General features: G+C 39.0%; 1 protein-coding gene across 3 annotated transcripts; it reads left to right on the top strand.

Annotated features, from left to right (window-relative positions):
* Nucleotides 1-21,807: 21,807 nt before the first annotated feature.
* Nucleotides 21,808-68,444, top strand: BMS1 (BMS1 ribosome biogenesis factor). 3 transcript variants are annotated; one of them, XM_043596939.1, is made up of 23 exons: nucleotides 21,808-21,934; nucleotides 23,469-23,678; nucleotides 24,652-24,842; nucleotides 26,486-26,565; nucleotides 30,050-30,238; nucleotides 30,876-31,018; nucleotides 31,761-31,882; nucleotides 32,204-32,397; nucleotides 33,945-34,084; nucleotides 35,623-36,389; nucleotides 36,813-36,914; nucleotides 37,620-37,777; nucleotides 43,253-43,334; nucleotides 57,727-57,797; nucleotides 58,956-59,129; nucleotides 61,670-61,858; nucleotides 61,953-62,133; nucleotides 62,334-62,392; nucleotides 63,145-63,267; nucleotides 64,205-64,352; nucleotides 64,695-64,870; nucleotides 66,925-67,086; nucleotides 67,607-68,444. In XM_043596939.1, exons 2-23 carry the CDS (start codon nucleotides 23,503-23,505, stop codon nucleotides 67,835-67,837), a joined length of 3,858 nt encoding a protein of 1,285 aa, XP_043452874.1. In that variant the 5' UTR covers nucleotides 21,808-21,934; nucleotides 23,469-23,502; the 3' UTR covers nucleotides 67,838-68,444. The 3 variants fall into 3 exon arrangements, with proteins under 3 accessions (XP_043452874.1, XP_043452872.1, XP_043452873.1); XM_043596937.1 differs by having other exon boundaries at nucleotides 57,724-57,797; XM_043596938.1 differs by having other exon boundaries at nucleotides 21,886-22,574; nucleotides 57,724-57,797.
* The last annotated feature ends 3,645 nt before the right edge of the window (nucleotides 68,445-72,089 follow it).

The raw sequence follows: 72,089 nt of genomic DNA, 5'->3' as shown, positions 1-72,089 counted from the left end.
CTAATAGCCAAATCTTGGTTTCCAAATACTCTTTTTTCCACTGAAAGAAATCTAACTCTGGAACATGTAAAGTATAAATTAATTCTGGAATATAATTTTATGCTAGAAACAAGATGTACTGAAAGGATTCATAAAAGGACACAGAACCCCATCATTGACCAAATTGGAGTAGCTTAGCACCAAAAAGAGTGACTGGTTATTATTACACAGTGACCAAAAAAATGTCCATGAGTTTCTAATGATACAGACGAGAGAAAAAGACATAAGAGGAAGGGGGAAGCTCTTCTTTACTTAAAAAAAAAAAAAAAAGCCAACTAACAAATATGGAAGAGAGAGAGTAAAAAAATCACCATTTTGTAAGCCTTAGGGCAATAATTAATTTGGCAGGAATCATCCATTGATACTAAAACCACTGATTGAAAGGTTGAAAGTGAACAGGATAATTATATGGCCTCAAAATATTGCTTTGCTGCCCATGGATTACTCACCAGTTACTGGGAAAATATGCCTTTACAAAGGAGAGAGCTGGTGACCACCACTTTAACCAAACGATCATACTAAATTTCACCAAGAGAAGGACAATGGGATGTTTAGTCCCCTATATGTTGCAGTAAGAGGCATGTGATATCATCTCTTGTTTTTTTGTCCAAAAGATAAGAAGTTGCTCTGCATTTGATCATAAACAATCAGACAAATCCAGAGAATGGGATATTCTATAAGGCAACTGGCCTGGATTATTTAAAAAAAATCAAAGTAAACAAAAATGGTAGAGAGGCTCATTCTAGGTTAGAGAACATGGAAGAATCATAGGAACCAAATGGGATGTGTGAGAATTGATTGAATTCTGGATTGAGGAACTATTTTGAAGCACTTGAGAAATTTAAATAAGGATTGTGTTTTAGACAATTCAATTAATTTTAGTTTCTTTAGGTGTGAATGTGGTGTATGAGAACATGGCCTTATTGTTAGGAAATATATGCTGAAATATGGAAGAGTGAACTGTCATGATAGCTGCAGGTTTCAAATAATACAGCAAAAGATACAATTATATATGGGAAGAGGTAAAGCAAATACTGCAAAAAAAGGATTTAGGTGATGATAATTCAAGTGTTCATTTTATGTGTTTTTCAACTTTTTTTTTCAGGTTTGAAAATCCGAATTAGAAAGTTAGAAATAAAAACCATATCATGGCATACGTGTATGGTCTAGAGCTTAGTGTCTAATACCATTCCCCACTAAAAGGAACCAGGGCTCGCTCTTTAGAGAAATGGCTGATTCCAGGGCTGGGCAGGGTATATATAAGATGAGTGTGGAACATCATTTTATGCCAGAAAGTAGAGAAGCACTTAAAGTAATCATGTTGGCATGTCAGCTTGAAGGGGCTTTTACTGGCCAAATCTGGGACAATGTGAAGACCAAAATAATTAAGTACAGTAATCAATTGTAAACCATTGGAAGAAAACAGAAATTCATGAGTCTATACTTAAATAAATGGCGCTGAAGAGAGGCTTCTTGCTTATGGTACAATGCTAAGAGCTAACTGGTAAATGTGGAGGAAACGTAGGAGTTAGAAAAGCAGCATTTTATATCTGTCACAGTAGAGATCGCATCAGGCGAGAATCCTCAACTGATGCTAAACGTAGGAGACAGTCTAATGAGGATTAAGGGATTTACACGGTCTTAAAATCTCCCTACAGACTGCTTATTTGTTCTCAGGGAGATAAAAAGGCAGTAATTACACAGTGGAGAGATCAAACAACTCATTGCCTGGATGATGAGAATTAGCATTTCCATTGAGGGACAGATGACAGCATATGCCACGGATGGGATACCTGTGAAGGAAACATGAAACATCACCTATGGACTTCCCAGTCTAGATCACATAATCTAAATCTAACCACGAGGAAATACCAGGCAAACCAAGAGTGAACGTGCTATTTTTTTCAAAAAAAAAAAAAAAGTGGAGAACCATATTTTTCAAAGATGCCTATGTCCAAAGATAGAAGATATGGAAATGTTCCAGATTAAAGGAAGCTAAAAAAGACATGACAACAAAATGCATGGACACTAGGCTAGATCTGTACTGGAAGGAGGAACATATGCTGTAAAAGAGGTTATTGGGTCACCTAGCCAAACTGGCATAAGAAAGGTTACTTAGATAAAAGTACCATGCTAATGTTAAATGTACTGAGTTTGATAATTGCGATGGTTATATATACACCCTGAATTATTTAGGAGTAAAAAGCCATGATGTGTATAATTTCACCTTCAAAATGGCACAGAAAAAAAAAATTGTGTGTGCGTATTTTCTTATTTTTGTGTTTGTATGTAGACAGGAAGAGAATACATGCAAATGATAAATGGAGTCACATGTTAACAATAAGTGAGTCTGGGCATATGGGTGTTCTCTGTGCATATTTTATTTGCATCTTTTCTGTAAGTTTGACATCTTCCCATTTTAAAAATAGCATTATTGAGCCTGGTTTATATATTTTCTAAGGTGATTCAAATGTGCTATCAGAGTCGAGAACCACCTTTTCTAGAATGTTAAATCTGAAATCCAGATTTATCTGGATCATCCAGGGCTTATTCACATCTCTTCACTGGTTTCATGTTTTCTGGAATGGGGGTCTCCAGAAAGGAAGGTAGACATCCCAGGAAGTGTGCAAAGCTATCCTATCAGGGTCTCTGAAAAATATGTTACAATTTGCATTTTATTTTTATCTAAAATTAAGAAAGTAATTAAGAAATAATGCTTGGATTGTCATTAGATGTACTTATATACATAAGTACAAATAGTATCACTTGAAATGATGGAGTGGTGATCAAAGGGTATTTGGAAACCATTGATATATAGGAACTTGTCCAAAATTATTCCATATCTGGCCCCTGAATACCTGTTGAGTATTTTTTTCTTACCATATCTGCTCATCCTGTTCATCTAACACTATGCTATTTGCTTTCCCCTATACTTAACTTTTAAAATACTTCGTGCATTTTACCATGTGGAGGCTAATGCATATTCTTGCAAAGATTTTCAGCCTCATAGCACCGACCTAGTAACATGAATGGAACTGACTTTTCCCTCTTTCTGTCTACGCTATGTACCTTGTGAACATTTCTAACCTAGCTCCTGTAGTACCTTATTGTAAAGGTGTTTGCATATCTACCAGAATGTTATTGAGAACAGGAACAAACACATCTTGATTTTTCACAGCAACAAGAGTGTTTCTATATACAGGTATAGAAAGCTCAATAGGCCTTCCCTGTCTCCTAGCAATTAGTATAGTGACAAGATATTTGTAATACAGTATTTATTTCTCCCCTAAAAATGAAAACAGGGTGCATTATATGCATCAAATAGATTTTTTTTATAAGCTCTATCAATGCATGAAGCAAACATTTTGCACATTCCTCGGTGGTTAATTCAGATTAAACAGAATGTACTGTTTTTACAGGGATTAGTATCATTCAAGGATGTGTCAGTCAGTTTCACCCAGGTGGAGTGGCAGTGGCTGGACTCAGGAAGATTCTGTACAGGGATGTGATGCTGGAGAACTATAGCAAACTGGTTTCAGTGGGTAAGTAGAGTTTCCCAAGTAACTTCCTAGAGCATGAATTTCCATTCTGAGTTGATGAAACATGTCATACCTCTAAAGACTTGAATTGTTTTTATTTTTATTTTTACTTTTTTTTGAGAGAGAGAAAGAGAGAGAGTGTGTGTGTGCACGAGGGAGGGGACAGAAGGAGAGAGACAGAGACAGAGAGAGAAGGAGAGAGAATCCTAAGCAGGCTCCATGCTTAGCAGGTAACCTGATGCAGAGCTCGATCCCACGACCCTGGGATCATGACCTGAGCCTAAGTCAAGAGTCAGATACTCAACCAACCGAGCCACCCAGGCAACCCCTTTAATTTTTATTGTTTTATTATATATATCTATATATATAATTTGAGTATAGTTGACATGAGTTGAATTGTTTTTATTGCTAAGGGTTTGGTTAAAAAAAATACTTAATTGCTTTAGGCCTTCAGGAAGGATGTCAGTGTTTTCACCTCTAGTGAGAGGTACTGCTCTGCTGGGGTTGAAATAAGCAATGTCATCATGCATGACAGTCCTTAGGCATCATGAAGCACAAGGTGTGTAGACGTGAGTCTTGTGTCATTTCTCATTGACAGGGTGTCTTACAATCAAACCAGATGTGATCTCCCAGTTGGAGCAAGGAGAAGAACCATGGATAATAGAGGTGATGTTCTCAAGCCAGAGTCTTCCAGGTGAGTTATTGTGTACCCAAGAGATGGAAGCTACTGGAAATCAGATCTTAAAGTGGACAGTTGGTTACTTGGCACCTGTAATATTTTCCCATGGCCGTTGTAATGGAATACCACAAACTGGGTTACTTAAAACAACAGAAATGTATTCTCTCACTTCTGGAGGCTAGAAGTACAAAATCAGGATGTCAGCAGGGCCATACTTTCTCCAAAGCCTCTAGGGGAAAATCCTTCCTACCTCTTCCTAACTTCTGGTGGTTGCTGGTAATCCTTGGCATTCCTTGACTTACAGCTGACTCTAATCCCTGTTTCTGTTATCATCTAGCCTTCCCTCTTTGTGTCCTCCCCTAATTAAGGGCCCACCCTAATCTAACATGACCTCATCCTAACTAATTATATCTACCAAGACCCTAGTTCCATATATCACATTCTGAGGTTCTGGGTGGATATGAACTTTAGGGACATTATTCAGACTACTGTGAGATCTCTGAAACATTTTTGGAAATCTCATTTTAGAGACTTCATACCTTCACAAATATTGAAGGATGTCTGACCACCATTTCCAAGATGTTTAAATTAACATTTTGTAATATCACCTTCCTCTTAGAATGTGCTCATTCTCTACTTGATATTTGTAGAGACACTTTGCACTCTGACATTACCCAAATCTAATTTCTAGTTACTGTATCTTCAATATTTATTTCTTCATTATTCTTCAGTTGCCCAGTTTCTTCCCATTTTTATATACTCCTTTTGATTTTCATCAATTTTGGATATAGTCTCTTTTTTTAAGTTTTTTTTTTAATTTTTTTTTCAACGTTTATTTATTTTTGCGACAGAGAGAGACAGAGCATGAAGGGGGGAGGGGCAGAGAGAGAGGGAGACACAGAATCGGAAACAGGCTCCAGGCTCCGAGCCGTCAGCCCAGAGCCTGACGCAGGGCTCGAACTCACCGACCGCGAGATCGTGAACTGGCTGAAGTCGGACGCTTAACCGACTGCGCCACCCAGGCGCCCCAAGCTTGTACTTTTTTAAAAAAAATAGTGTTTATTATTATTTTGTTTTGAGAGAGAGAGAGAGACAGATAGTGAGCAGGGGTAGAGCAGAGAGAGAAGGAGACAGGATCTGAAGCAGGCTCCAGGCTCTGAGCCATCAGCCCAGAGCCCGACGCGGGGCTCGAACTCCAGGACCGCGAGATCGTGACCTGGCTGAAGTCGGACGCTTAACCGACTGCGCCACCCAGGCGCCCCTTTTTAAGTTTTTTTAAGTTTTTCAGATCATGACCTGAGCTGAAGTTGGATGCTCAACTGACTGAGCCACCCAGGCGCCCCAAGTTTTTTTAAATGTTTATTTATTTTTGAGAGAGACAGACAGAGTATGAGCGGGGGAAGGGCAGAGAGAGAAGGAGACACAGAATCCAAAGCAGGCTTCAGGCTCTGAGCTGTCAGCACAGAACCTGGCGCGGGGCTCGAACCCACAAACTGTGAGATCACGACTTGAGCTGAAGTTGGACGCTTAACCAACCGAGCCACTCAGGCACCCCAGTTTCTTCAGGAATAGCTAAACGTTTAGTGATTTACAAACATCTGTGCTCCATCATGTAACTCTGCTCCTTCCTTCTATCCTTTCATGGTGAAGTGCCTCATGTTTTTCTGTGTTCTGACTCACTATCCATTTTCTCTTTTGTCCCTGCTGCTAAGATTTCATAGCCAATGGGTTTTTGGCCCAGAATGATAATTGCCTGTATACCTTTGTGCTTTATTTCGTAGTGCTCAATATTCTCTCGAGAATACACCTAAATTTGTTTTTGGTAAGTAGAACTAATTTGGTCACACCTACCTTCTTTAACTACTTATCCTTCTGAAGTTTGTCTAGTTTACCACCCAGCACCAGGGCTCATCACACTGCTGGCATACAGAAAATATTAATTAAATCAATAAATCTTGATTTATGCAACCATTCCACTCAATCTAGGATTTTTTATTTATTTATTTATTTATTTATTTATTTATTTATTTATTAAAAAAATTTTTTTTAATGTGTATTTATTTTTGAGACAGAGAGAAACAGAGCATGAGCAGGGAAGGGGCAGAGAGAGAGGGAGACACAGAATGTGAAGCAGGCTCCAGGCTCTGAGCTGTCAGCACAGAGCCCGATGCGGGGCTCGAATCCACGAACTGTGAGATCATGACCTGAGCCGAAGTCGGACGCTTAACCGACTGAGCCACCCAGGCACCCCAATCTAGGATTTTTTAAAAGGCTTTGTTTCATACCTCCTACTCTTCCTAGATGTTTCAAATCTATTAATCAATTTTTAAGGCGTCACCTGTCTTTATGTTCATGGCTCCAAAACTGGTGGCAAAATTACAATCATCGTAGTCAACAGCCTGTTGTGTTACAGCCTGTGATGCGCAAGGCACCGTTCTAAGCAGTTCACATGTATTAATTCATCTACTTCTCACAACCGTCCCCTGGGACATATACTATTATTATTTCTGTGGATAAACGAGCTGAAGTCCCAGGAGATTAAATTCCATGCCCAACGTCCTCCAGTAAATAAGTGGTGCTCCTTGATTTCATACCCAAGTTACCTAGTACTAGAGACCATGCTCGTTAAAACTGTTCTGTGCTGCCTGTCGTCTCTAGTATACTTTACTTCTGCCTCACAGAGCAGCATTTGGCCTGTTGGAAGGTCACTTCCAGCGAGAAGTCCTACTTGCTTCATCCTCAGAATGTCGGAAACTGAAGTCATTAACTTTCCATTTTACAATGTCTATTCACTTTCCAAATTCTCCTTTTAGTCCTGGGCTCTGTTGTTCTCCTGTTTGCATGGATTGAGTCATCCTGAAATTTTCAACTCTCCCATCCTCTCATACATTTTATCTTAGTATCTTGTTATTATTATGCTTTCAGTTCCCCCAGTGTGCTCAGTTATCATGAACTTCGACCAGAACCATATTGTCACACAGGTGAATTCTTATTTGTGTTTGTCAGATTTCATTACCAAAATTGTGACCTTTATCTTGATACTAACCTGAGAAGATAAATCTGGTACTTACTATATAGTTCTGAAATCTACAACTTTGTTTTACGTTTATTTATTTTTGAGAGAGGGAGACAGAGTGCAAGCAGGGGAGGAGTAGAGAGAGGGAGACACAGAATCTGAAACAGTTTCCAGGCTCTGAGCTGTCAGCACAGAGCCCAACGTGGGGCTTGAACTCGTGAACTGTGAGATCATGACCTCAGCTGAGGTCGAACGCTTAAATGACTGAGCCACCCAGGTGCCCCTACAACTTTTTTTTTTTTTTTTTAAATAAGGACTATCATGATAGCCTTATGTTGCCTGTCCAGATTTTATTTTTCTCTATTTTCCCAAAACTTATCCTAAATCCCATTTAATCTGTATTTTTAAATATCCTGAAACATACCTAGATCTTTTATTGAACTGCGTTTTGCCTCCCTAGAAACTTTAATTTTATTGCTCACATTTTATGCTCAAATCCTAACTGTTTTCAAGAAACTGTTCCTTACCACTCTAGATGTATGACTTTAGACAAGCTACTTAATCTTTATATGCCTTAGTTTCCTCATCTGTAAAATGGGGGCAGTAAGCGAACCTATCTGAAAGGGTTCTGAGGATTAAAGAAATTAAGTGTGAATTAGTATTAAATATGGTTATTGTTTATTAGCATCAGACGTTATTGTTTTCTCCCTCCTTGTTTTCCACTTGCACATAGGTGTTCTGCCAAGACTTATGTGTGTTGATTCATGAGTTTATTTCTCTCAACTTACTTATGATTTTGCTAGATAAGTGCCTTTTTCCCCCTCTTGCTCATGTTTATGTGTACCAGAACTATATATATTCAGTGATTACCTAATTAGTTGGTAGAGGAGCCAGTTGAGGAAAAAACCTTTTTTCTTCCCTCCTAGAATTAATAGAAATTACAGATGTGTGAACTAAGCTATTAGCTCGAGTTAAGAAGATTATGATAAAGCAAGACTTTGAAAAAACCCCAGTAAGTTAGAATGTTGTAAAGGGAAGAAATAGGAATTCATGATTAGCGTAGCTTCAGTATTAATCAGCACTGATGAACTAAAATAACTAAATCAGCATTCAAAATAAATCTATTAATTTGGCCTTGATGCAAGGATCACCACTTGGTCTACATATTTCTTACTCAATGTTAAAGGTCACATTTGGACAATACTGAAGGTACTTGTATTTTATTGTCTTCTCTCCTTTTTTGATGCTGCAAAAGGTTCTTTTCCATAGATTGATTGATCAATAGGTGGAACATCACCAGTTATGAGGAATTTGCCTTTTCTTCTTCTGGGAGACTGGTCTTGAAGCCAAAACTCAACCACATTTAAGTACAATTAGAGAGCCAAGTCATAACCAATATAATTCATCAGATGTGATTAATTTTCCTTTATTCCAGAAAAAGTCTGGAGAGGCCAGAACATCCAAGACCATCGATCCAGGCAACTTATATTAATCAAAACAAACAAACAAACAAACAAGCAAACACTGATTAATGACAAAAATACTTCATGTGGGAAAGCAGTTAACATGGGTATGAATCCTATAGGTTCAAGAACAGTTCACTATAAATGTGACTCACAGGAGAAAAGTTTGAAACATATTTCAGAGTTAATGATTGGTAATAGAAACTGGGTAAGAAAGGTGATTGATGGATGTGATGTATGTGGAAAGTCACTTTTCAATATTAAGCTTGAAGAAATGTCTACTGAAATTAATGAATATAATCAAAATGGGAAGGATATCTGTCTCACTTCCATTAGTATGGTGGCTGTTTCAAGTTCAACAGAAAAGACAGAGACTGATCTCCACCTCTTTAATTAGCATATGAGAAACAAAAATGCACCACGCAGAAAAGACAGGGATTGCATATCCCTGAAACTGTAATTGTGTTGAACCTCCTAGACATTTACTCAAAATCTTTTATCAGTGCATTCTCATTTCACAGAATAAATGACTACTGACATACTACAGAAAGAAACAACAAAATACAAGAGGAATACATAGCCCAGCTTTCAGGCCCAAGATGAGAATCTGAGTCTTTGTTAGAGTTACAATATATTTATACTGTACATTTTCAAGAGCTCTCTGAAGACAGAGCTCTCCCCCCACCCCCCTCCGCCCCCCAGAATTAAAACATCCCTTTTTTTTTTTGGTCATAAGAAGCTGTATGAACTAGTACCAGATAACAGTTAATAAAATGTAGAACTTAGGGGCACTGGGTGGCTCAGTCAGTTGAGTGACCAACTCATTCTTGACTTTGGTTCAGGTCATGATCTCACGGTTTGTTGGGCTCTGTACTGACAGTGTGGAACCGGCTTGGAATTCTCTCTCTCCCTCTCTCTCTGCCCCTTCTCTGCTTGCGCTGTCTCTCACTCTCAAAATAAATAAATAAACTTAAAAAAAAAAAAGGAAAAGTGGGACTTACAGTCCTGATGAGGAAGATTGTACAAGTGTGAATATTCCAGTTTTGGGTGGAAATGAGCAGGGTTTTATAGGATTGACAGGTGGGGAAGCCAGTGCTGTTGAATTAGCATTTAGTCCTTTAGAATGTGTGTCTTGACAAGGTAGAATACCTTGATCATTTTTACCATTTATCTTTTTGGTACAATGAAAAAAATATAGTATCAATTTCTCATGGTGGTTGTAGTTGTGAGATCATTACCACCAAAATGATAATGATCACTTAAAATATTTTAAAGTGAATCTTGCAAGGTTGCAGTGGCAACCTTTGCTTAGTTTGAGCATTTTCATTTTCTGTCATTTCTATTAACTAATTGGTATTTCTAACGGTTCCTATCTAGAATATTTATAGGTAATTTAGCACAGGAGCAAATTTGGAGCCAGCTTGAAAGAAAAAAGGAAGTTCACTGGCCAGAAAGCTATATATAAAACACAAAAACCCCATGATAAGTGATAAGCAGCATCCTGCTACAAATTTCCAACCCAGTAAATACTGGGGGTATTGGTCAAGCTAGCTTTAAGCACAATAGAAAGAAAAGATGAGGCTTCTAGTTTATTCATCTACTTCCTGCTTCCATAGTTTAAGTGCTGAGAGTATCCTATAATTTAAGGGATTCTTAGTAAATTAATCTGAGGAATTTCTTTTTGTTCTAGTCTAGAGCAAATATTTGTTCACTGGGAAATATATAACTTTTTTTACCATCTGCATAAAGTTTGTCAGCATCTACCTGTAAAGAGATGAATACAGGCTGATGATAGTCTGTTGCTATAGGCTCCTAACCCAATTCAGTGGGTGTTGTAGAGTCCTGGTTTGAGCTGTCCCATGCTGAGTGCCTAATAAGATTCCAAAAGGGATATGTAGATTTGCCATTACTCAAAAGATTATTTTCAGATTTTGTCGGAGGAGCCTTCCTACAGTAAAGAAACACAGAGGTGCTAATTGCCAGCAGCTTTGTATAGTTTTATGATTTTCCACTTTTGATGCCCTAGTGTAAGAAATGAATAACTTAATAAGTTGTCTGGTGTTCTGCAATTATATTTACATCTTACCTGAGAGAGAAAGAGATCTTTATTGTCCTCAGGTACTGAGAAGGTGATAGCCAAACACACTCTTCTTAAAGTGGCTTGTCTGTTTGGATTACCATAAAACACCATTTTAGCTGACACCAGTATTTGGTAGATACTTTACCTTTGAGTCCTCCCGGAAATGGTTGCTCTCTCCATCTAAAAGTAAGCTTACAGAATCTGAAAAATTAATCTGTAGAGAAGAATTTGTTCCTAGGAGGCATTTCCATTGGCTTTTAAAAAACAGCTTCATTGAGGTATAACTTACATACCATAACATTCACCTACCATATGTACAATTTCGTGGTTTTGGTATATTTTTAGAGTTGTGCATGTCTCATTACAGTCCAACCTTAGGACATTTTTATCACCCAGAAATATTCCGTTGAATCAGTACTCTGTCTGTCTTTACTCTGCCATCAGCCAACACTGATATGCTTTCTGTCTTTATACATAACTGTTTTCTGGAACAAGATGTTGCATATAAATGTGTGGTCCTTTAGGTCTAACTTCTTTTATTTAACTAACTTGGTTTTTGTAGGTTCATTCATGTGGTGTTCCAGTTTCTCTTGTCCTCACCATCATTTGGTATTATCACCTGTCTTTCTAATAATCATTCTAGGGGGCGCCTGGGTGGCTTGGTCAGGTTAAGCGTCCGACTTCGGCTCAGGTCATGATCTCACGGTCCGTGAGTTCGAGCCCCGCGTCAGGCTCTGTGCTGACAGCTCAGAGCCTGGAGCCTGCGTCAGATTCTGTGTCTCCCTCTCTCTCTGCCCCTCCCCTGCTCACTCTCTTTCTCTTTAAAAAAATAAATAAGCATTAAAAAATAAATGAAAAGATTTCCTGGTTTCGAGTTTTGTAAAGCTACATCAATCAAGACAGGGTGGTAGTGGCATAAATGTTGACAAATACATTACTTGGACAGAAAACAGAGTGCAGAAATAGACCAGAATATATATGGAGAACTGTATGAGCAAAATGCAAAGGCAATTCAATGGAGAAAGGGTAGTATTTTCCACAAATGGTGTTGGAACATTTAGATATTCTTAGGCAAAAAACCCTTAGATCTTTACCTTTTACAATATAAAAGTTAGATAAAAATGGATACAGACCTAAGTGTTAAACCTAAAAATATAAAACTTATAGAAGAAAACAAAGGAGGAAGTGTGTGTGATCTTGGGTTGCACAAAGCTATCAAAATAAATTTTGTGGTTGTTCCAAGTTTTGGGGTTGTTTGTTAAATGGCAATAGATAAGCAGAACAGTAAATTTAATAGTCTCAAGGCTGCTTCAGGAAAGACCAACACCAGTAGATTAGGCACCATTATTTAGACCCACATGACTACTGTGGGTCTGCAATATAATTGTCTCCATCAAGTGCAGATCTAAATATAATTTAGATCTCATCATTAAGGTATCCAAAAGGTCTCATCATTAAGGTATCCAAAAGATTCTGGATTACTTATAAAATATTAACAACTTATTGAATGAAAACAGATGTACTCATTGATAGAACAAATGCACGGACTTTTTTTTCATATTATATCTGAAGCCCCATTGATGCCCCCTAGACCAAGCCACGTGAGTATGGGGAGATAGCTATGTAGTGGAATTAAGGGAGGTAGGTATCTTCCAGAAGGGAGGCCTGACAGAAGCCCCAGGGTGATGGTACTTGTTTCCATGCCCTAGAGAAGCAGGTCCCTGTGATGATTAATTTTATGTGTCAATTTGGCTGGGCCACAGAATTGAGATATTTGGTCAAATATTATTGTGGACGTTTCTCTGAGAGTGTTCTGGGTGAGATTTGCATTTAAATTGGTGGAGATTGCTCTCCTGGTTGGGCCTCATCCAATCAATTGAAGGCCTGGGTTTAAAGGAATTCTTCAGAAGACTGCCTTCAGAGTTCATCTGCAATATTGGCCCCTCTTGGTTTTCAAGCAGATAGTCCTCAGACTCAAACTGCAACTCTTTCCTTAGTCTCTAGTCTGCCAGCCTCCTTCATCAGATTTTGGACTTGCCAAGCCTCCAAAATCACATGAGCAGATTCCTTAAAATAAATCCTATTACCTCTATCTCTGTATGTATGTACTCTTGGTTATGTTTCTCTGGAGAACCCTGACTAATACTGTCTCCTAGGATGGTCTTTCTTTGAGGGAGGCATGATCTTAGGATGGTGCAAAAGTTTCCAGCCTAGGGGTTAGGTATTAACACATCACCATCCTTTGACTCTCTCTCTCCTTGGATTTTTGAAAATCCTCTCATCATCTATTATATCCGCATATATTTCTCTCCAGCATATGCTCAGGCCTTATGAAACTCCCTTGACTAAACAGAGGAGCATTGAGGAGAAAAATCTAAATACTGGTGTCTGAAGCACCTGCGTGGTTCAGTCATTTAAGCTTCTGACTTCAGCTCAGGTCATGATTTCACAGCTTGTGAGTTCGAGCCCTGCACCAGGCTGTGTGCTGATGGCTCAGAGCCTGGAGCCTGCTTCAGATTCTGTGTGTGTGTCTCTCTCTGCCCCTCCCCTGCTCACGCTCGCTCTCTTAAGAATAAATAAACATTAAAAATTTTTTTAAAAAATAGTGGTGTCTGGTGAAGAAGAGAATGTGTATTGGGAAGCAAGTAACACAGGGTAGATGCAAGTTGGGGGCCTAACTTCCATTGCAGATGCCATGTAATTTCATGCCCATGGAAATCTCCTCTTTGATGTCTTTACTTAGATTCTATTTTCTAATTGGCAAGTATAAATTTTTTTAAGCACAATATTATGTGGTCATTTTAAGGGGGAAAATAAAGTTTTGTGCTGGGGTCCTTGGGTTCTAGCATTTCAGCTCTGGAGAGGATTGGCACTAGAAAGGTTATCACACCTTAGCTACATGAGCCTGTGATCAATAATTACGTGAAAAGATTTTTCTGGAGGTGGAGATTTTGTTCATAGATATTCATATATAATGAATGTTCTAAGAACAGTTAGGGATAGAGAGATGAAAATAACACTATCCCTGCCCACCTTACCTTATGTTTTAGCTTTTAAACCATAGCAGGAGAATGTAGTTATGAACTAAATGGATAAGAGAAAAAAATCACACTCAACTGAAGGAGCCAGACTGTCACTCCCGAGTCATTCAACACCTAACCCTAACTTCTCCCTTTAACACCCCAAGGTAAGAGAAGGGCAAGAGATGTTCTCCAAGTTTTCTAGGTGATTAGATTGTATTTGACTCATGTATTTAGGGCTAAGAAGAAGCTGGGTACCAGGTGTGCATTTATAATTCTATATGGTCTAAATAGGAATCTACTAAATTGGTTTTGTGCATTTTTTCTTAGCTACAGAGAAAAAGTCTTGTTTCCCGTATTTTACTAAGGTTGTCACTGTATCCATATTGATACAGTTTTTGAAATTAATTGTAAATATTTGTCATTAGGAGAGGTAGAGATTCAGGTCTGGCCAACATTTGTGTTGCCACGACGGCCAGAAGATTCTTTGCAGTCTGTGGCTCTCCCCCACCCCCACCATTAGTCTCAGGTGAGGACACCCCAGCATTAGGGCTGCAGCTTCAGCCCACAGTCTAGCCACACCAGCTGCAAGGACATCTGGGAATGCTGGCTCCGACTTCATCTCAGGAAAGCACAACATGTAGTGGGGGGAACTCCCAGACATGAAAAGTGGACAAAAGAAGTACACAGTCCCAAAGCTGGACAAATGTCCCTACATGAACTGCAGAGAATTTGGGAGCCAGTGTAACCATCTCATTAAGAACCTGGGGCGCCTGGGTGGCGCAGTCGGTTAAGCGTCCGACTTCAGCCAGGTCACGATCTCGCGGTCCGTGAGTTCGAGCCCCGCGTCAGGCTCTGGGCTAATGGCTCAGAGCCTGGAGGCTGTTTCCAATTCTGTGTCTCCCTCTCTCTCTGCCCCTCCCCCATTCATGCTCTGTCTCTCTCTGTCCCAAAAATAAATAAACGTTAAAAAAAAAAAATTTAAAAAAAAAAAAAAAAAAAGAACCATAAAAGTGTGAGGGGCACCTGGGTGGCTCAGTTGGTTAAGCATCTGACACTTGATTTCAGCTCAGGTCATCATCTCACGGTCCATGAGATCGAGCCCCACATTGGGTTCTGTGTGGACAGCGTGGGGTCTGCTTGAGATTCTCTTTCTCTCTCTCTCTCAAAATAAAATAAGCTTTAAGAAAAACAAGATAATAGTGGTGTGGGAAAATTTGACATAGAATTTCACACCTAAACAAATCATAGTTCCAGTTTTCCATTATTTTCACAATTTTTTCTTTAAATACATCACTTGTATTTGTTTGCAAAGCAAACATTTTAGTAGCAATACTTATGGTATAGCCCAAATGTTTTCCTGAAGAAGAACAAATAAACCAAACATCAATTTTTTTTTAATTCAACAGATTGTCCTTTGTAGGAGAAACCAAGATTTTCTCAGACATCCAATGACTCCAAAGAAATGACACATAAACAAACAGAATAATTGTTTAATGCGAAACATTATGTTTGAAAAGCCAAAGACATAAACATGGGATGGGGCTAGCATTATGTCAGCAAACCAATAAAACCATTAATGGGAGAAAGTGTGTGCTAATAAGTCTAAGTAAAGTGTGCTAGTTTGGAAGGCTTCACAATGCCAAACTACAAAAGAAATATTTTAAAGGAAACGATAGAAGAACTAAAATATGGAATGTAACAGCCCAATGTAAATTAAGAGAGAACAGGAAATTGAAGGATAGTACTGTAAAATACAAGAGAACAAAGAATTAGCTTTTCATAAAAATTTGTCAAAGGTTACTATTCTTATTGCGTGGGTGAGAGAAATTGATGATAAGGATGTTCAGGAAATATTTAAAGATGCTCTATTACAGAATGTGATTGTTTTTCTTCTAAATTAGATGTGCATATCTCAATGACCTGGGGGATATATAATTTAAATAACCAAGCCTGAGCTGTACCCTAGACTATTTTAATGAGAATTTCAGATAAAAGAGACAAAGAGACACATGGATTGTCAAAAGAAAAGAAAAAAAAAAAAGCTCCTCAGATGATTCTGATGACTACCCCCTTACGTACAATGAGTCTAAAAACAGTCACTGTAATTTACGAAATAAAATATCAAGAGTCAAGGTCAGTCAGGCAAAAGGAAAGCATAAAAAAGTAGAACATACAAAATTGGTCTGGTAATATGTGAAATGTAATAGGAAGTAATAATAGAACATATATATTAATAGATCATTGATTTTTTTATATATCAGTTATATATACATATATAAAATATATTTGGGAATCCAATCTTCTGAGCTCATGTCTCCAAGGACTATGTATGATGCCTGAGCTCTCCTCAGGTGGTGAAATTTAGTGTTGAAGAGCAAGCTGGCAGGCCTTCACCGCATAAAATGTGCTCTGCTTCAGACCTACATGCACCTGATCAGAGGCCGAGGGGCCCTAGGCTGCTTCTCGGAGGAATGAAGCAGCTGGAAGGGCACACCTGGATGTCCCTCCTGGGTGCTCCCCAAATAAGTGGTGGTTTTCTCTCTTGATTTATTTCTACTTCATTTTTGTAGGTATCCATAATGTGTCTGCTCTTTTCAACAAGGCTGTGGGGTCCCTAAAGGCAGGGCTATCCCTATGGCTTCTAGATCATCAGAGCCTGGTACCCAGTGGGCATTCATGGATATTATTAGGATGAAAAGGGGGAGCAGGGGCCTGGTGGGGCCATGGCCAAGATGCACAGCTCCACCTGACTGGTCATGGCCCACCTCTCTCTTTCCTTTAGATTCATCCAGGTTCCCAGAGGCAGCAGGCCTGATGCCACCTCGCACACACTGTGGCAGGTGACTTTGCCCTGAGTCCTCCCATCCTAGCACTTCTCATGGTGTGCCCTGGTGGGCAGCTCGCTGGAGAAAGCAAGGGCTCTGGGTTAAGCAAGAGAGCTCGGGGTTATAGTACTGAAGAACAAAGCGGTGTTCAGACTCTCTTAGTCTTGCTCTTCTCTCTACAAACTGGATATGCTGCTTAACTAAGGACCGCAGAGGAGAATTGGACCCCTAGAGCTGCTGGACCTGCCCCGTCATGGTGCGTGTCCAGGTGTCTGACCCTGACTGTGTATGAGTGTGCACAGCTCTTGTGAGCACCTGCCTGCCCTCACCTACCTGAGGACTTAGGACCTGAGGCCAGTGCAGCTGCGTGACCTGCCTCCCACAGTGAATGACAGGGCTTATTAGGGAGGCCAGATCCACACCTCATTCCCCAGCAGGTGCAACTGAGAGGAGAGAAGGCCAAGGCCACTGAAAGATGAATTGTGCAGCTAGGAGCATTTGGCTGGCTTCTGCTGCATCCAGGCAATGGTTCTTACTGGCTCCTGGTCATCCTTTGTGCCATAGAGAAGGATTTGGTAAGCCACAATTCTGGGCAGGACCCGAGTCTCCAAGATCAACAGCATAGGCAACACATCCATAAAGGCAGGGACTCCTGGAAACCCGAAATCCTGTAGACTGGTGGCTCTCAATGCTGGTCCCAGAACCAGCAGCATCAGCTTCACCTGGGAACTTCTTAAAATGCAAATCCTCAGGCCCTACCCAAGCACTTCTGAATCAGAACTCCAATGGGACTGTCAATCTATGTTTGTTTTTTTTATTTTTTTTAACGTTTATTTATTTTTGAGAGAGACAGAGACAGAATGCGAGTGGGTTAGGGTCAGAGAGAGAGGGAGACACAGAATCCGAAGCAGGCTCTAGGCTCTGAGCTGTCAGCACAGAGCCTGGTGTGGGGCTCGAACCCACAAACCTTGAGATCATGACCTGAGCTGAAGTCAGATGCTCAACCGACTGAGCCACCCAGGCACCCCTGTCAATCTAAGTTTTAACGAGCCCCACAGGAGATTCTGGTGTGTGCTAGATTTGAAGAACATGGCCCTAGAGCATCCTCTTACTGTGGCCATCAGCTCTTCCAATTCCATCCACCTCCCCAAGTCCTCCACCCTGTTTTTGAAATTGCTCTCATGAAGCTTGTCTTGAGTTTACAAGTAGGGAGCCCCAAGGAGTAGTGCTTGTCCTGTACTGACTTCTATCACCCTGAGCACTTCTCCTTACCAGGGATAGAAGTCCTTTTCTTGCAAATGGAAGACCCACAAAGTAGAGATGGTTTTGTCCTTCGTGCACAGCATCTTTATGCTGCCATAGAGACTGAGCTGGTGGCCACACAACCTGATGCACTTTGTCTGGGTGTCCCTGCCTGACCATAGCGTGTTCATAGTAAACTTTGAACACAGTCATCCCACTGACAAGAACTGGCCCAGAAATCATCCAGTGAAGCCATGCTCAACCTTAGCTGTTTCCGTGAAGTTGAACAGCCTGACCTCAATAAGCTGACATGAATAAGGACCTCACTTACTGTTGTCCATTCTCCCAGGGCTTCCCCTGTGAGCTAGGGATGCCCTGCCTCATGCCTGGCCCACTGCCCAGAAGGCCTGCCCAGGGATGGATACCTGCTCCTCTTCCTGTAGGAGAACTCCTGAGAATTTTAGAAGTAGACTTTAGGGGCACCTGGGTGGCGCAGTCGGTTGGGCGTCCGACTTCAGCCAGGTCATGATCCCGCGGTCCGTGAGTTCGAGCCCCGCGTCAGGCTCTGGGCTGATGGCTCGGAGCCTGGAGCCTGTTTCCGATTCTGTGTCTCCCTCTCTCTCTGCCCCTCCCCCGTTCATGCTCTGTCTCTCTCTGTCCCAAAAATAAATAAACGTTGAAAAAAAAAATTAAAAAAAAAATAAAAAATAAATGGTTTAAAAAAAAAAAAAGAAGTAGACTTTGGAAAACCTTAATCTGGGCTATGGTAGGCTTTCATGGGTCCAGAAATGTGTGAAATTTTAACAACTGTATATGAGGGTGAACAAGTGAATTTTTCTGGACATGCATAAAATTCTCCAAGGGATCTATTGCCCCCAGTAGGCTAAGAACCACTTTCTGTAAGAGCCCCTCAGCAATCTCTGGAAGGTTCCTAAATATAAATGGGGAATCTTAATCCATAATTAAGTATTAAAGGGAAAGAAAAATGGACAAAGAACCTAAAATGGCAATTTATTGACTAAAAAAATACATGACTTGTAAACATGAATAGAATATACATTCCAAAAGTACACAAAGCCCAAGTGTATGGCTCAATAATTACAAAGTCAACAACCCAGAAACTAGCACCAGATGAAGAAACAGAACACTACTAGGCACTCCAGAGCTGTCTGCAAGACCCCTCCCACTCATATATTCCCCTCCTCTACAAAAGGAACAATTATCCTGACTTCCATTGCCATATGTCAATTCTGCCTAGTTTCAGACTATATAAATAGGAACATATATGTTCTCCTTTGTGTCTGGCTTCTTTTGCTAAATATCATCTATATTGTTGCTCATGGTAGTTTATTTTCCTTGTTACATATTATTCCATTGTATCAATATACTATAATTTATTCATGCTTTTGCTGATGGACTTTTGGCTTTTTCCCAGTTTGGACAATGCTGTGAACACTCTTGTACATGTCTTTTTAAAAAAAAATTAAATTTATTTATTTATCTTAGAGAGACAGCAGAGAAGGGGCAGAGAGAGAGGGGGAGAGAGAACCCCAAGCAGGCTCCACACAGTCAGTGCAGAGCCCTACTTGGGGCTCAGTCTCATGAACCAAGAGATCCTGACCTGAGGCAAAATCAAAAGTCAGACGTTTAACAGACTGAGCCACTCAAGTGCCCTGCGGTTGCATTTTGAAGGTAGAGTTAATAGGAATTTCCTGATAGGTTGGATATGGAGGCTAGAAAAAGAGAGGAGACAAGGATGTGTCTGAAGTGTTGGGCCTAATCAACTTCATGGCTAGAACAGTCATCAACTGAGATAAAAAACTGGACGGCCAGTTTGAGAGAGATCATGGGTTTTCCTTGGGCATGTTACATTTGAAATGTCTATTATACATCCAAATAGATATGTGAGGGAGGCAGCTGGGGTTCAAGAAAGAGATCTGAGTCATTGATATAAATATGGGAGTTGTTGGCAAATGATGGTGTATTTTAAAGGTCTAATTAGGAAAGAGAAACTACACTGTAATTTGAACAGGGAAAGTTTACATTAAAACTTACTAGCTACAACAGGGGATTGGAGCAATGGGGTATGGGCTAGTAAGAAGAGAACTCTAAAGAATATTAAGAATAGCAGATTTGAGGAGTAGCTACTACCCTAGGACAGAGATAGAGGGCCCAGGAACAATCCCACTCCTCACCCCCAACCTCCATCTGTGGAGAGCTAGACCTCATTGAAGGGGTATGGCCATGGCCCACTGGTATCAGGGTGGTCCCTATGATGCTGCACCACTGGAACTTGGAAATCCCTCTCCGGGTGCTACGGAAAAGGTAAGTGTCTCAGGGGAGTCACTCCATGACAAAAATGCCAAGAGGTGGAGGAACGTGGAGAAAGAGTGGGGCACTGCTGGCCACCACATACTGGAGGAGCTGGCCCTGGAGAAATGACCCATCTACAGAATCCTGACCAAGGAGCAGAGCAGGACCGGAAAGCTTGCTCCTACAAGGTCTCTCCACTGCCCTCTACTGACAAAACTTAACATATATGCCAGCGTCAAAGGAAAAATGTTTGCGAAGTAGGCAATGAAGAATGAATTTGTAGCCGAGATACATGAACTGATACAGGTGACATATAAAATCACACCACAGAATGAGATCACCTAGGAAATAAGTATAGACGCAAAAGAAGACCAAAGGCTGAGCCCTGTGGGTTGTCTTTAACTTAAGCATGTCAGGTAGGAGTGGAAGAATCTTCAGCAAAGGCTACTGAGAAGGAGCAGCCAAGATTGTTGGTGGTGTGCTGGGCGCAGAGAATCTAATAGAGAATAGGAGAGAAACTGGAGAACATCTTGACAATTCTTTTGTGAAATTTTGCTACAAAGGGGCACGGAGAAAAGGTGTGGTGTCTGTTACAGAAAATGGAACCGAGAGGAGTTTGTTTTGGAAGAGGAGAGAAATAGCTGCATATTTTATAATGATGGGAATGGTCCAGTAAAAACTGATGATGTTTGTCACTTCCCTGAGTCTGTTGGTGCTGGCAAAACCCGGGAATCACAGCACTAAAGAAGTCCGAGAGGGGCTCCTGGGTGGCTCAATCGGTTGGGCGTGGACTTCGGCTCAGGTTGTGATCTCACGGCTTATGAGGTCTAGTCTAGCATCGGCTCTGTGCTGACAGCTCAGAGCCTGGAGCCTGCTAGGATTGGGTGTTCCTCTCTCGCTCTGCCCCTCCCCCGCTTGTACTCTGTCTCTCTCAAGAATAAATAAAACATTAAAAAAAAAAAAAGTCCGAGAAATGGTCAGCCCTTGTTATCTTAAAAAAATTTTTTTTTTAATGTTTTTATTTATTTTTGCGACACAGAGAGACAGAGCATGAGGAGGGGAGGGGCAGAGAGAGACGAGACACCAGAATCTGAAGCAGGATCCAGGATCTAAGCTGTCAGCACAGAGCCCAACGCAGGGCTTGAATTTACGGACTGTGAGATCATAACCTGAGCTGAAGTCGGACGCTTAACCGACTGAGCCACCCAGGCGCCTCCAGCTCTTGTCATCTTTAAGGAAGGGCAGGCAAATATGTCAGAGAGACTCCCAACCGTGGGATATTCCATCAGGCCACGGAGGGACGCGATGCCATTGGCATTTAGAGGGGACGGGTGCCGTGACTCCGGTTGACCAGGACTAAATATATTACTTCGTCTTTCATCCTGCACCAACTGTCAGCACAGCCTCCGGGGATCCCGGGCGAGCGGGATGCATGGGACTCTAAATCCCAGTATTTGCAGTGCGGCGGCTGTCCCCGCCAGACAGGAAGCGCGACGGCGCAGGCGTGGCTTCAGGTTGGATCGCAGCGCGCAGTCGTCTCCTGCCCTCCTCAGCCAATCAGGAGCCTTCCTTCAGGCTTTTCCCAGACTCGCCCTTGCGTCGGTCTCTTTCTTTTGCCTCTCTGTTTCCTGCCGGCGTGTTTAGTCCGCGCGTAGGGCGCATTTCCGTTTCCGGCGCTGTCCATGCGGACTTGAGAAGAAGCAGTTGTGAACCCGGTAACGGCCGCGGGTTAGGGGAAGCGGCGGTGGTGGGGTCCCGGGACCTGAGGTTCTAAGAGCTTTGCTAGTCGCACTTGGCGAGGTCCTTCAGGACAGTCTTTGCCCCCGAAGAGCGCCTCAGGCGCTCAGGTGGAGAGTCACACGTCGTACCTGCCGGAGACTTGCTGCGAGGTCGTTGGGAATGGCTGAATGAATTCGTGCGGAGAGTCGGCACAGGGTGGGGAGGTGACAGGGAGAAGTGAGAAGTTTTTCTTGGCGGGGTAATCCTATCAGGTGGCTCAGACCTGAGCTACATCTGTTGATTCCCAGTTGTGCTTTTCCCATCCTGCTCCGCCTCCCCCCACCACGTCCTGAAAGTGCGAAAAGTGTCAGTACAAGTTCGGGACCAAAACAAAGTAGAGAAGAAAAATAATGCCCCGAAATCACATAGCTGTTTAGTTTCAAAGCGTTCCCTGAACTTGGCTCCCCTCACTCCTGGGTAGTGTTTCTTGACGTTATGCTGGTATATACGTGGACTTTCTGTTTGCGCTGGTGCGTGCCTGTGGGGGAAATCTCTGATCGCCTAAGTGCAGCCTTCTGACTTCGCCCTTACTGCGTGGCATGGAAGATAGTGGTTTGGATTTCCTTTGCTAGTCAGGTAACAGCTGTAGTCCCCTCCTGGCAAAATGCCTCGTACATCATAGGCAGACACAAGTATTTATTGAGCTGAAATTAATTCAGTGCCCTAACTGAGTGAAGAGACTTCGTTTTGTTTTAATTAACCAAGCGCTCAGATTGTATACAGCCTGGTTTCCTTAAACTCACTAAATCTGGTGGTTCTCAATTAATGGGCTATGAATTCCCGGGATGCTCAGAAATCTTTGTAAGGGTTTCTGCAAATCCGTGTGGTCTCCAGGCATCCTCCACAACCAGCCATCACTTACACATGTAGATGTTACTGTTTTTGTTTAAATGTATATACGTGATTATTATAATTTAAAATTTTTACAGTATCAGCAGGTACTAGAAAGTAACACTGCTATCATGTTGGAGGTTCATTAAAATGCTTTAAGTTTTAAAAAGAAAATGTCTTCAAAATACTTTAAGTTTGGAAACCACTTCATTAGTCCAATTGATATTAGGTGCTGAGCTGTCCAGTATGGTAACTACTAGTCACATATGGCTATTTAAATTTAGAATGGAATTAACTAAAATTATATACAATTTCAATGTTTCAGTTTCACTGGATACATTTTAAATTCTCAAAGCCACATGTAGTTAGTGGCCACTGTGAAAGTATAGATATAATGGAGTATTTGCATCATTGAAGAAATGGGCAGTGCTGATATAGACACTTAAGATGAATAAAAAGTAATTTAAGCAGAAGTAACTAACAGATCTAATTCTAGCATAACAGAGAATTGAAATTAGGGATTTCTATCCTTGTGTGAACACATATTTCTTCCTAAAGAAATAAATGAAATTTACTCTTTTTCCTTGGGTGTTGTCTGGATTGTAAAATGCTTCCCCCATCCCTGCCTCATCAATGTAGGTTAGAGTTACTTGTGAATTGGTAAAAAGCCACTATGGAGACTAAGGACCAGAAGAAACACAGAAAGAAAAACAGTGGGCCCAAAGCTGAGAAGAAGAAGAAACGGCATCTGCAGGATCTCCAAATTGGAGATGAGGAAGATGCCCGGAAGAGAAACCCCAAAGCCTTTGCAGTACAGTCTGCTGTGCGGATGGCTCGATCCTTTCACAGGTATGTTTAGCTGGGGCCTAGCTGTTTTTCCATTTATCCTTTTTATTCTTATTTATTTTTAAGGTTTTATTCATATTGAGAGAGACAGAGACAGCACAAGTGAGGGAGGGGCAGAGAGAGAAAGAGGAGAGAGAGGGGGAGGGAGAGAGAGAGAGAGAGAGAGAGAGAGAGAGAGAGAGAGAATTCCAAGCTGGCCCCACACTGCCAGGGCAGAGCCTGATGTGGGGCTCGAACCCACAAAGCTGTGAGATCATGACCTGAGCCGAAACCAAGAGTTGGACACTTAACCGACTGAGCCACCAAGGCGCCTCCCCAGATGATGCTTGGATTCCTGAGTCTGTAACAACTTTGAAGGACATGAAGATACATGTGATATTCCTTTTACTAAAATGGGAACATGTAGTCTTCCCTGTGGAAGCCACTTTGCCTCCAGTATCAACCTGTTGATTGGCTTTTTTTTTGCCAAGAGAAAAGCTTCTGAGTTTTTCTTTATAGAATTTGTTTGTTCTGTAGTAATAGGTGTGCTTGTGTTTTTTTCTGAATTTGTTTCATATAACTCATAGTAATAAGTAGCTTTATTTAATGAGTCCTTATTATATGGGAGGCAGTGTACTTTAAACATTGCTGAATTAAATTCTCCTTATAGGAGAGCCAAATTTAACTTGAAAGCCTCTGCTGCTATTCATTGTGATCTTCTGCCTGCATGTTTACCTTTTTTTTTTTTAAACTATTACAGTCACCTAATAAAACAATTAGATTTAAGTTGTGTGTAGTTTTCAGTACTTTGTATTGTCAAAGTCAGTTTGTTATGTATTTACTGAAGGGGTCATTTGGATTGGGCCTAGAAGTTAACCAATTAGTTGTATCCATGTTGTCTGTTCTGCTGTCTTTTTAAAAATCTTTATTTATAAGGATGATGTCCTTCATATTTTGGAAGTGGATTTACTTTTTTTTTTCTTCTTGTTACAAATAGGACTCAGGATTTGAAGACCAAAAAGCATCACATTCCAGTGGTTGATCGAACTCCATTAGAGCCCCCACCAATAGTGGTAGTGGTGATGGGGCCTCCAAAAGTTGGAAAGAGCACTTTGATCCAGTGCCTAATTCGGAACTTCACTAGGCAGAAACTGACAGAGATCAGAGGCCCTGTTACGATCGTGTCAGGTAGGAGCGTGCTACCCCAGGCTGATATGGCATATGTTGTCTGAGGGACAGGCTTGGCTTTGTTGAACATTTCTAAATGTTAAAGTAATAATGTCACTTCATATTACCTCTCTTGTGCTGAGTTGGCTGTAGCTTCAGAAAAGGATAGATTCCCAAAAATAATAATGATGTAGATGTATACCCTATTCTCACTGCTACATGGATTTGCTATCTATGAAAGGTTTGGCAGGCCTGGGCACCCTGGGTTGGTCCTGGTGACCACCTTCTTTTAACAGGGAGTGAGTATCTCTAGTATGTCAGGCATACCTTCTCGCCCTTATGAAGACACATTGTTATGGAAGTGAGGGAGTTTTCCTCTCTTTTTCTGTGAGAATCTGCCTGCTCTGGGAGATGGTGACATTTCTGGTTGAGGGAAAGTGAAACAAATTCCCAAAATGTCAATGGAAGAATCTAAGATTTCTTTGTTGTTGGTGGTGTTGGTGTTTTAAAGATTTTATTTTTAAGTAATCTCTTTACCCAACATGGGGCTCAAACTCACAACCCTGAGATCAAGAGTCGCACACTCCACCTACTGAGCCAGCTAGGTGCTTCTGAAATTCTTACTGTAGCAGTAATGTAGTTGGATTGAGACTTTTCTTTATCTTAAAGGCATTTCTATCATTTTAACTGATTTTGTTTTCTTTCTTTCTGTTTTTTTTTTTTGTTTGTTTTGTTTTGTTTTTTTAAGTAAACTCTACCCCCATTGTGGGGCTTGAACTCATGACTCTGAGATCAAGAGTTGCATGCTCTGGCTAAATCAGCTAGGTGCCCCATTTTTTTTTTTTTTTTTAATTTTTTTTCTTTTTGAGAGAGAAAGAGGGCACAAGTGAGTGAGGTACAGAGAGAGAGAGAGAGAGGCAGGGGGAGAGAACCCCACAAGGGATAGTGAGAGAGAGGAGCAGGGCTCACCCAGAGCGGGGCTCATGTTCACTAGAAGTGGGGTTCGAGCTCACCTGAAGCAAGGCTCAAACTCACCTGAAGCTGGGCTTGTGCTCATCCGATGTGGGGCTCGTGCTCACCTACAGCAGGGCTTCAACTCACAAACTGTGAGGTCATGACCTGAGCTGAAATCAGATGCTTCATAATTGAGCCACCCAGACGCCCTAATTTTTTTTTTAAGTAATCTCTAACTCCAACTTGGGGCTCAAACTCCTGACTCCGAGATCAAGAGTAGCAGACTGATTTCTTTTAATTTAGAAATAATGATTGTTCCATGAAGATTCTGTTACATTAGGTTTGAGGATGTTTTTAGCTATAGTGAGAACATGGGAAACTTTGATAAAGAACGAAATGTTGGCCTGCTGCTGAACAGCAGGATCATGGTCAGCATGAAGCTTTCTTGTCTGTCCATTCCAGTCAGAATTTTCCCTATTTGAGCACTTTATTCTTATACATAGACTTTTGGTATTATTTATAATTAAAGAATATAGATAGCAAGAAAACGAAGGTGGCATTTATTAGTTTTCTCTCATAAAATTGAACTTCTCGCATACTTTCTGTAAGTGTGTATGGTGCTTTACTGGATACAATTTAAAATAGTCATTAGCGTTAATAGCTACATTTTTCCAAGATTTTTTTAGAAGGAAACTTTTTGTCTTTTATAGGTAAAAAGCGCAGACTTACCATCATTGAATGTGGGTGTGACATTAATATGATGATTGATCTGGCTAAAGTGGCAGATTTGGTAAGTCAGTAGGGACAGTCTGAATTTCTGAGGAGGACTTAACAACAGTGTGGTAGATTATTTTATATCTTATGTTGAAGGAAAGAAAGGCTTATGATTATTAAAGGAATGATGAGTCTAATCAGGGATACCATAGATGTGTTTGAATTGATGATGATGATATTGTTATAATAAAAATGGAATATGCACATTGAAATGTATTCTCAAATCTAAAAGCAAATTACAGAGAAAACATTTAATGATCATTGCTAATTAAGATATACAGATAGACATACTGGCATACAAATATATAATAGTAAATACTATTTCTTGGACTCTTATGAGGCACTGTGCTAACACCTTTCTGGAAATTTAGCTCATCTAATCCCCCAGTATGCCCTGGAGGTAAGTAGGTATTTTCTCTAGTTTACATAAGATGAAATGGAGGTCCTAGAAGTTAAGTAGTTTGTCTGAGGATGGGGACTCTGCTCTTGATGGTGCCAGGACCTTTGTTCTTTTTTCTTTTTAGTTTTTTTTTTTTTTAATTTATTTATTTATTTTGAGAGAGGGAGAGAGAGCGCGCACGCACAAGTGAGTTGGGAGTGGGGCAGAGAGAGAGGGAGAGAGAGAATCCTAAGCAGGCTCTGCACTGTCAGCACAGAGCCCGACACAGGGCTCGAAACCACAAACCATGAGATCATGACCTGAGCTGAAATCAAGAGTCAGATGCTTAATTGACTGAGCCACCCAGGTGCCCCCAGAACCTCCATTCTTAATGATTATGACAAAATAAGTACATGAGTTGCCTTGGAGAAGTTGTCAGAATTTATAATAAAAAATCTAGATAGTATGCAGCATATGGAAATTGTGTAGCTTTGATTACATTTAGTGGTAATGTTCATTAACTTTTTTTTTAAGATAACTTATTTATTTTGAGAGAGAGAGAGAGCAAGCATGAGCAGGGGAAGGGCAGAGAGAGACAGAGAGAGAGAGAGAGAGAGAGAGAGAGAGAGACAGAGAATCCCAAGCAGGCTCTGAGCTGTCAGTGCAGAGCCCGATGCAGGGCTTGAACCCACGAACCGTGAAATCATGACTTGAGCTGAAATCCAGAGTTGGACGCTTAACCAAGTGTTCCTAGTTACATTTTAAATTAACAAAAATAAATCCAATTTAAAAAAATGTAAGGCTGTATTGATTAGGAAGATTGGAGTAACAGAGGCCTCTTTTTGTTTGTTTTTGGTTCAACAATTTCTGGAAAGCTACTTGGTGACCAAGAGCTATAGATTTTATCCTGTGGCCTAGGAAGTCTTCTAAAATAGAAAATAAAAAGTAATTTAATGTGAATGTTATAGCTGTGCCATTATAATATCAGAAAACTAAATCCATTCAAATTTTGAATGCTACTATTAATATAATGCTACTATTAATAAAAGTAAGTGTTATTGTCGGTAAAAAATAGTATAAACATATTAAATCTTGTGTTTTTGAAATGATTAAAGTAGATTCGCATATAAGTCATTGTTTTTTGTTTGTTTTTTTTCCATTGGTTTGTTTTTCGTGTAAAATATACCAAATCCCTAAGTACAAAAAGCATACACATATTAAGAAAGATATTTTTCATATACATCTTTTTTTAAGATCTAGGAACCCATGTATTTGGTAAATATTCAAACTATACTACAGGGTACAATGCGTGTTTTTCCTGCTCTGACCCCTGGTCTCTCAGTTTCCCTCAAAGCAGCATTCTTCTAGATATGTATAGAAATATACATGGAACCCTTTTAAAGCACACACTGTTTATTATATACACTGTTCTGTACTTTGCTTTTTTTCATTTAATGTGTCTTAAAGGTATGTAAGTACTATAGCTCAACTTCATTCTTTTTAAGTATTTCGTTGTATGTACCATAATTTATTTAACTTGTCTTATGTTGATCGCTCTGCTCTGGGTTGTCTGTCATAAAGCCTCCTAAGTCCCGGCAAAGGCACATACAGTACATGGATTTATGTGTATGTGCACGTGTGTGCATTGAAGGAATAATACAGGCTTCATTTATCTTTAGTTGACAAGATTGTCCGCTAAAGGACTGTTTGCTACCTATTCTTGTGATTCGACAACGAACCACTTGCCCCTTGGCACACTATGGTGTCAGATGGGGTGTGGTGATACTCTACTGCAAGCTCACTCACCTTCAGCCTGGTCCAGTGGCGAGGAAGAACTGCACCAGCTTGGCCTGCGGTCTGCAGTGGCGTCTGCATTTTCTCGTAGTGCTTGGTGCCCCACCTTCCTGTATTTTGTGCTTTAGGATTATGACTGTTCCTTAATTTAACCAAAGATAAGTTTTTCTGGTTTTGTGTGTAAGGTTTTTTGAATTAGCTACAAAAAGATGAGAACAGAGATGTCTTTAATATGTTGTTAAAACTGGAAGTTTCTTACTTCTAGAAGAATCAACTCTGAAGTTATTTTGCATGTTTGAAGAGTCAAATTTTTATTATTATTTTTTTAATGTATATTTGTTTTTAAGAGAGAGAGAGCCAGCAGGGGAGGGGCAGAGACTAAGGGAGACAGAGGATCCCAAGCAGGCTCCACACTGCCAGTACAGAGCCCAACATGGGGCTCGAACTCACAAACTGTAAGATCATGACCTGAGCCAAAATCAAGAGTCAGGTACTTAACTGACTGAGCCACCCAGGTGCCCCAGAAGCGTCAAAATTTTAAAGATTGTCTTACATGCTTCTATTTTCTTAGCATTCATAACTTTACTATTTTCGGATTAATTCTAAACTGGAATCTTTTTTTAGTGTCTGAGCAATTGCATGTTACAAATTAACATAGAAGAGTTTTCCTACTGTATATCTCCCAGCAACTTTTTTTTTTCCTCTGTTAGGAGACTGAAACAAAAATGTTTAATTTTCTTATATTTTTGCTATTTTTCATTGATTACCACTTTGTCCCATTTTCTGGATGTCAGAGATCTGTTATTTGGTTTTCCTGTTAGAGACCTGTTATTTGGCTTAAAAATACCTTACACAAAACTTTATTTCTTGAAGTGAGGACTTTTCCAGGTGAGGGGCAAGTTAGACGTAGCTTTTTCTGAGTTATTTCTAATCTATCCAAATTCTTGAAGTGGAAATTTATATTGTGGTGGTTATTGCCTCATGGTTGCCTTTTGGGGAATGTCAGAGGGTAGTATTTTCTCTGTCATGTTGATCCCTAAGTAATGCTTTGATTTAGTCTAGAATAGGAGTTGGCAAACTTTTTCTGTAAAGGGCCAGATGGTAAATATCTTAAGCTTTGCGGGTCATACTTTCTCTTACAACTACTTACTTTGTAGTTGGAGTGCAGACACAGGGGTAGACAATACATAAATACATTAATGTGGCTGTGTTCCAATAAAACTTTAGTTATAAAATAGGTCATGGCTCAGATTTCGTCCACGGACCATAGTTTGCTTATGGTCTATTTTGGGTAGTTTCCTTGAGTAATTGTGTTTTCTGTTTTTAGGTTCTGATGCTTATAGATGCCAGCTTTGGTTTTGAAATGGAAACATTTGAGTTTCTAAACATCTGTCAAGTACATGGCTTTCCTAAAATTATGGGCGTTCTCACTCACTTAGATTCCTTTAAGTATAATAAACAACTGAAGAAGACAAAGAAGCGATTAAAACACCGGTTCTGGACAGAAGTTTACCCGGTAGGAAGAGGATTAGTTTTTGAATACTAACACTATAATCTTAAAAAAAAAAAATAGGAGGAGTGGGAGAGCTTAACAAACATCCCTTCAGGATTCACCTTTGGAATTTCCTTTATATATCTTTTCTTATATATCAATTTTTTCTCAAAATAGTCTGTATTTCAGATCTTTTGGTGTATCTCTTTTACTCTGTAGCCCCCCAGCACCAGGCAGTATCTGGCTCTAAGTATTTTACATTTGTGATTGTTTAAAAGAGTTTGTCAGAAGTTTCTCCTAATTATAGGACCAGCAACTACAGTGCATACATATCGCCACTCCACCCTCCCCTGCATACTGCTGTGGCTCAGCGTCATAGAATTTTTCATGTGTCTAGGAGCCTCACTGCCCTCTCCATGCAATACTCCAGACACCACTGCTTGGCTGGAGAGCAGTCTTGAAGCTAAATGTATTTGCAGTTCTGACTGTACTAAGCCTTAACAAGATGAGTCCTGAAAGAGATGGAGAAGTTCAGGAAACATTGAGAAGTGGCATGCCAGAAGTCTCCCTTAGGATTGTGTCTTATTTACACATCTTTATTTTGATGTAGTATTGACAAGAATTTAATTGAAATTTAATTTTTGGCTTTTTTAATGTTTAGGGTGCTAAGCTGTTCTACCTTTCTGGGATGGTACATGGAGAATATCAAAACCAAGAAATTCACAATCTGGGCCGTTTTATTACAGTTATGAAGTTTAGGCCTCTTACGTGGCAGACCTCTCATCCCTATATCTTGGCAGACAGGTAAAAACTGCATGTGAAGTTTTTCTTCCTGGCCCATATATTTCAAAGCTACAAAGGTTAGAAAAAGAGCGGTAATAGAGCTTACTTTGTGCTTATTTTTTAATAGTAAGGGGGCATTGTAGTTGGTGGAAGAGCTCTACTTCTTTGTATCATTACCTAAAAGGTGCTGTGGCTTCAGGAGTAAAGTATGAAACATTTAGAAAAATGTGAGGATTTTGGAGCATTTAAGGCTATAAGATGTGGTCCTATCCTGCTTTTTGAACCTTAATTTTCAGTGATAACTGTCTTTGAATCATTGTGCTCCAGTCACCCAGATGTGTCCTGTGCTTTCTTTCCTTTATACCTTTTTTCAAATTGTCTTCTCAGCCTGGAATCCCTTTTCTCTACTTGCCAGAATTCAAGGCATACCAAAAAACTCAGGTTAAAGCTTAATCTTCTTCCATGAAGGGGTTTTCTGGATATGTTCTAATCTCTTCTTGACCCCTGTTGCACATTATTTCCCATTTCTGGTGTCTTATTCACAGAACATATATCACATAAAGCCTAAGAGCAATACAATCATTTGTTTGCTTCTTTTCCTCTGGTAGATGGTGAACTGTGCTTCATTTTTTCTGTATTTTCTATAATTTTCTAAACAATATGTTTAGTGAACTAGTGAATTTGATCCATCTTTGACATGTGAAGGGAGGTACAAGAACTTTGACATTTATTTCTGCTATATGATTGGGTTTTATTTTTCTAGGATGGAAGATTTGACAAACCCAGAAGATATTCGAAAAAATATCAAGTGTGACCGAAAAGTATCTCTTTATGGTTATTTAAGAGGAGCACACTTGAAAAGTAAAAGCCAAATTCACATGCCAGGTATCGTTTTGTTATAAAATATACCTTATTTGTAGAACCATTAGGATGGCTTGCTTCATTTCTCAGGAAAGCTGAAAAATGGCCAAGCAAGATAGAGCTACATTGCTAGAAGTTTTAAGACTAACCTGACTCTGCCTCAGCTCACTCACAAAGGTGATGAGTTGACCAAATCCCTCTGCTCTGATGGTGTCAGCTAGCTAGAGAGGCACAGGACCAGTGTCAGATGATACCCTTGTGGTTGAAGCCTTCCAACTGTGGGCCATTTTTGCCAACAGTTGATACGCCTATAGCTGAAGCCGTCTTTCTGTGTCTGTCTTCCAGGTGTAGGAGATTTTGCTGTGAGTGACGTCAGTTTCCTCCCAGACCCCTGTGCGCTTCCTGAACAACAAAAGAAGCGCTGTTTAAATGAGAAAGAGAAGTTGGTTTATGCGCCGCTGTCTGGAGTTGGTGGTGTGCTGTATGACAAAGATGCGGTCTATGTTGATCTTGGCGGCAGCCATGGCTTCCAGGAATCGGTGAGAGGAAAGTCACAGGAAGTGATGTAGTCAGCTTTTACATACTGAAGCTTTTTTATCTCTATTGGTAATTACGGTAAAAACCACACTGCGTATTGTAAATATACAGATGATGTAGTTTTACCAAGGAGAAACTAAAAGTCATGTCCTCCATTCTGTTGCCAGTACACACAGGGGATCCTAGGTCTTCTAGTGTGAACATTGCATGCGGTTTGTACTTGTACTTCCTGTCTCTCTCTATACAAGCATACCTCATTTTATTGTGCTTTGCTTTATTGCATTTTGCCAAAAATTTGCCTTTTTTACAAATTGAAGGTTTGTGGCAACCCTGTTTCGAACAAGTCTGTTGGTGCCATTTTTTCCAACAGCATTTGCTCACTTTGTGTCTCTGTGTCACATTATGGCAATTCTAACGATTGTTTTCAGTATGTTTGTTACAGTGATCTGTGATAAGTGATTATCGCTTACTGAAAGCTCAAATAATGATTAGCGTTTTTTAGCAATAAAGTATTTTTAATTAAAGTATGCACATTGCTTTTTTAGACATAATACTATTGCACACTTAATAGACTACAGTATAGTTAGTATAAACATTAACTCTTATATGCACTGGAAAACCAAAAAATTCATTTGACTCATTTTATTGTGGTAGTTTAGAACTGTACCCACAGTATCTCTGGAGGATGCCTGCACAATATCAGTATGTTTTTTAGCTCTCTTTGGTCTTTCTCTTTTTTTATTTTTCTCTCTAAACATATATTTATTTATCTAGATTATATTATGTATATTTAGATTATTACATGTCAATACCATGTATTTGTGTACATATATGGTCTTTGTGTGTAGGGGTGTCTGTGAGACAGAGAGAAGTAATATTATATGGGCTTCAACTTTAAATGCTTTTGCAACTTTAGGGGGGCACCAAAGAATATGTGATTCCATTGTTCCCTGTTAGTATTTGTAGAGCTGCTTTGGTCTTTTTTTAGAGCTGTGTGATATTTTGCTGTATGGATAAACCTTGTTTATTGAACCAACCCTTGGCAGTCTGTGGCGGGGGGCGGGGGGCCACCCCTAGATTCCCTTGGTTTGAACATTGCCTCACTTAGTACCCTCGATTATGCAGTTTTGCTTATTGGGAGGGATCTTTTTATGCAGTAAATTCCTTGAGATGAAAATTTTGGATCAAAAGACAGAATTTTTTTTAATGGACTCCAGATTTTCATTTCTTTATTCTGCAGAGGGGTTTTATTGGGCCAGAATAAATATTTTCTGTAGCATTGGCACTTACGGTTTGTGTAGCTAAGTATTTAGGTTATCAGGTTGTATATGCCATGAACTGGGAAAGGTTTAATGAAGACAGAGGTCAATTTTAGACTTGGTTATAAGAATTTTATTTATTTTCTATCTTTTTATTTATTTTTGAGGCAGTAAGAAATGATTTTAGGAACTATGTTTAGGATAATTTTGAGAAACTGATTGAAACCAGTGTGTCTCTCTTCAGAATCCTTGTGTATTCCTCACTTTCCCTTTCTTGGTGGCCTTGACAGGACGAGGTGAGGCCCACCCATGAACTGGTACAGAGCCTCATTTCCACCCATTCCACTATTGATGCCAAGATGGCTTCAAGTAGAGTGACACTTTTTTCTGATTCTAAACCACTGGGATCTGAGGATATAGATAATCAAGGGTAAGTTTACCATTTTCCTGTTTTTCATAAAAAATATGTTACCTATAATTATAAGATTATATCACCCATAATTCTGCCATCAATATACATTTTGGTGGGATGCATTCCAAGCTGGTTTTGTTTTGTTTGCTCTGCTTTATATGTACATATGTTTCTGAGGGCTTTTCAGTTATGTGACATTACGTGGAGGTATTCTTGAAATATTATACAAGATTCAGTTTTTAGCAGACCCAGAATACTCCTCAGATGTCACAAAATGTTTTCTGTAGGTTGCTTTTGGTTTCTTAGGAGACCTGAGGCCACTTGGCTTTCTCTTAGTGGCCAAATGCTAGTACAGGCAGAGTAAGGAAGCTCGTTCAGGTGGCTGTTGAGAAGCTACATATCTTGTCTCTAAAAGTTTTCTTTAAATTGTTTTATATTATCTTCTGGGTCAGTATCCACTAATATCTAGCTTATGTGAATTATTTTCAGTCTGGGTTGGGAATTTGTATATCTTACACATAGTGAATGTTCTGGTTTTATTGTAGTGATTTATGTATGACTCCCAATAAAAAATCAGTCTGAAAATGATTGAAATTATCTAGGTTAGAATTTATTATAAATGTGTGCAAACAAAGGAAAATTTTTTGGAAACATTCATCTGCTCTAACTAGCAGATGGTATAGCATGGTAGGTAAGTACAATATTCTTCGTATGTTATTCTTTTTACATTCGTTAGCTGTCATTCTTTAACAGGAAGCTCTTACACCTTTTTATTTAATAACACTGTTGACTAATTGACTTTTTAAAAAATTCCATTTGTCATCATCCCATTGCTATCATTCTTTTTTCATGCCTATATGGTCCCTTCAGTCTGTCTCCTGTCCTTTTGGCACTTCCCTGTTAGCCTTTGAGCACTGCTTTTGACACAATAGGATGTGTTCCAGGCTTACTTTGTACTTTCCTTGCCTTGGATCTGGAGTCAGTCATTTAAGGACCATCTATTTTGAGCTTGAAAATGGTCAGTCTTGGGATGCCTGAATGGCTCAGTTGGGTAAGTGTCTGACTTCGGCTCAGGTCATGATCTCATGGTTCTGTGAGTTTGAACCCCGCATTGGGCTCTGTGCTGGTGGCTCAGAGCCTAGAGCCTGCTTCAGGTTCTGTGTGTCCTTCTCTCTCTTCCCTTCTACTACTCATGCTCTTTTCTCTCTCAAAAATAACACTTTTTTTTACTTAAAAAAAAAAGATCAGTCTTCTAAAAGATTGATTAAACAGTCACTTCCCTTTGGAGCACTTTTTCCCTAATGCCAGAATTTTTGTTTTTGAAGTTTACCTTTTGATTCTCTGTAAGTTCGTTTGAAGGGAGGTGTTAGGGAACTGTGCATGAGTTTGCATATCATATATTCTAGTTTTTATCAAATCGTTCCTTTCTATGCTGTGTATTTATAACCATTCCATGATATTATTTTCTATTTCTGTGCATAATTATTGACTTGCCATTCCTAGAGTAGCCAGTTATTGTACAAATTGAGTTATTTTGTGTTTACTTGGTAATATAGACACTGGATGCCAAAAGAAGAAAGGCAGATAGATTTGGAAACCGGTCGAGTGCGTCGGAAAGCCATTTTTGGAGATGAGGAAGATGAGTCTGGAGATAGTGATGAAGAAGATGATGAAGAGATGTCTGAAGGCGACAGGTTGGAAAATGGCTCTAGTGCTGATGAATCGGAAGAGGAAGCAGAAGCTGAAATGACTAATAAAATGTATATGGTGGGTAAAGGTGTCAAACGGCAGAGACTTGAGGAGATGGAAGAAGACAATGAGGTGGATTTGCCAGCATTTGCTGATAGTGATGATGACCTTGAGAGGAGTTCAGAGGAAGAAGGAGACGCAGAGGAAGCTGATGAAAGCAGTGAAGAAGAGGATTCCACTTCAGGAGAGAGGGATAGTTTAGAATCTAGGGTTGTTGGAGACCGTGGTAAACCAGGACTTTTACAAACTAATGGTTTGAGTGACAGTTTGAATCTGGAGAATCCTTTGACAATCAGAAAAGCAACCCTCACCACTTCAGATTCAGGTCATTGCACAGCTGAAGAGGCATTTGCATCTGGGGATGAAACTGAAGAAAGCTCTTCTCTCAGTACAGAGGACGAGGACTCAGAAAATGAAGAGGCTATTAAGAAAAAGTTTCCAGAGGCTTCTAAAGTGGCCAGTGGTCAGAGACTGGGGTCAGAGAACTTAATTGATGAGACCAGTGATGTAGAAGACTTACTCAAAGAGGAAGAAGATTACAAGGAAGAAAATAACTATTCCACAGAAACTTCAGGTGTGCTTAAATTTAATGTAGCTGTTGGTATAAACTTGGCACTGAAAATGTTCTACCAATAGAACGTCTACAGGGGCACCTGGGTGGCTCAGTCCGTTGGGTATCTGACTTTGGCTCAGATCATGATCTAGTTGTGTGTGGGTTTGAGCCCCGTATCAGGCTCTGTGCTGACAGCTCAGAGCCTGGAGCCTGCTTCAGATTCTGTGCCTCCCTCTCACTTTGCCCTTCCCCTGTCATGATCTAGCTCTCTCTCTCAAAAATAAATAAACATTAAAAAAATTAAAAAAAGAATGTCTACACTTGGGAGTCTGCTCTTTTGGAGATTTTGTTAACTGTTCAAATATTGCACCTCATAGGATTTCAGGATGAATACAGAGAGGACAAATAAACAGACTTAATTGATGTTGGTGTTGGTCCTTTCAGGCGCTCTCAAGTGGAAGGAAGACCTTTCCAGAAAGGCAGCTGAGGCCTTTTTGAGGCAGCAACAGGCGACTCCAAACCTTCGAAAGCTTATTTATGGGACAGGTAAGAGCTCTAGTTCAGATCCAGAAACGTTTTAGTTTCTTAGACAATTTTCTGGAAAGGAGATGAAGTTGACTGAAGGATTTGGGTGGTCCTTTTGATATCCGTATGATATCCCTGACTGTCATAGTTTGTATGTGGCAGATGTTTTTAATCATCAGCTCACAGGTTTGTCATAAAACTGTTGATGAGAGTACTCTCTATTATGTCATTTTATACCCTCTATACAAGGTCCTTCATGGGATTTTTTTTGGGTAGAATTGAGTGCCAGACAAGAACAAAGTGGTGCATTTTGTATTGTGGTCACCAGTTACTGTGTGGTTAGAACAATGCCAAAGGAGTGTATAGGAGCAGAGCATTGAATCAAAGGGTTGGTGTGTACTGATTTCCCTTCAGGTTTTGCCTAAGTACTGTTGGTGATTAGAGACTCAGCAGTCTTCAAGAGAATGGCTTTATGCTGGTTAAAAGCTTGCCTTTAAGTGTCCTTTCCTTTCCCAGCCCCCAATATTATATCTCCTTACTGGATTCTTTGTTGCTTTCTTGCAGGAGGGCCTAAGTCCTCCAGACATTGTGAGCAATAGTTCCCTGGCCTTTTCTCTGCCTATAGCTGATGCACTCAGGGGCACCGCCATACCTACCACAAACAGGGACCCTCAGTCCTTTAGGGTGAAGATTTCTTCTCACTTTTTCGTCATGGTGTCTCTTCAGTGACAGAGGACAATGAAGAAGAAGATGGTGATACCAGGGAGGAACTCGGAGGATTGTTCCGTGTCAGCCAGCCTTCAAGAGAATGTAAGCACAAGCTTGATTCTTTGGACTGCTCCAGATTTCATGTGGAGGCGCCCCATGATTGGGATTTAGAGGAGGTAAGGCTGAAATAATATGTTTGACTTAAGAGACATCTAAGGAATTGTTCTAAAAGAAGATTATGTGATTTCAGTATTGCCTATTTGTTATTGGCTCCTCATTTTTGTAAGTTAATAGGACATTCCCCCAGATATTGGACTACTTATTTTATGCATCCTAAGCAATAATGTGTTTTGGGTTTAGGTAGACTATGTGCATGTGTTATGGAGAAAAGGAAAATGTGGATGGTAGTGTTAATCTTTATTTTGAAGCATTGCACATAAGTTTTCATATATTTGAAATATTTTGTGTTTTATAACTAGGGTATACCTCATGACCCTGAGTTAACATTTATAATTTCTACTATTTGTAAGCAAACAAATCCATGACACTGGTAAATTTTCTTTCCCTGTTCACTATTCTTTAGTCACACTGGGATTCATTAAGTTCTCAAACTTAACAGGCTTAATCCCATCTTAGAAAACCCTCAGTTTTCTCTTCTGGAATGTTCTGATGTTCTTAAGGCTGGCTTCTTTTGATCATTCAGTTTAGCTTAAATATCACTTCTCAAGAGAGGCCCAATCACTATCATATTCCTAATATAATTCACTGAGTAGCACTTAGGCACTTTAAGAGATTTTATGTAAATTTTTTTTTGAAGTAAAACTTCATACAGATTATAGAAAACCACATAAAAACAACCATCTAAGTTAATGGATTAGATGAGGTTACACCTGTAACCCATGTGTCTGTCCCAGTCATAGTCCTCCCTGCAGAAGGAACCATGACTCTTATGATAATCATTTCCTTCTTTTCTTCATAATTTCATCCTTCAAGTTTGCATTAATAAACACCATAAGTTAGTTTTATCAGATTTTTTTTGGTTTATTTGTCACTATGCCTTTTCAGTCTCTCAATCTGCAAATCCCCTGCACACATCTCTTTTTTTTTTTCCTCTTATATTTTATTCATTTAAGAAACTGAGTGTTTGATGTGTAGAGTTTCTTATATTTTGGTTTCTGTGGATTGCATTACATCCTTAAGTGCAGTTTATGAGGCTCTTCTCCTCTGTATTTCCTATAAAATGGTACAGAACAATACCAATAGAACTGTCTGTGATGATGGAAATGATCTGTACATCATTGAGCTGTCCAGTGTGGCTGCTTGTGACTGTTAAGACCTTTAAATGTAGCCAATGAGACAGAAGAACTAAGTTTTTAATTGTATTTTAGTTTTATTTAATCTTAATTAATTAGAATGTACATAACCATGTGGTTACAGCTACCCTATGGACAGCACATCTAGAATTTGATTAGATTTAGGTTTGATTTTTGTTGTTTTGTCAAGACTGCTCCATAGATTGTGGTGTTTGTTTTTAGGAGGCACATAAAATCATCTTACGATTTTAAAATCTGTTGAGCCGGGCGCCTGGGTGGCTCAGTCGGTTAAGCGTCCGACTTCGGCTCAGGTCATGATCTCGCGGCCCGGGAATTCGAGCCCCGCGTCCGGCTCTGTGCTGACCGCTCAGAGCCTGGAGCCTGTTTCAGATTCTGTGTCTCCCTCTCTCTCTGACCCTCCCCCGTTCATGCTCTGTCTCTGTCTCAAAAATAAATAAAAGTTAAAAAAAAATTAAAAAAAAATAAAATAAAATCTGTTGAGCCTCAATGCCTAGCTAGATCCATTAATTTATTAAGGATGTAAAATGGTGATATTCTGTTCAAATTGCTCTTAATTTATTAGCTGGAATACCCCGCTAAAGGGAAACTTCCCCTCATCTATTTGCTTACCCATTTCTCTACAAGCAGGATGAATATTTGATTCTTTTTGTTAGTTTTCAGAATGATTCTCCAAAAGTGACTTTTTTTTTTAGTATCATTTTCAGCTCATAGAATTTAATATCATTGAGTGTTTCCTTCCACTGAATTTGTTATCCTTTTTGATACTCTTTCATATTTATCCCATATCTGGCCAATGGGTTCCTGGATTCTTTTGACATGATCCTAGTAGTCTTTGATTGCTTTGTTTCTGCCTGATCTGATGAGGTGTTGCAGCATCGTCTCGTACACTTCTGATGCCAGACTTGGAAGCAGCCATAAGAAGTCCTGACTCCTTTTAGAGGAAAATGGCATCTCAGCATCACAGTCTAGGCATAGGAATACACACTGCTATGGATTGGTCATTGTTTCTAGGCCTTTCAGTGACCAGAGCTAGGAGAATCCAATTCAGATGCAGACCTGCAGAGTTCTTATTTAACCTCTTTTATCTTACATGCGTATCTTTGTTTTTCCACTAGAGAATTAATTCCATTTGACTTTGAAGATGATGAAATTAGAAAATTACTAATTTGCTTTACCCTACCTATGTACAAAACAGTGTCAGAATAACATTACATGTATTATTATTAATATGATTACTGAAAACAAAGTTGTTTTCCTCATGTTTCCCCATTTCTCTTTTCAAAAGTGGCTATGTAGGTTTACATTCTCACCAGCAGTGTGTGTGGCTTCTGATTTCTCACATCCTCACCGACACTTGTTATTATCTGCATATATATTTTTTAATTATTATTATAGTCATTCTATTGGTGTGAAGTAGTATCTCATTGCAGCTTTGATTTGCCTTTCCCTGATAGCTTATGGTGCTGGACATCTTTTTTTTTTTTTTTTTTTTTAATGTTTATTTATTTATTTAGAGAGAGAGGTAGAGCATGAGCAAGGGAGAGAGAGGGAGAGAGAATCCCAAGCAGGCTCTGCACTGTTAGCGCACAGCCTGACACGGGACTCAAACCCACAAACCATGAAATCATGACCTGAGCCAAAACCGGTCATTGAATGCTTAACCAACTGAGCTACCTGAGCATCCCAGGCATCTTTTCATGTGCTTACTAGCCATTTAAAGAAATGTCTATTCTTACTGTTTGGCCATTTAAAAAATTGCATTGTCTTTTTGTCATTGAGTTGTAAGAGTTGTTTATATATTCAACTTGTCAGGTATGTGATTTACAAATATTTTCTCCCATTCTGTAGGTTGTCTTTTCTGTGCCCTTTGAAGTGCAGAGTTTTAAATTTTGATGAGGTTTAACTTGTTTATGTTTCTGTTGTTTCTATGTTTGGTATCCTATCTAAAAAAAAGTTGCCAGATGCAAGATCACGAAGGTTTACTCCTATGTTTTCATCTAAGAGTTTTATAGTTTGGTTCTTATATTTAAGTCATTGATCCATTTCAAGTTAATGTCAGTATTTGGTGTGAGAAAAGTTCAACTTCATTCTCTTGCATGTGGATATCCAATTGTCCTAGCACCATTTGTTGAAAAAACTATTCTTTCCCGATTGCCTTGTCTTGGCACCCTGAGTGTAAATCACTTCACCATGGATACATGGGCTTATTTATGGACTCTTAATTATATTTCACTGACTTCTATTTTTCTTTATGCCAGTACCTTACTGTTTGATTACTAATGCTTTGTGTAAGTTTTGAAATTGGAAAGCATGAGTTCTCCAGCTTTATTTTTCTTTTTTAAGATTGTTTTGTCTTTTCTGGATCCTTTGTATTTTCTGTATTTTTGAATCAGCTTTTCCATTTCTCCAAAGAAGCCAAGTGGGATTCTAATAGGGATTGCATTGAATCTGTAGATCACTTTGGATAGTATTGATATCTTAACAATATTCAGTCGTCTGTTACATTAACATGGGCTGCCTTTCCGTTTATTTGGCTCTTTCATTTCATTTCATTTTTAAAAATTTTTCTAATGTTTATTTATTTTTGAGAGAGAGAGATTGTGAACGGGGAGGGGCAGAGAGTGAGAGAGAGAGGGAGACACAGAATCTGAAGCAAGCTCCAGGCTCCAAGCTGTCAGCACAGAGCCCGACATGTGGTTCAAACTGATGAACTGTGAGATCTTGACCTGAGCCGAAGTCGGACACTTAACTGACTGAACCACCCAGGCACCCCTGCTCTTTCATTTCTTTTAAGAACATTTTTTAGTTGTCAGGGTATAAGCTCTGACCTTCTTTTGTTGAATTTATTCCTAGTATTGTTTTCAATACCATTGCAAAAGGAGCTATTCTCTCAATTTCATTTTTGGATTGCTCATTGCTGGTGTATAGAAACAAAATTTATTGTTGTTATATTGATCTTGTATTTTGCAACCTTGCTGAACTCATTTATTCTGATAGTTTTTCAGTGGATTCCTTAGGATTTGCTATATATGGGATCATATCATTTGTGAGTAGAGGTAGTTTTCCTTTCTAAACTAGATGCATTTATTTCAGTCTCTTGCCGAATTGTCCGGTCTAGAATGTCTAGTACAGTGTTGAATAGAAGTGGTCAGAGGAGACATCCTTGTCTTACTTCTCATCTTAGGGGGAAAGCCCTCAGTTTTCACCATTTAGTGTGATGCTAGCTGTGGGGTTTTTTTATGGATGCTCTTGATCAGGTGGAGGAAGTTCCCTTCTACTCTTAGTTTGTTTAGTGTTTTTATCACTAAAGGTCTCTTTTATTATTTTTCGGTCTTTGGTTTCCCTAAGTCAGTTGTTAATCTTCATTAAGTAAGGATTTTCTTCTAACAGTTTTTCATCCTTCAGTGCCCTGCAAAGCTTCTGAGCACAGAGCAGATTTTCTTTAAATATTTGGTGAGTGATTATAGGCATGAAGGAATGAGTAAATGAACGAATTTGATTCTGGAAGGCAGCTATGCTCACCACTATACCACCAACGCTAACGAATTTGATTCTGTATCCATTGTAATCATGCTAGCCTCAAGGCTACTCTTTGAGAGTGAGGTTGTGTATGAAAAACATGATTCATGACCAGAATGTGATTGAGGTGAAAGCCAGGACCTGTCTGAAGATTTCTATAAGTGTGCTTTTTGAAGCCTTGGTAGTAAATGACATGTGCTACCTTAGGTTCCCCAGGAAACAGACTGTGAAACAGAGTTATGTACAAGGCTTTACTATATTTAAGAGGGGTACCCAGAATCTACTACATGTATATACTAGATGATCCAGCAGGTCTGAGACTGGGATCCTCATCAGTACTTTTTGCCCTGTTGTGCTCATATAAGACATTTTGCCATTGTCAGAATATTATCATTGGCCAAAGAGTTGAATTTTCAAATAACCATAATAAGTCTGGATTAACAAATAGTAAGACCAACTTCCTAAATGCTATCTAACTGCATTGCCTTAGGAACACTAATGAACTTTGGAAATCAGTTGCATTGGTAAATATCTGTTTACTTACGAGGTCAGTGGGCTAATAGCACTTCTCCAACCATTGTTTAATGTTAAGACACTTAACGTTTTTATCTCTGTGGTTATACTATCTACATCAAAGATAAGGTTATCTCATTCACCCAACTTGAAATGAGAATTTCCCAAAAAATGTGTCTCGAAAAGTATTTAAAGGCAAGTTTTCGCCTGCTACTGTTTCTTAATAGCACTTGTTTTGTTGAGTAATTGGAGCATGTCAGCTAAGTGTTGACTTTTTTGTGTAAGGTCATGAACAGTATCAGAGATTGCTTTGTGACTGGGAAGTGGGAAGATGATAAAGATGCAGCCAAGATCTTAGCAGAAGATGGTAAGTAAAGGACAGTGTTCTTCAGAGAAGACTGTTATCTATACTTTGTTTTATTCCATATCTTTAACGGTTGGAGATAATAGGCAAACGTGAAATGCTTTGGGGAATGCTGACAGGAGTTTATGGGTAGTATTCTGGTTCCTCTTTTTATCGTGATCTTACTTTCTTCCCTTGGTTAACTGACTTACTAGATATGGACCTTGAAGAAAAGTAGGAAGCTTTCCATAACTTTTATCATGTGTTTGTTAAAAATGGATTTTTGTGTGTGTGAAAAATGCACTCAAATAACATTTTCTGTTAATGATGAAGGTAGTATACATTGTAGAACATTTAGAATACAAAGTTCATGTCATACCATAATCTCCGCCTATGTTAAAAAAACCTTTATTAATTTTTTGAGATTTTTTTCCTTCTAGTTTTTTATAAATTTAAAAATTTTCTAGTTATAATTCTACTTTATATACACTGTGTTGTTAAATTTTTTCAAAGGTTTCATGTTTGCGATTTTATTCTATCATATCCTAATTCAGTTCACAGTTTGTCATTTAAGCAATTTACTTTGCCTGTATTATAATTAACTCTACACTGGGCCACCTTGAAATAACTCTTGGATCACATTTTTTATTTTCATAAGTTAGATTCATAAAAGTTAGAATTATTGAGTGATTTCTATGGACCACAACTGCCAAAAGCTTTTTCAGAAAGTTGTTCTTACTTATGTGCCCATAAGCAGTGTATCTTAGTACTTAACATTTTACTGCTTCCGTTCAATATTGAATACCACCCATAAAAAAATGTTATTTTTGGAAGTTTGATAAAGGAAAATTGTTTCTTAAATTTATAACTGGCATTCTTTTGATTACCAGTAAATGAGAATATTTCTTTCAGATGTGTTGGGTATGGCATTTCGGTGAATTCTTTGTGTTCTTTGCTCACTTTTCTAATGGGATATATAGATATATAGATATAGATATATTTTTTCTGATTTGCAGATTATTCTTTAAAGGATATTTATCCTTCTTCATTTTTGTGTGTTTGAGTGCTTTTAACCACTCACCTGCTTTCTGTCACTATACAGTAATTTGTACCCTCTAGAATTTTATATAAATGGAATCATACAGGATGTACCCTTTTCTGGCTAAGTTCTACTCAGCATAATTATTTTGAGATATGTTCATGCTCTTGCATCTTCATCCCTTTTTATTGCTGAATACTTAATTTCTTTTCATTAGTGAGTAATATTCCATTGTATCATGCACTGCAGTTTATCTGTTCACCTGTTGGTGGACATTTAGGCTATTTCTGGGCTTTGGCTATTGCAAATAAAGCTACTGTGAACATTCTTACACAAGTTTTTGCATGAACAACTGCTTTGATTTCTCTTGAGTACATATCTCACAGTGGGTTAAATGGATATGGCAGATGTATGTTTAATTTTTTAAGAAATAGCCAAATTGTTTTTCCAAGTGATTGTATCATTTTGTATTGCCATTAGCACTTTATGAGACTTCCAGTTATTCTACATCCTTGCCAATACTTGATACAGTCTTTTTAGTTTTAGGTATAGAATGATACCTCATGGTTTTATTGTGTATTTTCCTAATGACTAATGATATTGAGCATTTTTGTGTGCTTATTTTCCAGCTGTTTCTTCTTTGGTGAATATCAAACCTCTTGTCCAGTATTTTAATCTATTTAATTTCTTTAACTCATTTATCACTTGTGATTTTAATTATTTTTGCCCAGTGTGTAGTTTGTATTTTCATATTTAAAAAAAATTTTTTTTTAATTTTTTTTAATGTTAATTTTTTTGAGAGAGAGAGAGAGAGAGAGACAGAGTGTGAGCAGAGGAGGGGCAGAGAGAGAGGGAGACACAGAATCCAAAGCAAAGCTTCAGGCTCTGAGCTGTCAGCACAGAGCCCAGTGTGGGGCCCAGACTCATGAACCGCAAGATCCTGACCTGAGCTGAAGTCAGACACTTAACCAACTGAGCCACCCAGGCGCCCCTAAAATACAAATTTTTTTTAATGTTTATTTTTGAGAGAAGGAGAGAGAGAGGGAGGCACAGAATCCAAAGCAGGCTCCAGGTTCTGAGCTGTCAGCACAGAGCCTGATGTGGGGCTTGAACTCACGAAGCATGAGATCATGACCTGAGCTGAAGTTGGGTGCTTAACCAACTGAGCCACCCAGCCACCCCTGTCTTTTCATATTTTCAACGGTGTCTTTTGCAGAACAAAAGTTTTTGATTTTGATGAAGGACATATTATTTTTTAACGGACTGTGCTTTTGATAATGTATTTAAGAAATCTTTGCCCCACTCAAGGTTGTATATTTTCTTCTATGACTCTTACAGTTTTAGGTTTACATTTAGTTCTGTGATCCATTTTGAGTTAATTTTTTATGTGGTATTAGGTATGGATCAAGGTTTCCTTTTATTTTTGCTTATGGATATCCACTTTTTCTAGCACTATTTGTTGAAGACTGTCCTTTACCCACAATGAACTGCCTTTCATTGGTTGACCATATATGGGCAAGATTTCTGGGCTCTGTTCCATTCATATATTTGTTTATTTTTATAGCAATACTGCACTGTTATTTGTAGCTTAACTTATTTTTATTTATTTATTTTTAAAGTTAATTATGTTGAGAGAGAGAATGAGAACACGAGCAGGGGAGGGGCAGAGAGAGGGAGAGAGAGAGAATCCAAGCAGGCTCTGCACTGGCAGTGTAGAGCCTGACACAGGGCTCAAACCCACGAACCATGAGATCATAACCTGAGCTTGAAACCAAGAGTTGGATGCTTCCCCGACTAAGCCACCCAGGTGTCCCTGCACTATTACAGCTTTATAATTAATCTTGAAATTAGGTAATTTAAGTTCTTCAAATTTTATTCTTTTTCCAAAGTTGTTTTGGCGATTTTGAGTCCCTTGCACTTCCATTTAAGTTTTAAGATGAGCTTACCCATTGCTACCAGAAAAAAACCCTGCAGTTTTGATTGGGATTTTGTGGAATTTGTGAAACAATTTTGGGGAAATTGACATTTTAACAATATTGAATTTTCTGATCTATGAACATAAGTAAATCTCTCCATTTATTTTGTTTTTTAATTTTTTTTAATGTTTGTTTTTGAGAGAGGCACAGAGTGTGAGTGGGGGAGGGGGAGAGAGAGAAGGAGACACAGAATCCAAAGCAGGTTCCAGTTTCTGAGCTGTCAGCACAGAGCCCGACACGGGGCTCGACCTCATGAACCATGAGATCGTGACCTGAGCCGAAGTCAGCCGCTTAACCAGTTGAGCCACCCAGGTGCCTCTGTTTTTTAATTTCTTTTAGCAGTGATTTTAGGATGCTGTTCTCACTTATTTCTTAACAAATGTATTCCTAAATATTTTGCATTGTTATTAATATTTAAATGATATTTTAATTTTAGTTGGCACTTATTTGTTATTACACGAAATGGCTGATTTTTGTATATTAATCTCCTATCCTGCAACCATGCCAAATCACTCATTTATAATGCAAAGCTTTTTTAATATATATTTCATACAGATAGATTTCTTGTATCTTGTATTGGGTACTGTATAGTATAAGACCACAACCTGTGTATTAACGTTGATAACATCTGCTGATCTATATAGATTTCCCCAGTTTTACTTATGCTCATATGTGTTGTTTGTGTGTGTGTTTAGTTCTCTGTATTTAGTTCGTGTAGGTTTATGTGTCTACATACAGTTACCAGACAGAACATTTCCATCACCATAAGGATACCTTGTATTACTCTTATAAATACATTTAGCTCCTTTCTGTCACCCATCCCCAAGTTCTGACCCATCAGCTACTTACCTGTTTTTCATTTCTACAGTTTTATAATTTTTAAGAATGTTAAATAGAATCATAGAATATGTAACTTTTTATGATTGATTTTTTTTTTCCTTTTCATCATAGTTCCTAGAGAGGTCCATCCAAGTTGTTCCATGTGACTGTAGTTCATTCCTTTTTATTGCAGAGTAATATTCCCTGATAAGGATGTAGCAGTTTGTTTAACCATTCACCCACTGAAGTACATCTGGGTTGTTTCTAGTTTTTGACTTTTGAGAATTGAACTGCTATGAACGTTTGTGTACAGATTTTTATATAAATATAAACTTCCTATTTTTCTGGGATGAATGCCTAAGAATATAGTTGCTGGGCTGTATGGTAATTGCATACTTAGCTTTATAGGAAACTGCCAGAGTAGTTGGGCTGTTTTGTATTTCCACCAGCAATATATGAATGACCCAGTTTCTTCACGTCCTTGCCAGTATTCAGTGTCATATTATTTATTTTAGCTAATCTGATAGTGATATTTCACTGTGGTTTCATTTTATATTTCCCTGATGGCTAATGATGTTGAGCATTTTGCCATTTTTGCTGCATTTTATAATTTGCAATGTATTCTTTTACAAAATATTTGTGGATGTCTTTTGCCCTTTTTCTTACTGGATTTTTTTTTTTTTTTTTTTTTTTACTGTTGAATATTGAGAGTTCTTTATGTATTTTATTCCATTATTGGATATGTGGTTTGCAGATGTTTTCTCCTAGTGTGTAGCTTATCTTTTCATTTTCTTAATATAGTTCCTTTCACAGAGCAAAACTTTTTAATTTTGATGAGGTCTAGTTTATCATTTTTTCACTTTTAGGAATAATGTCAAGTCCAGGAATTATTTTCTATTCCTAAATCCTGAAGCTTTTCTCCTATTTTTTTTTTAAGCTTGTTTATTCATTTTGAGAGAGACAGAGAGAGAGCGTGAACAGGAAAGGGACAGAGAGAAAGGGAGGAGAGGGAGAGTCCCAAGCAGACTGCGTGTGGTCAGTGCACAGAGCCAACGCAGGGCTCAAACTCACAAAACCATAAGACCGTGGCCTGAGCTGAAATCAAGAGTCAGAAGCTTAACTGACTGAGCTACCCAGGTGCCTATGTTTTCCAAAAGTTTTAAACTGTTCTTTTCCATTTATGATAGTGATCTATCTTGATTTCTTTATAAAGTGTGAGGTTTAGGTTAAAGGTTATGTTTTTGCCTGAGGTGTATATTCCTCCAGCATTTTTTCTTTCATTTATTTGCTTTTGCACCTTTGTAAAAAAATTAGTTGAGCATCTTTGGGTTGGTTTATTTGTGGGTTCCATTGATTCATGTGCAGTCCTTCCACCCATACCACGCGTATCTTGGTTACTGTGATTATGTAGTAAACATTAATAGTGGGTAGAATGATTCCTCTCACTTTATTCTTCTTTTTCAAGATTGGTTTATCCTTGGGCCTGTGACTTTGTGTATAAATTTTATAATCTTGTCTGTGTCTACAGAAAACCTGCTGGGATTTTGATAGGAATTGCATTAAACCTATAGATTAACTGGGGAGAATCTTTACTATTTTGAGTATTGTAATCCAGGAGCATGGTATGTCTCTCCATTTATTTGTCTTTAATTTCCTTCATAAGTATTTTGTAATTTTCAGCATCCTGATAATGCATATATTTTGATAAGTTTATACTTTATTATTTAATTTTGATTGATTTTTGTGTGCTTATCTTATTTTGCTGAACTCACTTATTAGTTGTGAGAGGATTTTTGTTGTTGTAGATTGCTTGGGATTTTCTGCATAGACAATTGTGTTATCTACAAATAGGGACAGTATCATTTGTTTCTTTTCAACCTGTGTGCCGTTTATTTTTGTTTATTAATAATCATTTTGTTTGTTTATTTATTTATCATAGTAAGTGTACTCTTTAATCCCTCTCCCCCTAGTTACCTCACCTCTGGTAACTATCTGTTTGTTCTCTATCACTAAGAGTCTGTTTCTTGGTTTGTCTCTCTTTTTTCCTTTACTTGTTTGTTTTGTTTCTTAAATTCCACATATGAGTGAAATCATATTTATCTTCCTCTGACTTACTTCATTTAGTATTGTACTCTCTAGATCCATCTATGTTGTTGCAGATGGCAAGATTTCATTCTTTTGATGGCTGAATAATATTCCATTGTGTGTGTGTGTGTATGTATGTGTGTATATGTGTATATATATATATATGTATATATATACACATATATATATATACACATATATTTTCTTTATCCATTTATCTGTCAGTGGACACTTGGGCTGCTTTTATAATTTGGCTATTGTAGATAACGCTGCAATAAACATGGGGTGCGTGTACCTTTTGAATTAGTGTTTCTATATTTTTTTTGGTAAATACCAGCAGTGCAATTATAATTATATGTATATTAAATATATTTATATTTATTTTTAATTTTTTTATATGTAATGACTAGGATTAGTGCTAAGAGGAAATTCTGCCTTTTTCCCAATGGTTTTCACTGTTATGTATGATGTTAGTTTGTTTTTTCTCTAGATGCTCTTTATGTGTTCCATTTCTCTCTATTCCTCATATACGGGGAGGTGCTTTTTCTTTTTTTTTTTAATTATGAATGGGTAGTAAATTTTTTCAAATGCCTTTCAGTGTCAATTGATATGATCATACGAATTTTATTTATATATGAATTTTTTTCATGTATGAATTTTGATACAGTAAATTACATTGATTAATTTTTGAATTTTTTAAGATTATTTGCTTATTTTGAGAGGGAGAGAGAGAATCCCAAGCAGGCTGTACACTACCAGCACGGAGCCTGACTCAGGGCTCAAACTCACAAACCGGGATCATGACCAGAGCTAAAACCAAAAGTTGGACACTTAACTGACTGAGCCACCCAGGTGCCCCAGGTTTTGAATTTTGAACCAGCTTTGCATACTGGAATAAATCCCACTTGGTCATGATATATAATTCTTTTTTTTTTTTTTTAAGGTTTATTTATTTATATTTATTTTTGAGAGAGAGAGAAAAAGGCACAAGCAGGGGAAGGGCAGAGAAAGAGGGAGATGCAGAACTCGAATCAGGCTCCAGGCTCTGAGTCCACATCAAGCCCGACATGGGGCTCAAACCCACAAACCATGAGATCATGACGTGAACTGAAGTCAGACCCCTAACTAAGCCACCCAGGCACCCCAATATATAATTCTTTGTATATGTTTTTGAACTTTATTTGATAGTATTTTTTTTTTTTAACGTTTATTTATTTTTGGGACAGAGAGAGACAGAGCATGAACGGGGGAGGGGCAGAGAGAGAGGGAGACCCAGAATGGGAAGCAGGCTCCAGGCTCTGAGCCATCATCCCAGAGCCTGATGCGGGGCTCGAACTCACGGACTGCGAGATCGTGACCTGAGCCGAAGTCAGACGCTTAACCGACTGAGCCACCCAGGCGCCCCTATTTGATAGTATTTTGTGAAGGGATTTTGCATCTAAGTTTATGAAATACTGGTCTATAGTGTTGTTGGTTTTTTGTTTTTGGGGTGTTTTTTTTTTTTTTTTTTTTTGGTACCATCTTCATTTAGTTTGGGTATTGGAATAATACTGGCTTCATAAAATGAGTTGCAAAGTATTCCCAATTTTCTATTTCCTGGGAGAGATTGTATAGAATTAGAATGTAATTTTAAGTATTTGGTGTAATCTGTAGTGAAAAGGTCAGGGCCTGGAGATTTCTTTCTTGGCAGTTATAATGACAAATTTTATTTCATTAATAGTTATAGGATACTTTAAATAATTTAGTTTATTCCATCTTGTCCAAATTTTGCTATCTGGTTTTCAAGGAATTTCGAAGGCTTTGGGGAAGTGGAAGTTTCATTAAGTGCCTTCTCCAAGAAGCTAGCTTGGGTATTATGAGTGGGTAGTAATCCTAGTGTTCATCCAATAACCTTTCAATAGCTGCAGAATCTGTTGTGATAATCCCATTTTGTTCTGTTTTTTTTGTTTGTTTGTTTGTTTGTTTTAAGTGTGTTTATTTATTTTGAGAGAGCAAGTGAGCACGGGCAGGGGAGGGGCAGTGAGAGAGGGAGACAGAGAATCCCAAGTAGGCTCTGCATTGCCAGTGTGGAGCCCGACATGGGGCTTGAACTCACAAACTGTGAGATCATGACCTGAGCCGAAATTGCCAGTTGGATGTTTAGCTGACTGACTGAGCCACCCACATGCCCCCATTTCATTCTTGATACTGGTGATTTGTGTCCTCCTTTTTCTTTGTCAGTAAGGTTTATTAATTTTGTTGATCTTTTTTTTCAAATAATCAGCTTTTGGTTTCATATCTGTGTTCTGGTTTTTAATTTTGTTGGTTTCTGCTCATATCTTTATTATTTCTGTTCTTTGCTTGTGTTAGGTTATTTTGTACTTTTCAGTCTGCTTAGATTATTGGTGTAAGACCTTTTCTCATTTCTGCTGTGAGCATTTAGTGCTGTAAATTACTCTCTCAGCATTGCTTAATTGTTTTGCCCAAATTTTCTTATGTTGTATTTTCGTTTTCATGAATTTCCTTTGAGACTTCTCTTTGACTCGTGCATTATTTAGTGTGTTATTTAACTACAAAATGTTTAGAAATTTTCTTGTCTTTCTGTTACTGATTTTCAATTTAATTACATTATATTATAAGAACATCCCCTTACGATTTCAAATCTTTTACATTTGTTTAGATTCACTTTATTACCCAGACCGTGCCCTGTGTTGGTAGATGTTCTGTGGGGACTTTAAAAATTGTTGGGTATAGTGTTCTATATATGACAGATTCTGTTAGGTTGGTTGTATTGTTTAAGTTTTCTATATCTTTGGTGATTTTTTAAAAGTTTGTTTTTGAGAGAGAGAGGGAGAGAGAGTGAGTGTGGGAAGACCAGAGAGAGAGGAAGACAGAGGATCTGAAGTGGGCTCTGCACTGACAGCAGAGAGCCCAATGTGGGGCTCGAAGTCTCAAATCACAAGATCATGACCTGAGCCAAAGTCAGACACTTAATTGACTGAGCCACCCAGGTGCTCCATCTTTGGTGATTTTCTGACTAGTTTTATCAGTTGCTGAGAGGAGGATGTTGAAGTTTCCAAGTATAATTCTGGACTTAGCTATCTCTTGCAGCTCTATCAATTTTTGCTTTTTATATTTGAGGTTCTGTTTGATGCACACACATCATTATTATGTCTTTCTGGTAGATTGATCCTTTTATTGCTATGTATTATGGTCACCTCCTATTTACCCCATTGGTGAGGGAGAGATTCCCACTCTAGGGTTATGGAGAAGGCCAAACACACAGCACCTGACAGTGGACAGATGTGATTGACAACAGTTTATCAGTCACATATGCTCACAGCCTGAGGGAAGAGAACACTGCATGCCACACAGGGATTGAACAACCAGGGGGCTTTGGGAGGCAGGCTTTGCACCTAAATAGCATAGGATGACGATTGGTTCCCTTGAGGTGATGTAATTAATGTGTTTGAATAAATTCGTGGGCTGGCAGAGAGGTGAAGTGAAATGTATTAGGTTGAGGAGTAGGTAGGGTGCAGGTGGTCCAACTGAAAAAGAACTAACAGGGTGGGGAGCCTTTCTTGTAGGGCAGGAACATGGCTGGCAGGCCTGCTCACAGCTAAGTCTTTGAGACCCTGTGAGGCTCAAAGATGTCAAGGCAGCACATGAAATTTTAGGTCTTACAGTTCAGTTAAGTCCTTCTTTGGCCCTGATCCTCTTCTTTGCTCCGAAGTTTATTTTATGACATATTAATATAACCATTCTTGCTTTTTTTAAAAGATGAGTTGCATGGTATATCTTTCTCCATTATTTTCAGCTTACTTGGGTCGTTAAATCTGAAAGGAATTTCTTGTAAATAGCATATATAATAGTTTTATGTGTTTCTGTCCTCTCTGTATTTGTATTTTGATTGGTACATTATGCCATTTACATTTAAGGTACTTACTGGTATGTAATTGCTTAAGTCTGATATTTCATTTTTTTTCTTGAGAGAGAGCATGCGAGTCGGGGAGAGGGGCAGAGGGAGAGAGAGAATTTCAAGCAGGCTCCACAGTGAGTGTGGAGCCTCTGTATAGGGCTGGATCCCACAACCCTGGGATCACGGCCTGAGCCAAAATCAAAAGTCGGACGTTCAACTGACTATACCACCCAGGTGCCCTGATTTTGTTGTTTGTTTACTCTGGCTTTAGTTTTTCTATTTTTTTCTGTTTTTCTTCTGTTTTCATTTTCTTCCCTCTATCTTGATATGTTTTCAGTGTTTTTGAGAGTATCTTTTTGTATAGTTTTTGTAGTGGTTGCTCATTGTAATATAGTAGCCTACTAGTGCCAACATTTTACCATTTTGGGTAATATATGGAAACCTTTTTTCCATTTAGGTCCCTTTATCTTTCCTACATTTAAATATTATTGGCTTGAATATTAATGTTATAATTTTTTTTCAATCATTGAATATGATTTTAAAAACTCATAAGAAGGCTAGTTTGTTGTATGTATCTTTATTTCTGTTGTTTGTTTTTTCTTTTTTTCCTGATGGTCCCAGATTTCTCCTTTTATAATTTCCTTACTGTTTAAGAACTTTCTTCAGCCATTTTTCAAGGGAGGTCTGCTGGTGATAAATTCCTGTAGTTCTCCATCTGAGAATGTCTTTTCCCCTTCTATTTCAGAAGGGTAGTTTCACTGGATGTAGAATTCATAGCAAAGCGTTCTTTTCTTCAGCACATAAAAAATATTGTACCACTTCCTCTGGCCTTCATGATTTCAGAGGAGAAAAGCACTGTCACTTTGATGGTGTGCCTCTATAGGTAATCTGTCATTTCTTTCTAGCTGCTCTCGAGATTTTATCTTTGCTTTCCGTTTTCAGAAGTTTGGTATAGATGTCATTGGATTTACTCTGTTTGAAATTTTCTCAGCTTCTTGAATCTGTAAGTTTATGTCTCTTACCAAATTTGAGAAGCTTCAATCATTATTTCTTTCAACCCCAGTATCCTTGTGAGATCTCATAAGTGGTGGATCTTTTGTTTCTGTCCGACAGGTCCGTGAGGCTCTATTCATTTGTTTTTTGGTTATTTCCCTCTATGTTGTTCAGACTAGGTGAATTCTGTTGATCTAGCCTCAGGTTCTCTGGTTCTGTCCTCGGTCATCTCCACTCTTACTATTGATCCCATCTAGCAAGCTTTTAAATTTCTTTCATTGCATTTTTCAGTTCTATAATTTGTTTGGTTCTTCAGTTTCTTTGCTGAGATTTTCAGTTTTGGGGTTGTTGCCATAAGATTTGTAGTTGCTTGATGAAGCATTTTTGTAATGGCTTCTGTAAGATTTTAGATAGTTTCAACATCTGATTCATTTTAGTGTTGGTGTCAGTCAGTTAGTTGTCTTTTCACATTATACTTATAATTTTCCCAGTTTTGGGTATGACAAAGTGATTTTCTATTGTGTCCTGCACATTTAGGTTATTACGTTAGGAGACACTTGGTCCTGTGTAATTTTTTTATTTTGGCAGGCAGTCATCCGTTTGGGTTTAGTGCGCAGGTCCTGGTGTACTTTGTGGACTGTGGTTCTAATGACAATTTGATTTTAGAGCCTTTGTGGTGCTATTTTGATCTGCTTAGTTTATCTTATGCCATTGGTCTCTCTGCAGGTGCTGTTTGAGAGGACAGAGGAGCTTCCTCAGTCTGGGCCCCCTGGTTTGGCTAGGTAGGGGAAGGTTGTCTTGGCTTGTGGGGCAAGTTTGCTTGCTGTAGGAGGATCTTTGCTGGTCCTGCCTGGGCACACGTTGTTTTTAGATGAGGGAGGAGAGTCTCAGGCCTGGCAGAATGTCCCTTTGCCAATAGCCCTTGGCCACCTAGTGTATCTTGGTGTGGAGGAAAGGAGATTCAAGCTCTTCAGGGAAGGTGAACACTTCTCATCACTTATTGTTAGTGGGGCTCTCAAAGCACTTCTTTGCCAGTGCTGCCTCGTTTGTCCAGTGTTGCTGAGATCCAAATTTGTCTGGGGTAGGAAATGAGTCTATCTGGTCTACCTTCGGTTGCTAGCTTGGAGGTTGGGAAACAGTGGCTCTGAGTTGCCTTTCTGTGGGTGTAGTGAGCTACTGGTCATTATGTCATTCCTCTGGTCCTGGGGACCCTCGCCAGCTCTCTGTTTCTTTCTACCTTTCAGAGTACTTTGGTTTTCCTTAGGCTCTTGTGTTATTTCTGGAGTTGGTTATACTTAGTTGGGAGGAACAGAAGAAAATGTCTATACTATCTTTTCCAGACCAGAAATCCTTGGTGGTATTTTGTTTTGTTTGCATTTTAATTCCAGTATGGTTAACATACAGTGTTATATTAGTTTCGGGTGTACAATGTAGTGATTCAACAATTCTGTATATTATTCAGTGCTCACCATGGTAAGTATGCACTTAATCTCCTTCACCCTTTTCACTTACCTCCCACTCACCTCCCCTCTGGTAACCATCTATTTGTTCTCTCTAGTTAAGAGTCTGGCTTTTGGTTTGTCTCTTTTTCCCCCTTTATTCATTTGTTTTGTTTCCTAAATTTCACATATGAGTGAAATCATATGGTATTTGCCTTTCTCTGACTTGTTTCACTTAGCATTGTGCTCTCTAGATTCATTCATGTTGTTACATATGGCAATATTTCATTCTTTTTTATGGCTGAATAATATTCTGTTGTATATTTATACCACATCTTCTTTATAAACATCTATTGATAGGCACTTGGGCTGCTTCCATAACTTGGCTGTTGTAAATAATGCTACAATAAACAAAGGGATGCATATTCCTTTTGAATTAGTATTTTCATATTCTTTGGGTAAATACCCAGTAGTATGGTTACTGGATCATATGGTAGTTCTATTTTAAATTTTTTGAGGAACCTCCATGTTGTCTTTCTAGCTTGCATTCCCACCAACAGTGCAAGAGGTTCCTTTTTTTATACATCCCCACCAACACTTGTTTCTTGTGTTGTTGATTTTAGCCATTCTGACAGGTGTAGGGTGATATTGTGGTTTTTGATTTGCATTTCCCTGATGATAAGTGATATTGAGCATCATTTCATGTGTCTTTTGGCCATCTGTTTGTCTTTGTAGAAATGTCTATTCATATCTTCTGCCCACGTTTAATTGGATTATTTGTTTTCTTGGGTGTTGAGTTGTATAAGTTCTTTATATATTTTGGATACTAACCCTTTATTGGATATGTCATTTGCAAATATCTTCTCCCATTCCATAAGTGGTCTTTTTCTTGGTTGTGGTTTTTATTATAACTGGTGAAGGGAGAATTGACAGCTTCCTGATATTGAGTCATCTTTTTCAAATATATGGTAATCTATATTTGTTTAGTAGATAACATTAATAACACCTACTTAATTAGGTCATGTTGAAGAATGTAGTTAAGACATGTAAAACAGTTAGAGTAGTGCCTGGTATATACAGCACTTGAAAGTGTTAGCTAATGTTATTCCATGTGTTCCTTGGTAGCATATTAACGCTTTTTTAAATTTTTAAAATAAAGTTCCAGCACATTTCTCTTTAGGCTCATTACTAAGTATTTTATCCTTTTTTTGTTTTTATTACAAATGGAATCTTCTCATCTATTGTATTTTCCTTGGCTCTTTGGTTCTTTGCCTCTTTTTTATATGAAAATGTTTTATCTAAATACTGCTTCCTGAAGGAGTTTCAGTATCTTTTTCTTTTAAGGATAGGACCCAGAGCTAAACTTAGAGTTCCGAAAACAAAAGGATGAATGAATTAATGAGCTTTTCATGTGGTTTGGCACTGTTTTAGCTACCAGTCTTACTCTAAAGGCTGTATTTTATGTAATCTGAGACTTTTCCTAGATATGTCACTCATTGTGCTGTGTTGATCTTACTTTCAGACTCTTTTTCCCATGTGGGATTTATTAATCAAGCCATGTTTTTTTCATGTCACTTTTGGGTTACTGTTGGTCTTGGGGACTCACCTGCAGGGTAATCCACGCGTCTCTGTGTACATCTCTGCTACAGAGTGTTTATCACGTGTGTTAGAAAGATCGCTCTTGGTTAAGTGAGCTATTGAAGTAAAGTAAGGAAATGCGGGTGTCCATTTGCTTCATCTAAACAGGTGATGAAAGTGGTGCCTGGGTGGCTCAGTCGGTTAAGTGTCCGACTTCAGCTCAGTTCATGATCTCACAGTTCGTGAGTTTGAGCCCCATGTCAGGCTCTGTGCTGACAGCTTGGAGCCTGGAGCCTGCTTCAGATTCTGTGTCTCAGTCTCTCTCTGGCCCTTCCCTACTCAAGCTCTGTCTCTCTGTCTCTCTCTCAAAAATAAACATTAAAAAAAAATTTAAACAGGTAATGAAATACTGATAATTTAACAAGAAGAAGAAGGCTATGTATGTATAGGATTCTCCTGGGGTGTGTAGCAATAAGAAGGGTAAAATTGAGGTTTGGGCTTCAGAGTGCACAGTGCATGTGGTAATGCTAGAGTGTCACTTGCTGGCCCTATTCACAGAGGATTTATTTGGATATTCTTTTCCCAGAAGAGCTCTATGGTGACTTTGAAGACCTGGAAACAGGGGATGTACACAAGGGAAAACCAGGCCCAGATACTCAGGTATGACTTTGCCGTGGCTGGCTGTGAATTATGGTCCTTGATCTGTGGTCATTATGTTCTGAGAGAGGCCCATATTAAGAAATGCACATCTTGGGGCGCCTGGGTGGCTCAGTCGGTTAAGTGTCTGACTTCAGCTCAGGTCACGATCTCACGGTCCGTGAGTTCGAGCCCCGCATCAGGCTCTGGGCTGATGGCTCAGAGCCTGGAGCCTGCTTCCGATTCTGTGTCTCCCTCTCTCTCTGCCCCTCCCCCGTTCATGCTCTGTCTCTCTCTGTCTCAAAAATAAATAAACGTTTAAAAAAATATATCATTAAAAAGAAATGCACATCTTACTTACTATCTGTGTAGATTACAGAGTGGATGGATTCCTTCCTAAAAATATGGAGGTTGTGAATAGATCAAAGTTGTTAGTTATTCTTGATCTTTTGGGTGACACCTACTACCTCTTGTTATCATTATAATTCTTCAGTCATAGAAGTTTATCTCCCAAGTCACTGTCTCTCTCTCTACCATTCCTTTTGCCATCATTCTCTTCTTCTTAAATTTAAGTACCATTTAAAATAATTAAATCCCTATTCTCCCCAATATTTCTTTAGAACAATTTCTGGGGAGCATCTGGGTGGGAATACTTGTTATTTTTATTTATATTTGGCATTCCAGCCAGATGAAGGAGTGACAGTTTATTGTGCTGCAGATGCCTAAATGCCTCTTGTAGCAGTACATGTTTTTTAGAGCCAAGGTCTGTGTTTTGTTTTGTTTTGTTTTGTTTTGTTTTGTTTTGTTTTGTTTTTTTGTTTTGTTTTCATGATGACCACAACCAAGATTTTTGCAGCTCGGATAGAACTTTAAAAATCTGGGGCGCCTGAAGGGCTCAGTTGGTTAAGCATCTGACTCTTGATTTCAGCCAAGGTCATGATCTCATGGTTCGTGCTGGCTATGTGCTGACTGTGGAGCCTGCTTGGGACCCGCTCTCTCCCTCTGTCTCTGCCTCTCCTGCTTGTTCTCTCTCTCTCTCTCTCTCTCTCTCTCTCTCTCTCTCTCTCCCTCTCAAAAGAAATAAAATAAACATAAAAAAAAAGAACTTTAAAAATCTGCTTTAATGTTTAAAGAAAAGATCTCCACAAACTTTTACAACTGTTTCTCTTATGGAAATTTAAGATTGAAGATGTAGAAGAAGTTAAGGAAGAAATTGACCCCAATGCAGAGGAAAGTGCCAAGAAAAAGCATTTGGATAAAAAGAGAAAATTGAAGGAGATGTTTGATGCAGAATATGATGAAGGAGAAAGCACATATTTTGATGATCTTAAAGGAGAAATGCATAAACAAGCACAGGTAAGAAAACTTGGTTCTTATCAGCTTCATTTCAAGGCTATAGTACAGTATTGTGAATATGTAATTTTGTTTAGGTCTCTACTCCCTGACCTGCTTCTGTGCCTCCTGTTTGGACTCTTGGGTCAAGCTGCAGATGAGTGTTTATTCATGTGATCATCTGATAGTTTCTTCAGTCACAAATGGACCAGAAAGATACCAGTGTCTATTTTGTACCAAGCATTGAGGTAGCAAAAATGGCTAAGATAGGCTGCAACTGTTGAGGATCTCATAGTGTAGTGATTTATTTATTTAAATACAAGCATTGCTGTAGCATTCTGATTACTGCTCCCTGGAACCATAATTAAATAATTTGAATGGGCAGGTGATTCTTGTACATACCAGTCTTATGCATGTACCAATGCTCTCCAGGGAAGCTAAATACTCACCTTGGGCAGAGTTCACAGGATATTTCAAGTGTCAGGTCAGATGTGGAGACAAAGGGAGCATATGGAATGCTGAGAAGGAGATAATCTGGCCCTCCTACCTGCTATGCTAAACAGACTGAGCTGATGAACTCACTCTGAAGGACACACAAAGATGTGTGTGCAGGTGATGGCAAATGTTTGAATTGCGCTTTGACAAGGGTGGGGGGGTACCAAGAGTGCCTTTAAGCTAGAATATACCCTAATACATCTTATACAGGTTAAATAATGTGATTTGTAAAAATGTGGTCAGCAGGCTTTCCCCAACCTAGGCCTTCATCTATTCAGGTACCTCCTGGTTAGCCATTAATGTGTAGGTTCCAAGTCTGTATTGACCTTTGATAGAAGTAACTAAGTCATGTAAAGCTAGTTCTGAAGTCTTTGCTTCAATTCATTTATTACTTAAAATCACCTAGAATCTTGTAGGCCATTGTAAAGGACTTTGAATTTTTTATGCTGAGTGAAATGGGGATCAATGGGGGTTTTGAACAGAGGAGAGATATGTGTGACCTGCTTACCTTTGAAAGCATTGCTGTGGCAAGAGTTCAGTAAGATTAAGGTGACTCACACTGTGGGGTGGGGCGGTGTGTGGCATGGAGGAAAAAGAGTCAAATTCTGGGTATACTTTTGAAAGGTGGATTAAAGGTAGATTGAGTGTGGGGTGTGTGAGAGGAAACAAGGATGACTTACTGGGAGTCGAGTTGTCAGTAAGATAGGAAAGCCTCTAGTTGGTGCAGGTTTGTCCAGGAAGGTGAAGTTTAGAGCTGTTTGGTTTGAGATCTGTCGCAGACAAGTGGAGCATCAAGTAGTCAGTGAGGAGCTCTGGAAAGAGGTTGGGGCCAGGGACTCAGATGTACAGCCCTTAGCATCTAGATGCTACTTAAAGCCATAAAATGGATGGGATGACCTGAGGAGTGAGCATGGAGACAGGAGAGAGGACGGGCACTGACAGTGGCTGCTCCATTGTAAGAGGCCAGCTGGAGAGGAGGAAGCAGCAGTGGGATTGAGCAGCGCTCAGGAGATAGAAGACATCTAAGAGAACATGAGGTATGCTGGAAACTGCTGTGGAAAGAGGGATACATTATCTTAAATCCTGCTGATGTGTTAACTGTGATGAAGACAGGATTGACAACTGGGTTGGGAATGTGGAGGCCTTACATGATTTTGGTAAGCATTGTTATGGAGTGTGGGTTAAAGACCAGTTTGGGGAGGATTCAAAAGAATGGGAGCAGAGGCTGGAGGCCATGACTATAGAAAAATTTGGGGCCATTTTACTTCAGAGAGAAGCAGAGAAATGGGGCAATAGTTGGAGAAAGAGTCAAAAGAAGGTGTTAAGACGGGAGAAATAACAGGCAAGACCTGTTGGAATAAAAATGAATGATAGCTAGTATTGCAAGTGAAGTTTGGCATTGAATAGAGGCACAGATAAATAAGCTATAACGGCTGCCCAGTAGAACTTTCTGTGATAATGGAAATGTATATCTGTGCTGTCTTGCATTGTAGCCACGAGCCACGTGTTGATACTGATCACTTGCAATGTGACTATTGTGACCGGGAGACTGAATTTAAAGTTTTTAATTTTAATTAATTTCAGTAATATAATAAGTTATAGATATAATAATAACAAGCTATAATGAAAGGCTGAATGGGGGTGTAAACCCTGGTAGAGGAGTTGACTGTGGAAGTTCTTTTAGACTACTTAGATCCTGAGTGAATTAAGAAACAGCAGCTGAGAGTGAGAATGAGGGAGGAGATACTGGATATTCAAAGAAAGGAAAAGTGTGAAACAATTGTTTGCAGAGTAAGAAAAGAAAGAAGTTAAGAGTGTTCGCTGACCAGCATGAAGGGCTGCTTTCAGAGTTGTTTGCATTTGCTGTGCTTGGAGTAGCAAAGAAGAAAACAAACCGTAAAGATAAGAGTGGATGTTATTTTTAATAAGGATAAAGTGTAAATGATTCTGTCCATGTTCCTCTATTGAGAAATTGCTTGTCTTAAAAATGTTAACCTTACATTTATTAAGATAACAGCTATGTGTTTTTTTTTATTGTCCTCCCCCCCCCCCCCCCCCCCCATATATAGCTTAATCGAGCAGAATTTGAAGATCAAGATGATGAAGCCAGAGTTCAATATGAGGGTTTTCGACCTGGGATGTATGTTCGAATTGAGATAGAAAATGTCCCCTGTGAATTTGTGCTTAACTTTGACCCCCATTACCCAATGATTTTGGGTGGTTTGGGCAATAGCGAAGGCAATGTCGGATATGTACAGGTAGGTACCCTTTGCTGCATGCTTGACAATTGGGGTTCTTTGGATGTACTTCCACCAATAATCTTATTGAAATTGAAATCTCTTCTCCCCTCAGATGCGTCTGAAGAAACATCGTTGGTATAAGAAAATCCTCAAGTCCCGAGATCCAATCATTTTCTCTGTGGGGTGGAGGAGGTTTCAGACCATTCCACTCTATTACATCGAAGACCACAATGGGAGACAGAGGCTTCTAAAGTACACTCCACAGCACATGCATTGTGGAGCAACTTTTTGGGGTAATACGCTACTAGAATAACCTGCTTGTAGATTGATTTAAACCGTTTACTCGTTATCGTTATAGTTTTGCTTTTCTCCATTAAATCTCAATTCATAAGATTTTTCTTTCTCTTTTTTTTGGATTGGAGTACATATTTAAAATAGAATCCAAAATTTGTGATTCACTGTATTTTTTTTTTTTTTTTCTATTTTCTTTAAGGTCCTATTACTCCACAGGGAACTGGGTTCTTGGCAGTACAGTCTGTTAGTGGCATAATGGTAAATATCTTGAATGTTTTATTTTCCAGATTATGTTTGAGCAATATATCTTAAATATGGAATATGTACATGAAACTTTAAGTTGCAAGTGACATGTTTTTAGTATTTATAGTAAGCTTCTCTTTGCTTTTAGTTTTCCTGTGTCTTTTTAAGTAAGGTGTGGGAATGGAGAAGGGAGAGGTAACATTTTATATTTGTATGCATTTTTTGGACTTATTTTTCTAAAAATATTTAAGTGGTGCTCACCATGTACTAAGCATTGTACTCGGCTCTAGGGATATACCGGATGCCAGGTAGACATAAGACTACCCCTTGGTACTGCTTGTTTAGCAGAGTATGTTCACACAGTCTTCGTTTGATCAATCAGAGTAGGTTTTATCGGCCCAGTTTGACATAAAAATTGAACAATGAGCAGATGGAATCTGCCCTGGTGGTCTAAAATTTAATTTCTTAAACATTGTAACCAGATTTTCATATTGCTTTCCATTCTGAATCAGTCATTGTTGTGAAATTACGTGATTATGAAATCACCCTCTGGAGAATATTCAAGACATCATCATTAGTTTGGCTTATTACATGTATTATAGTTTCACATTGTTTTTGCTAAAATAATTGCTTTGCATGTTCACATATTCTTTCTTGTTCTTAGTTGATTGTAAGTGAAATGCACTATGGTAATTTATTGCATCATAGAATTGTAGTTTTTCTCCTTGATGTTGCTCCTGTATTCAAATTTTGGGGGTTCTTCCCAGCCTGATTTCCGGATAGCTGCCACAGGAGTTGTCCTTGATCTGGATAAATCCATAAAAATTGTGAAGAAATTAAAGCTAACTGGTTTTCCATATAAAATTTTCAAGAATACATCATTCATTAAGGTCCGTATATCTGTATATTGACGTTTATGAATGTATATTTTGTGAAAGAAGGAATGAAATACCTCTAAAAATACAGTCTGATGCATTCAAAAGAGTATTGAAATCTTTTATAAACTTGGTCTTTGATATTGGTTTACTTCTTTATATTGGTTTCTGTTACTTAAGTATGCTCAGAAAAGTTTAAGATCAAGTTAACAGAGATATTTACTAATTGAGGCTATTCCTTATTCCATGTGAGACTGTGACAGAGCTAATAGTGAAAATATATAATCTCATTCACTGGGTTTTGTTTCCTGTCCTTTTGTTTTGTGTTAAGAAAAGGGGAAAATCATAGGTTTGTTAAATAGCTCGGTAGAAAAATAGACCAAGTATTTTGTAAAATACTTGTTGGCCAGGGATACAGAGAAATGGATGCTCTGTTCTGCAGTGTAACGTGGGAGGGTGGTTTGAGTGGCATTTATTGAAAATTTTATTAGTAGGGTGTTTCCATTAAAAATACAGTGTTAAGATCATAAAATATTCTTTATATAAAGTAATAATATCACCAGCATTTATCCAACACTCATTATTTCCTGAGCACGTGCACCTAAGTCATAGGATATGAGCTGCAGTCCAGCCCTGTGAGATGACAGCAGAGGCTATCTAGGGCTGTTCAGTCTAGTACATATCTTTTTGATCTTTTCTTCTACAGAGATATCAGTGATGAGCATGCTAATGAACCTACAGTAGAATCTTAATATTATTTTGGGGAAAATGAAATAGAGTTGTATTCCTTTTGACGTAGTAGTTCACTCGTAATGGGGAGAATACATTTTGATTATTTTATCACCATTAAATGAGTTGTTTTTTTAACCAAGGATTTACTTATAAACTAGGAAGTAACATATCTGATTTTGTGTTATGTGGGTTTTTTTTTTTTTTTTTCTTATACCTGTAGGGAATGTTTAATTCTGCTTTGGAAGTGGCCAAATTTGAAGGTGCTGTGATTCGAACTGTCAGTGGCATAAGGGGACAGATCAAGAAAGCACTTCGGGCTCCAGAAGGAGCTTTCCGGGCCAGCTTTGAGGATAAGTTGTTGATGAGTGGTAAATATAATCGTGGTGTAATCATAACAGCATGTTACCGTTCACTGTTGATTTCTAGCCAGTGTGGATTCAAGGCTGTAGTTTAGGTTTTAGAAAATTGGAATCAGCTCCAGCTCTCCCCAGTTGGAGCATCTTAGGCGGTGTACTGAGTCATGCTGTGTGTGGAGCCATGTGATTCAGACCCAGTAAGAGTTTTGTGATATTTAAAATTTTACTTGGTGAAGTCTCTCTTCAAATACCATGCAACTAACTAGAGAAGTTTGGGGTGAATGTTCATTTGTTTGACAGGATCGTTACGAATTTTCTTTTGAAAATGTTCAAGTAAATTACCTCTCTTTCCAGATATTGTCTTCATGAGGACTTGGTATCCCGTCTCCATTCCAGCCTTCTATAACCCAGTGACTTCTTTGTTGAAACCAGTTGGTGAGAAAGACACCTGGTCAGGAATGCGGACCACCGGTCAACTCCGGCTTGCCCATGGTGTCCGACTAAAGCCCAACAAGGATTCTTTGTATAAGGTATGGTCACACATGTGCTCTGTAGATGGGGGTCATCCAGATGCTTTGTACATAATGTTTTTGAATGTTTTGAATTTTCAAGTAGGAAATCTAATGTTAAATTTGAATGAACATGTTGTATATTCATAGAGTATTTTGGCAAGAATGCAGGAAAGTGGTAATAGTTTTCGTGGGTTGGAAAGGAGACAGACTTTTCACTGTATACTCTTTTGAACTGTTTTTTTCCTGCCATATACATGTATTACTTTTAAAAACACTAATGTGCTAATTGTTATTGAAGCAATATGGGTGGGTTTTTTTTGAAAGTTTTAATAAACTTTGTAGTGAAGTGTTAACATGCATACAGAAAACTACACAGATCATAAGCATACGGCTCATGAATTTTAACACACCCAAAATTGCTGTCACCTGGATCAAGCAATAGAATTACCAGCACAACAAAAGCCTCCCTTATGACTGCTAGTCAATACCCCATCTCTACCTCAGAGATAGCCACTATCTTGACTCCTGACAGGTAAATTATTTCTGCCTGTTTTTTGAGTTTTATAAAATACCGCATAAACTATTTTGCCTGTTTTCTTTCATTCGGTTTTATAAGACTCATTCGTGTTCTTTGTATAGCAGGCATTCATTTGTTACTGTCAAGTAGAATTGTATTATGTGACAATGTCAGTTTTATCCATTGATGGACATTATTTCCAGTTTTGGGCCATTATAAATGCTACCCTGAATACTTACGTGTGACTTGTTTGATATACATATGCACACATTTCTTTTACATAGACCCCCCAGGTTAGGATTGCTAGGTATAGGGTATGCATGTGTTCAGCTTCACTGGATGATGCTTGTAGTATTCTGGAGCCATACCAGGTTAGATTCCCACCACCAATAGTTGCCAGTAGTTGGCGTCATCACTATTTTTTTTTTATTTTAAGTTCTCAGTGCCTGTCAAAATCCCATTTCATTTGGATTTTGGTCTTGGAGAACTTTTATTATTTTCTTCACACGTTAATGCATTTGAAAAGATTTATTTTAATGCTGGGTATTTAATTGTTTTGTAATAAGAGGGTAGTTCAGGATATCAGTCTGCCATTCTGCCAGAAACAGAAGTTTCCCAGTCATTACTTTTTTAATGAAATAGTTAATAATACAGTTTTGAATTATGTTATGTGAATTTCTGTTAAAATGCATTACAGGATGTGGTACCTGTTGTCTAGCTTATGATGCTTAGTCTTTTTTTCAGAATGTGACTTCTCCAAGTTCCTTCATTCTAAGCATTTTAGGTTCCTAAATAGAGGAATATTGAGTATTATCATGGATGATGTCTTTCATAGTAAATTTAAAGACGTGGCAGAAATATTCTCTATATAGTTGATGTTGGCCTTGGTAAAGACCTAGGGCACGACTTTCAACTTACTAGTATTTTTGAGGCAGCTAAGAATTTTGATCATCTCAATTTAAGCAGAGAAATTAGACTCCTGTAAAAATTGAATGCAGAGGGTGTTTGGCCTTTGTGTCATTTTAATCTCCTTTTTCTCAGCTGGCTTTCCATTAGAAACAGAATAAAGTTAAACTTTTTAATGGCAGTCAGGGATGGGGACACTTCAGCTGCTGCTGATTGGAGGAAGAACTATGACCTTAAATTCACAGAGGTTGACTGTGAAGATGAACAGCTAGATTATTCTTCTTCAGATACAAGAAACTACCTCAGTGTCCCCAAAATAAGGCGTGGGTTTTCCATTAAAAGAAACTTTGGATCTGTTCATCTGCTCTGTTGAGATTCCCATAGTTCATACCATAGACATGGACACAGTTGTTTTTTTGGAAGAACTATAAATATATTCTATGTATTTCTCTGTTTTGCAACAGAGAAGTATACATTCATTGAGGCAATCCATATTTGATAGACAATTGAATCCTCATTTCTGATGATCAGCAGACTCTGGTGTTACTGATCATATGGAAAAATCAATTCACTGAGAAGATTTTAGGCAAGTTTTAAATGCATATAGAGCATCATTCAGATACATCACTGTCTTTATTTTTCTTTTCAGCCAATCATGAGGCAAAAGAAACATTTTAATTCACTGCACATTCCAAAAGCCTTGCAGAAGGCCCTGCCATTTAAGAACAAGCCCAAGACCCAAGCAAAGGCAGGCAAGATACCGAAGGACAGGCGGAGACCAGCCGTCATACGGGAACCTCATGAAAGGAAGGTACTGTCGATAATGGCTTCCTGCATCTTGCATTTAGATGTGAAAATAGCACTTTCAAGTAGCACATGTGGTGCTTCTGCATTCTCATTTTTCATTGGGAAAGGGTAAGGGCCAGACTTATTCAAGGCACTAGCACCAAAATTTAGAGGAGAGGCCAGAATTCATTTCCCTTTTGTTTAGTCATGCTGTGTCTTACACATTTTAATGGGGGAGTAATGGAAGCATCCAGCTGGCAAATCACTGTATCGTAGTTGTCCATAGTATCCAGAGTGATTAACAGAGGTGGTTTTGTGGTGAAAGCCGTTATTTAAGTATTTTGCTCTAGATATGCTCCTATTTCTGCTTCCATGCAAATTATGATGTCCTAGTTCAGAGTAAATTTTTCCTAGGTTAATGTTCATTTGGATCATGGATTGCTTCTAGTTTTGATACATCAGCTGAGGTGTTTAGGCCCCTGGAAACTTAGAAGGAAAGCATGCTGTAAGAGTATTCTGATGCTCATGGGTTTTGTCCTTGTCAGATCCTTGCACTGCTGGATGCTCTAAGTACGGTGCACAGTCAGAAGATGAAGAAGGCCAAGGAACAACGGCATTTGCACAATAAAGAACACTTCAAGGTGAAGCAGAAGGAGGAAGAAGAGAAACTGAAGCGACAGAAGGACCTCAGGAAGAAGCTCTTCCGAATTCAGGGTCAAAAAGAAAGGAGAAATCAGAAGTCCAGCCTGAAGGGGTCTGGGGAGCCATCAAAATGAGCTTTAAACAGATAGTCTTTGCATCTGCAGAGGTGGATGGTTTCAAATACTACAGTACCTGTAAATGACAGCTGGGCACTGGAGCCCAAGGAAGACCCCTTTGTTGGATATGTTGCCCAGACTGTGCCTTTGAGAAGAGAAATGGAGACTCAGCTGATAGGACGCCCATTCATTCTCAGAGCCTAGGTTGTGTCAAGATTTAAAGCAATATTATTTATGGTTTTGTAGATTCCTTCACATTCCTCTTACCTTAGTTTTCATTTTTTGTGCTACAAAAATATTACTAAAATACTTAATTTTGGCTTAATAGTTTTCATCAGGGATGAATGCTTGATGATTGTGGATAAATTGCTGATTCTGCCATCCTCATGATGCGTCCTCCAAAGGGGAAAAAATATTAACTTGAAAACTCAGCTTTCAAATGTTAGAAAGGAGTGTATGGTTCAGTGCACAGCTGTTTCCCAGAGGCCATGTGATGGGTAATAGCGCAACAGGCTGACCTGACTGCACATAGAAGAATCCAGCTGCTTCTATTAATTTATGTTACCATATATGGGGCTAGTTTTGATCTGTTAAAACAAATTAATAAAAAAATATTTTAAAATTTTCTCAGCTTTCATTTCTTACATGGTAAAAATTGATAGATACAACCCACTTGCAGAAAAACTCTTTGAAGTCCTTCAGTCATTTTTAAGAGTGTAATAAGGATCTGGAGATCCAAGCCCTAAACTACTCCCTTCTGAGGTGACCACCTGTGCTGCTCACTATGGTGTATCCAGAACCGAATGCTATTGGTGCCAGGCATCTTACAGGAGTACAGTAAGTGCAGGGATGAATTAATTAAATTCCTGCTCTATCACTAAATGTGCTTCGATTTTTCTATAACTGCCAATACACTGTGGCCTGGCAGCAAAGCATATAGGGGGACAGAAGGGGGGCTGCCGCCGAGCTTTCTGCCTCCTCCCTTTGCCTTGTGGAGCACACTTTACCTGCCCAAGACCCAAGGTGGCTTGCCAGTCTCAGGTGGGAGCACTTGAATGTGATAATGTGCCTTACAAACTAATTTCTGGCAAAGGTAACCGTGTAATGATATCCTGGTAGGGAACTTGTTACCTAGGTGGAGCTATTTTACCATCATCTTAAATTTCTTTTCCTTTCGGTGGGCTTCTGACGGAAGAGAGAACTGAAGACTGGCCTGGTGCACAAGGCTGGCTCAAATCAAGGATGCCCATCCCAGCCCACGAGACCTTCTGCCCTCCACTGAGGGTAGGCAGTGAGAACCCCAGCCTGGAGGGCCATCCATGCCTGCTCTGGATGATGCCCTCTGCATCTGATAGAAATATGATGCTACCACGTTGACTAATGCAAGGGAAAAGGAAACAGGTGAAACGAACTTTAGTATTCTTATTTTTAAGCCATTATATCTAACATGTTATCATTATAACATACAGCCTGTGTTTTTATATAATGAGATATTTGACATTTCTATTTTTTGTGGAGTCTGAAATTTCGTATGCACTTTACTTTTACAGTGCCTCTCAATTCAGATGCTAAATTTTGTGGAAATACTTGGTCTGTATTTAGGTTTCATTAAGTTTATAGTTTAAAGAACAAGGTTCCTACCCCCTCGTTGTTTTAAATATGACCGAACTTGGTACTGGTTTTTAAGTTGAAATTAATTAAAATTAAACAAAACAAAATGTCCAGTTCTCAGCAGCAGTCATGCATTTCAGTTGCTTGATGGACTGCATGGCCAGTGGCTACGTTGAGGACAGTGTGGCTCTACAGTGTAGAAGGTCAGGAAAGGCTTCCTTAAAGGAAGCAGGTTAACTTGGCAAAAGGTAGGACTGGGAAGGGGAAGAGTGTGTCAGCCAATAGAAATGTACGTCCAAAGGCCTTGGGCGCAACGCAGCTCGATACCTGCAAGCCTCTGTGTTTGAAGCCAGGATGGACACAGGGTTGCAGGAAGCTGCAGGGGAAGATAGAGAAGGAAATGGAGAGACAGGCAACGAAGCTACATTAAGATGCTATCTTTATTCCAAGATACTGGAAAGCCCTTGGAGGATACTTAGTTGGGACAATATGGTCAGATGTGTATTTTTGAAAAATTCCCATTACTGGTGGGTAGAGACTAATTTGGAGGGAATCCAGGGATAAGTCTTGGAAGTAGGCTGAGGCAGGAAGGTGGTACAGAGATGGAGAAGTGGTAGATGCTGGAGCTTTAGGATGTAACACGGGAGGTATGTTGGATCTGAGAGTTGTGGGGAGCAAGGGGTTTTCAGGAGACCCCCCTGATTCCTAGGTGTCTGGCTTACACTGAGGATTTTGCTGTCTGGGCTGCTGGGTAGTGAGGAACTTGGTTTTAGGAAATGGTACCTGTGGGACAGCCATATAGATAACGTCTGAAGAGGTAGTTAGGAATACTGTCTGAAGCTCAGGTTGACATCCTATCTGGGCTTAAAATGCATTGCTAAGAGACAGCAACACCTTCCTGGAAGTGGATGGAGTTACCTAGGGAGGAGTCAAAATTGAACACGGGTGGGTCTTAGTCCAGCATTCTTCCCATTAGGTCAATATTATCACACACCTCAAAATCACCAAGTCCAACCTGCATATGCAGAGCAGCCCAAGAAACCCAAGGGATCCTGCTGCAGTTCACGTGACTAGAGCTGAGCAGGTCCAGCTAAGCACAGCTGTGCATAGAAGCCAGACATGTAAGTGACATCAACAAATAGGACAGCCTGTCTTTTCTGTGGGCAGACTTGACCATCCCAGGGGCTGAGGTGGAGGAAGGGTCTGGGTAGTGGACTCCAGTGTCGACACCACTCACTGTGATGTGACTCTGCACAAGTTCATGAGTATCTCTGAGTTTCAGGTTTCTTGTCTGCAAGATAGAGATAATAAACCAATCGTGCAGTCTGTGAGGATTTAATGAGATTACATTCAAAGTGATTGCTACAGAACAGATTTTCAAAGTTAGATTTCCTGTCTGGTCCCGTTTTAAAGAGGTGTGTAGGTCTCTGTATTTTAGCATGTATATAGATTCATGTCACCAGTACCACAACTAAGATCCAATCAGTCCTCTCTCCCAAGCACTAACATACAATGTAGCCCTCCCAACTGTCCTCCACCCCACCCTGCTACCTACTGACATATTTTTCCACACCATAGCTCTGTTTTGAGAATGTCGTGTAAGTAGAAGCATGAATTATGTAATCTCTTGTAATTGGTTACTTTGCTGAACATCGTGCCTTTGAAATTCATCCCAATTCTTCTGTGTATTGTTGATGCTGTCCTTTTGATTATTGAATAGTATCCAACTGTACAGATGGGCCACAGCTGGTCATCCATTCACCAGTGGAAGGACAGTGTGGTTTTTCCCATTTTGTTTTACAATTATGAATATAGCTGCTATAAACATTTGTGTGGAGGTTTTTGTGTGAACATAAGATTTCATTACTGCAGCGTAAATACCTTGGAGTACGTCATATGGTCTAATGTAGCTGTCAGACTCTTCCAGAGTGGCTGTTCCATTTTTGCATTCACACCAGCAATTAAAGAGAGTTTTAGCACTCTGCCTGTTCATCATCACTTGGTATTGCCAGTGCTTTTTACATTAGCCATGCTACTGGGTACTGTGGAGAAAGAGGACCTCTTACTTGCCTTTCATATACAGTGACCTCTTTAGTGAACTTTAGGTTCAAGCCTTTGCCTGCTTTTTATTTGGATGTGTTTTTTTCTTTAAAAATTTTTTTTTTTCAACATTTATTTATTTTTGGGACAGAGAGAGACAGAGCATGAACGGGGGAGGGGCAGAGAGAGAGGGAGACACAGAATCGGAAGCAGGCTCCAGGCTCCAAGCCATCAGCCCAGAGCCTGACGCGGGGCTCAAACTCACGAACCGCGAGATCGTGACCTGGCTGAAGCCGGACGCTTAACCGACTGCGCCACCCAGGCGCCCCTGGATGTGTTTTTTTCTTAATGTTTTAATTTATTTTTAGAGCATGTGAGCCAGGGAAGGGCAGAAAGAAGGGGACAGAGGATCCAAAGCAGGCTCTGCACTGGCAGCAGTGAGCCTGATGCGGGGCTTGAACTCATGAACCGTGAGATCATGACCTGAGCCAAAGTCGGATGCTCAACCGACTGAGCCACGCAGGCACCCCTGGATTTTTTTTTTAATCTATTTATTTTTTATAATTTACATCCAAGTTAGCACATGGTGCAACAATGATTTCAGGAGTAGATTCCTTAA

This window comes from Prionailurus bengalensis, chromosome D2 (genome assembly GCF_016509475.1).
Source record: "Prionailurus bengalensis isolate Pbe53 chromosome D2, Fcat_Pben_1.1_paternal_pri, whole genome shotgun sequence".
In the NCBI taxonomy this organism is placed as follows: domain Eukaryota; kingdom Metazoa; phylum Chordata; class Mammalia; order Carnivora; family Felidae; genus Prionailurus; species Prionailurus bengalensis.
The sequence above is the reverse complement of the archived record's forward strand: the minus strand, read 5'-3'. Positions and strand labels throughout refer to the sequence as shown.

Bases quoted from the DNA above. Each gene is read 5' to 3' on its own strand.
- BMS1 (XM_043596937.1), top strand. From the start codon at position 23,503: ATGGAGACTAAGGACCAGAAGAAACACAGAAAGAAAAACAGTGGGCCC. The intron at 24,843-26,485 runs GTAGGAGCGTGC...TGTCTTTTATAG, and splicing joins CCCTGTTACGATCGTGTCAG to GTAAAAAGCGCAGACTTACC. The intron at 31,019-31,760 runs GTAAAAACTGCA...TTATTTTTCTAG, and splicing joins CCCTATATCTTGGCAGACAG to GATGGAAGATTTGACAAACC.